This window comes from Juglans microcarpa x Juglans regia, chromosome 5D (assembly GCF_004785595.1).
Source record: "Juglans microcarpa x Juglans regia isolate MS1-56 chromosome 5D, Jm3101_v1.0, whole genome shotgun sequence".
Classification (NCBI taxonomy): domain Eukaryota; kingdom Viridiplantae; phylum Streptophyta; class Magnoliopsida; order Fagales; family Juglandaceae; genus Juglans; species Juglans microcarpa x Juglans regia.
In genome coordinates this window covers 13,772,905-13,834,354 of record NC_054602.1, presented here as the reverse complement: position 1 = coordinate 13,834,354, position 61,450 = coordinate 13,772,905, and the positions used below count along the sequence as shown (strand labels likewise).

Genomic DNA, 61,450 nt, shown 5'->3' with positions numbered 1-61,450 from the left:
TAGTGTTTAATTCTATATGATCTCCAAAGTTGTAAAGATGGAGAATGTAGAGGTGAAGAAGGAGACAATTGAGGAAGAGGGTTTGAGCTGTTTGATTCAAGAAGAGAGGGTGAAGAGATAGGAGTGGATGGAGGTGTAGTGACGTTAGAGTTTTCAAGAGATGAGGAAGAAGAGAGTTGAGGTTCTGCCTTATTTAAAAGAGAGGGTGAGGGGTAAGGAATGCAATCAGGGAAGGCTGAGGGTTAGGGGATATTTGAATTAAGGGTGGAGGAACGATCATGAGGTGTTTTTGCAAAGAGAAATTCAGATTCTATAAAGATGACCTCTCGAGATACAAAACTGTTATGAGTGGTGAGATCATACAGCTTGTAACCTTTGATCCCTACAAGGTATCCAATGAAAACACACTTCTTGGTCCTAGGATCAAGTTTTGTTTTGTCCCTTTTGAGTGTGGAGACAAAACAAAGGCAGCCAAAGACCTTGAGATGGGTATAGGAAGGTTTAGATGAGAAGAGCACTTCATATGGTGATTTGTTTTCAAGAAGTGGAGAAGGGATTCGATTTATTAAATGAGTTGCTATCAAAACAGTATCACCCCAAAATTTTGTTGGAAGATTGGCTTGAAGAAGAAGTGTTCTAGCTACATTTAAGATGTGGTGTTGTTTTCTTTCTACCACTCCATTTTGTTGGGGTGTGTAGACAAAAGATGTTTGGTGGATGATTCCATGAGATTTGTAGAATTCAGGCATATTGAATTCAAGTCCATTATCAGTCCTTACTTGTTTAACTTTGGATTCAAATTGAGTGTTGATCATGAGAATGAAAGTTTGTAAAATTAATTGTGTTTCAGATTTGAACTTCATGAGATACACCCATGTGGTATGGCTATAATCATCTACTATTGTTAAAAAATAGTGATGTCCATTCAATGAAGGTTGGGACTATGGGCCCCAAATGCCACTATGAATAAGATCAAACATAGAAGTTGTAGAGATAACACTTGATTGAAACTTTAATCTCTTCTATTTAGCCAAATGACAGACAGTACAATGAGTATGATTAGATAAATGACTGATTACATCTGTACAGGAAGAATGAATTAGATTCATTCTTTGACTAGATAAATGACCAAGCCTAAAGTGCCATACATCAAAGTCTGGCCTATTTAAGGCATTACATATATGATCATTGGAGGAAAGTGAAAAAACTTGAGGAAACTTGTGAGAATTGTTGGAACTGAGGGAGGTTGTGAGCAGATAGTATAGACCACAATGGATTTTAGCTAGTACAATTGTCATCCATAAAGCAAGGTCTTGTATAAAACAGAAGTTCTCCATGAAAATGAGACAAAGAAGGGGATTAAGGATGAGTTTGCTGACTGATAATAGATTAAATGTGAATGAGGGAACACATAATACTCTCGTGAGTGTAATGGAATTAGAAAGTTGAACTGTTCCAATATGTGTGATTGCAACCCGAGATCCATTTGGCAATTGAACATAGGCATGAGTATTTGAAGTGATTGAGGTGAGAATGGTTGGAGAATAGACTACGTGGTCTGTTGCTCCTATGTTAATTATCCATTGTGTATGTGCTAAACTACACAACTTGTGATGTAATAGAGATGACAAATGATGTTGATGTTGATGAAGCTGTGAAAAAATGGAGGTGTTGGAAACAATAGATAAGCATATACTTTTCATATTCAACTAAGGAGTGCTAAGTAAGGATTTGGATGATGGGGATGGAGCAGATTCTGTGGAGGTATGAGTTTGATACTGTGTTTGATCATTGACTAGGGTCATCAGCTTCTAAACTTGAGATTTAGTGAGGGATAGTTGGGGCACTATGACAGATTCCTTTTCTTGGATTGGAGACAACAATTGGTTAGCTGAGTGAGGATTGTTGTGAAACTGTCCTTGCTTGAGCTTGGTGAACTTGAAGTTATGAGAGAACCCAATTAATCTGTAACACTTTTCTCGAAAATGGCCAGATTTCCCACAATGACTACATACAACATCTGGTTTGTCTTTCTTTTTGAAGGGTGTGTTTTGAAAAACTGCTAAGGTTGAAGATTTAGCAGAGGGAATCAACATCACTCGAGTTTGTCTCTATCTTTATTCTTGCAAGATTAGAGAGAGTTTTATCAAGTGAAGGAATGTGGCTCATTAATATGATTTAACCTCGAATACTTTCATAAGAGTCATTGAGACCCATGAGGAACTTGAAGACATAGCAGCCTGTTGAGTTTCACCAACTGTAGTGAGAACTTTACATGTGCAGAGGCCACATGAACAACATGGTGTTTGTTTATAGTTATTGAGCTCCTCCCAAATCCCATTGAGGTAAGTGAAGTATTCACTCACAAATTGTATGCCTTGCACAAGAGTGCCAAGTTGCTTTGTTGGAGTTGATAAATTCGTACAAAGTCTGGTTGAGAAAAACGAGTGTTAAGTCCCATACAGTTTTAGCTGAACTGATAGAGAAGACATTAGAGGCAATCTCCTTGGTGATGGAGTTAAGGATCCAAGACAGGATGGTATTGTTGCAGCACATCCATGGAATGTATAAAGGGTCATCGTGTGTTGGGGCTAGGATGCTTTCATCAAGGAAGCCAAGCTTATTTTTTATTGAGAGTGCAAGGATAAATGATCTCTTCCATGATAAGTAGTTGAAACCCGAAATGGGTGGAGAGATGACCATAGTGTGGGAGTTGTCACTGTGGTGTATATAGAATGAACTATTTGGGTTCTCTGAAGGTGATGAAGTGTTTTGAGGAGCATGGCTTCATGCATATCATCACTTGCCATTGTTAAGGATTGAGTTGAAGGGCTGTAGGGAAGGTGTTTGAAAAATTCTAAAAAGAAATTGCAACGGTGTTGATGAGCTTAAACTAGGTCTTTGATGCCATGTTAAGAATTAACTAACTAGAGGGATCGAGTGAAAGAAAATAAGAAAAAGAAAAATGGAGAAAAATGGATTCTTATACATAAACTATTCATCCTATTCTAGCTCTTTACATTGTTCATATATATATATATAAATATACACAGCTGCTTGCAGCCATTATGATAGGAAAGAATAAAACAATACAAATTTGCTATAGAATTACAAAAGTACAAAATAACCAACTTTGCTACAAGGTATGTGTGGGTCACTGTCAGTAGCCACCATATGAGTTCTAGAGTGTCAGACTTTATTGCATATGGCTAGGTGTAGGAGCAATTATGGGTGGTGGCCTCTGTTGTTGAGTAGCCAGTATATTTCCTTAGTACTCTAGTATTCTCTACTGCAGGTAGGGCTGAGCACCGACAGTTTCGGAGTCGGAGGGCCCAACCTTCGACTCCGACTCCGACTTTGTTGGAGGTCGAATCTGACCTCCGACTCCGACTCCGACATGTAGAGAATCCGACTCCGATCCGACTCCGACTTGTCGGATCGGAGTCGGATTTTTTGACTTTTAATTTTTATTTTTTTTGAACTTCATATTTGACCCACTTTAAAAAAAAATTGTGGTCTTTCAAATTTCAATTTTCTCAAAATTACAATCCAAACTTATTAAACTTTTGATTATAATAAAAAATACAACTAAATAAAACAAGTAACATATTAACATACATTCAAAAAATAAAAAGAAAGTCATATTTTTTACATGTACTCCCATTGTCCATGATTCCATATCTACATCCAACTAATCACTACAATAAACAAAGGCACCGTATACGAAATGAAGATAAAAAAAACAGCATTGTATAGTTACTATAGTATACTATTATAATTACTATGAATCTATTTTTAATTATATTATATATATGATATATATTATTATATATGAATATTAAAAAAAAAGGCACTGTATATGAAATGAAGATTCAAAATATAGTATTACTATTTTATATGTAATATAGTATTAATATATTATACTATTAGTCTATTACTATATCTTATAGTATAATTACTAATACTATAGTATCATACTATTAGTATGTTAGTGATTTAATATTATATATATTAAATCTCTAATCTCTTATACTTGATATATATATTAATATATATAAATATTAGTAATACACTAATAGTATTAGTATATTAATATTAGTATTAGTTATACTAGTAGTGACATTAGTTATACTAATAGTTATATTAGTATTAGTTATTATTAATACTATATATTATACTAATAGTGATATTAATACTATATATAGTTATAATGATTAGTATAACTACATTAGTTTTAGTTATAGTGATTTAACATAACTATATTAGTATAAGTTATAGTGAATCAGTGATTTAGTGTAGGTATAATACTATAAGTTATAACTATAGTCTATAATAGTATTAGTATAAATATTAGTATTAGTTAAAGTGGATTACTAATAGTATTAGTATTAGACCATAAATCTAATTAATATACTAATGTATATTAGTATTACTAATATATTTATCAAAAGGAATATGTTGAGAATTTATTAAGTCAAAAAATATAATTAATACAAGATATTGTTATATAAAATTTATATGAATAATACTTTAGTTATTATTCATTAGTATTATATGTTATTCTAAATTTATAGATTAGTGTTTATCCATTAGTATTACATGTTGATGTTATTATGCATCTTAGTGTTTATAGTATATTATATATACATTAGTATTACATGTTATTATATTTATACATTAGTAATTTAGTGTTACAACTTACATGTAACATGGTAGTAATAGTATAAATTTGTAATAGTATGATATTTACATATAGTCATATACTAAACTATTATTATTTATTAGTCAATTTAGTCTATATATTATAGTATAAATATATTATTTAACTAGTATATTATTGAGTTTAACTAACTATATAAGATATAGTTGTATAAAGTTTAAATGATTAATATATAGAAAAACACATATATTTTTTTATAAAATATGTATAAAATCGGAGGCGGAGTCGGAGGACCAAGTCGGAGGCGGAGGCGGATTGTCGGAGGCGGATCAGAGCGGAGTCGGAGTCGGTTCTTCAATGACTCCGACTCCGACTTCCAATAGGAAAAAAACTCCGACTCCGACTCCGACTTGTCGGAGTCGGAGCGGACTCGGAGCGGAGTCGGATTCGGAATCAGATTGTCGGATTTTTACTCAGTCCTAACTACTGGGGAATCAGTGCTCTATTATTTGGTGTGCAATTCTTTAGAAGCACAACATTCATTTTAGAAATTTTGTTATTATAATATTTCAATCAACAAATAGCTCTGACATGTAGAGGTCATTTTAATTATTTACCTATATCGGTATGTCCACCTTCTTTGTCCTGTACAACAAAAGTAGTAAAAACCTTTCTACTCTTTCAAGGACTAAAAATGTTCATCAATGATTTTCTGAACATGTTACTATATATATATATATATATATATTTATTAACTTTCGGTAAAAATCATCTCAGCTTGGCATAGCTGGAAGAAATCCTTCAACCCATGCATGCATTCGGAGGCACAACAAAAAACGTCGTTGGTTCGAGCCAATAAAATGGAGGAATCTTTCCCACATAAGCACTGCATACACACTTCCAAGAGAAAAGTTTCTTGGGACGAAATATTTTGTCCCAAAAAAGTTACAATTTCGTCCCTCAATGGGCGTAGCACGGCGTTTTTTTTTTTTTTTTTTTTTTTTTTTTTTTTTTTTTTTTCTATTTTATTTTTTAAATGTTATTTTTTAAATGTTATTTTTTAAATGTATTTTGTATAATATTTTTAATTTTTTTTAATAATTTTCTTGTTTTCTGTTTAAATCTTTATAGGTTTTATTTTAATCTTGAAGGGTTTTAAATTTTAAATTTTGGAGATTTTTAATTTTAATTTGTTATCTGGCTTCTCCCTCAAACCTTCTTCGCCTTTTTATTTTCAAATGATGCTTTAATCATAAAAATTTTTACAAAAATAAATCAATAAATTGATATGATTTGATATTATACTTCAAATCTAATATATCACATTAATTCACTTTAATTTATGAATTTATATTTATGAGATTTCTACTAACTCTAACACTTTTTTATATATATTTATTTTTGGGTACCAAATTCATAAAATTCAAACACAAAAATCAGACATGTAACCCATTCTCAACAGCGTAAACGCGGGTTTGTTTCTATCGTTTGGTTACGCAGTTCGAATGAGATGAGATATTTTATATAGTAGTAAAATTTTTGAGTTAAAATGAGATAAAATAGTTTGTAAAAAAAATATGTGTTTAGATAATGAGATAAGATGGTATAATTTTTAATTTTTGAGATTTGAAAAAGGTGTGGATTCCACTATTGATTAGAGTGCAGAAAAGTGCACTGTTTACTCACTATTCACAGTCAATTTTCACTGTTCTCATACTGTTCATGTCAGTTTTGCATTGTTCACTATTGTTTATTTAAGTGGATATTTTTAAATTTAGAGATGAAATATAGTATATTTGGATATAGAAAACTATTGTATGGTATAAATAAAGAGAAATGATAGTTACAGTTATGAGTGCTCAAAGCATCGTGCAATCACTTTAAAAAAAATGAATAAATACTGGATTTTCATAAAAAAAAAATAATTTTTTAATAATGAACTCTATTTTTTTTAAAGCGACTGTACGCACTCTACGACTACATGTAGCATTACTAGATCAAAACATTGATGCAGCCAACTTTCAACATACTCCGATGGCTCTCTTCTTTTCTACGGTGGCGCTGCTCCGCATGAAAGGTTCAAAATTTTGGGGAGGTGGGATGGAGGTGCGGGGAATCGAACCCCGTGCCTCTCGCATGCGAAGCGAGCGCTCTACCATATGAGCTACACCCCCTCGACAAGAGGCAAGAAACATAACTTATATTGAAGTACTAGTGGTGTAGTTTTATCAGAGCTGCGAGGGCTTTTCTGTCAGCAAGAATGAAGAACCTCAAAGAAGGGCCCAACGGCACTCATTCCACGACGACTCCGCGCAATTAAAGTCGCTGCATTCCCCACTGTTTCTGCAACTTTTAAACAAAGGCAATAACTCCTCTCTGTGCATCTTCACGGCAATGAAAGACAAAGGAAATCCTTTGACATGGTCTCCTTTATTTATTTCTCACTTACTGCTGTTCCTATTTAAAAACACGCATACGTATATATTACTACATTTTCAGTGTCTTTAAGCGGTTCTTTCGTCCTTTTCCTCCATGGATTTTCTGGTGGACTTTGGAGTTCTCTCAATCTTTAGGTGACGAAAGCCCGTTATGCTAGTCTACTTTTCGGAGTGGGCTAAGTTGCTTAAAAAGGGGGGAATTTTTAGTAGTCCTTAGGCCGTTGGAGCACTTTTTCTGAGCTCATTCTCATTTAGTAGTAGAACATTATGAAGGTTTCTGGGTTATGCGTCTTGTTCTTGGTACTGGGGACAGATTTCTTGTTTCTCAACTTCTCGAGTGGTATAAGAACTGGTTCCTTTATTTTTCCCGGTACATACTTTCCCTTTGTGTTACTTCTGTTTTTCTGCATTGTTCTGTCTCTTTGTTGCTGAAATTTTAGTGTCATTTTATGATGATTTCATTGATGCTTTTGTCTCTCGTTTATTTGTTTAATTTGGTCCCCAGGCCACTTTATATATAATGCAATGCATGCTATTGTATTTTCGTTGTTCATTTCGATGGCTGCATGTCCTGTGTTCCTGCATGACGAAGAATCTATTTGGTCTTTCATAATTTAAACTTGGACAAAGATTTTTATGATTCATATTATTAGCCGGAGATCAATCATGCATGAATCGGATGGAACGCTCTTTCTATTATTAATGACGACAAGATGGGTTCAGTTAACCACAGAGTTGTTTGCACCGGCCGGCTCCAATATATGGCCTATCATGATTATCTGTTCCATCCGTTTCATTTCGCATGTTTGTTAGTGCTAAAAAAAAAAGACGTATTTTTTTTTTACCATTATCTCTGTCAGATTTCCAACAACATGTAATTAGTTTGATGATAATGCATGCATGTATAAAACATCAACGCGCGTTAATCACTGGCTATAATTGGAACTTTGAACAGGATCATAACCTACTAGCCTGGCCTTTCAATGGACAGCAGGAGGTAATATTATATAATGATCTGTGTTAAAAAATTGGATCTCATTTCTCCTGATCTTACCACTTTAAATGCTGACAATATATATATTTTGATTTTATTCCAGAAATGGTCTTCGCCCAACTTGCCGGCGGCGATGCTATGCCAATGACCACAGCGAGTAGGAGGCTGAAGGTTCATTCAGTGTAACTCTTGGGCTCGGAAATCCTCTTGACGTAATCATTATTTCGGGCACAGATCTCTTTTTTTTCTCCACTGAAATTATGGGATCTGTTCTTTTTCAAAAAAATGCAGGATAATGACCACAATTCGCGCTCTGAGAAGAAGCACCGCCAAATAGGCCGTGATGTAAATCTGGATGATTACCATCCCATTGATCCAGTACCAAGTTCAAAGGCTTTCTTCAAACCTGGACCTATCGAACACGGGACCGATCCTCTTATGCCATATATTCCAAGACCTTCGCGGCCTCCTACCCCTCCTGAAAATGGAGGATTTGCATAGCCTAGTACTACTCACGATCTAGATCTGTTCTTCAACAGTGGATATGCATGTAGTGAGAAGTATGAAAAAAATGAAGAACCTTGCAACTTAATCATATGCTCTTGTTGTTTCTCTGTGTTTATCAACCATGTAGTTGTCTTCTTTCATCCGCTCAATTAATATATGATTGTCACCTTGATCTTTTCACTTTAATTATTCTATTTAGAGCAATCACTGCAGAAATGATAAAGTTAATGTTAAATAACAACTTCTACAACTATATAATAAAATAATATTATTTTAAATTCTACTTTTGATTTGATGGGTTTAAATATAATAAAAATATTGAATATTAGTGATAGGCTTATAACCCAATTACAATTCTTAGTAAAAAAAATCTTTTTTACATATATAAAAATATCAAATTAAAATAAGTCAAACTAAAATTGGAAAAAATATATTATTTTAATTAAATTGTAAAGAAGTTGTTGGTCTGTCAATTTTGATTGCTGGATATGTAGTGGTTCATAAGTACTAAACCAATTAAGAACATCAGAACTTCAAATCTTTCAAGGCGTTTTATTTTTTTACTTCATCTAAAGATCTTGTACGTTCGCAAAAGTGTAGATTTAGCCTAGGATTGTAAAATGAACAGGCTACTCGATAGGCAGCTCAAATTCGACTTTACTAAACTCGAAATCGACTCAACTCAAATATTAAATGGGCCGTTCGTAAACATAGAATTAAGCTCGATTGTTAAATGATACAAACTCGTATAAAGCTCGATCGGCTTGAGTAATGTTCGTGAACAAACTCGTATGAAGCTCGGCTTGACTCGTGAGCTCGACTTGTATATATTTATACATATATAATACAATATATTATATATAATAACCAAAATTTAGATATGTATATAATTTATAATATTCATAATTAAGTATATAGACTTAGTGTTATTATTATAGTCTATAGACTTATAGTCCACTACATATACTATATACAAATTTATAATATTAACTTATAGTCTTATAAAACTAGAAGTTATGATGAATACATGCAATAAATATATAACATTATAAATTTACAAATTACGCCATATGGTCCATATTATATATATATATATATATATATATATTCATATTAGTAAATGTATGTTAGAAATATGGTATATTGTCTATGGATATTAGTAATAGTATTTTAGTATATGTATGTTAATATATTATTGGTGTTAGAAAGATGGTGACCGGTGGTGTTAGAAAGATGATACATTCATATACTATTACTAATGTATGGTGGTATATGATATACTAATATACTAATATTAATATGAAAGAAAGATGGTGGTGTCTTAGTATAAGATATTAGTATATGTTACTATGTATGATGATGGATAATATTAACATATCATATTAGTATTAGTATATACAGATGGTGGTGTATCAGTATTAGTGGTGTATTAATAACTATATAGTATTATTAATCTATTAGTAGTATAATCTTACATAATATATAACATTTTAACATTACAAATTACACCATCTCCTTATCATATTAGTATAATAGTATTATAGTATTAGTATATAATAGAACTATAATATTATATCATGAGTAATAAATTATAATGTTTGATAAAATATAAAGTTAGACAATGTTATATACTTATAGTTATACTATTATACTATTAGTATAGTTATATATTATAATAGTATATAACATGTGTTACAACTTAAATATTAAAATATAGTTTTATAGGATATAAGTTATAACTTATAACATTGTACTGTTTTATACTATAACTTCAATATAACTTAAATATTAACTTAAATCTAGTATATAACTTAAATATTAACTTATAATAATATACTAATATATAATTTTATAGTATATAACATATGTTACAACTTAAATATTAAAATATTTAAAAAAAATTAAATTTTAAAATATAGTTTTACATTTTATAGCCAGTTATAACTTATAACATTGTAATGTGTTTGTAGTGTTACATGTTAGAGAGGCTACCCGTATGACATTTGGAGTTATTGAGGCCCTTGGATCTTTATATCCAAATCTGAGTCGTTGATTCATCGCAAAACCCTAGCCGCCCCACCCACTTGGCCACTTGTATCTCAATTCTCATTTCTCCTTCAGCAGTTTCACACTTCCTCACTTATCCTCTCAAAGCGAGCATGAAACTCTAGCCTTCTACAGTTTCGACGGCTTCGTTGCTTACCTCGCGATTGCCATGTAATGAAGCCGATTCTTGATTCTTGATTCTTGAAGGCTTGCAGCCATCAAGATTCAAGAACCCGATGGGCTTCTGTTGTGAATCTTGTGATATGGGTTTCCTAGTAGATGCAGTCGGCGGCCGTATTTTTGGGGAGCCGTGGCTGTAATCTCAGCCTCTGAGATCGCAGCTGGTGCTCGACACATGGGTCATTAAATGCATGCATTTATGACTCCCAACCAAATGAATCCCTGATTCTATGGTTCGTGGTTCTCTGGTTCTCTGGTTCGCCGATTCGTCCGTTTATGAGTCGATTACCCTTGTTTTTTTTCTTGTTTCTAAGCATTTGTCTGGGATTTGGTAACTTGGCAGATTTGATTGATCTTATCTAGTTATAGTTTTATCTGAGCATTTTCGAGGATTTATTCTAGTTCTATCTTAACTCTTTATACATTGTAGTATTGTTAGTTGTTACATTGTAGTCTTGTAGATCTAGATCTGATCATCTAAGTACAGTGTATGCCAAACATGCTGTGTGGTCAGTGGTTTGACATTGTTCTGCCATACATCAGTAACATCCCCAGTCGTATATGCATGCTTTTGTAGCTTTGTCATTGTTCAATGTCCATCACTTTGATTGATAAGTTTATGCTTTATCTTTTTTATTTTATTTTCTAATGGCAAAATATGCCCTGTTTGGGCTTTAGGCTGTTTTGCTATTGTTTGCAATTACAAATATATGTTTTAAACTTTATATTTCATATATGAGAACTGAGGAAAAAAAGCATTCTGAAGAGCTTGCCTACAGATCTGTGCTTGAAACAACGTTTACAGCCCACTATGAGTTTCAATTTTTCATTTGCTTCTCTAAGTAGTCTCAGGTTATTTGTGTATATTGTTGATTAGAGTATGTTCTTGCTCCCAGTATTTAAATATGCTTTATTTTAAATGTTTTGGTTGATTAATCTGACCCTATCTGGTTCTTACTTATTGCTTTATGTTCTTGCTTGAAGTATTTAATGATGTTTTATTGTTCATATTTGGTTATTGTCTTAAGTATTGAAAGATGTGCTGGTTGATAGTAAATATGGTTGGTTGATTGATTATAAATTATGATCATGTCTTAAGCACCATCTTTAACATGTGTTGGTTGATTATAAATGATCATTTTTTTTAAATCTTTAACATATGTTCTTAAGTATTTCTTTCTAATCTGTTTTGTGTTTATGTTCTAAGTTCAAGTCTTTAAATATACTTTCTCGAACCTGTTTTGATTGATTATAAATTATCATATATGGTTCTTACTTCAACTATTTAATTATGCCATCTTCAACATGTCTTGGTTGATTAATCTTTCTTCAATCTATTTTGTGTTTATGTTCTTAGTTCAAGTCTTTAAATATGCTTTCTTAAACCTGTTTTGGTTGATTATAAATTATCATATATTGTTCTTGCTTCAACTATTTAATTATGCCATTTTCAACATGTCTTGGTTGATTAATCTTTCTTCAATCTGTTTGGTGTTTATATTCTTAGTTCAAGTCTTTAAATATGCTTTCTTGAACCTGTTTTGGTTGATTATAAATTATCATATATTGTTCTTGCTTCAACTATTTAATTATGCCATCTTCAACATGTCTTGGTTGATTAATCTTTCTTCAATCTATTTTGTGTTTATGTTCTTAGTTCAAGTCTTTAAATATGCTTTCTTCAATCTGTTTTGGAGGCACATCGAGTCACCAAGGCAAGAGTCTATTGAAACTGTTCGAGTCAAAATTGTTTGACTGTAACATGTTTTGGTTGATTATATCAGCTATATCAGCCTATATTAGCCTTGCCTTTTGGAGGCACATTGAGCCATCAAGGCAAGGCTGCCAAGGCAAAACTGTTGGAGTCAAATGTTTTTGACTTTAGCATATTTTAGTGTCCTTGCTTCTGGAGGCACCTTAAGCCATCAAGACAATGTTTTTTTCATTTTAGTTGATTAATATAACTTGTATGGTCAATGTTTGTATGCTTATTTTATGTTTCTGGTTTTGTGTTTTAAAAATATTAGACTCTAGCAAATGGTGATCGTGTGAATTTGATTGATCTGGTGGAGGAGTATGAAAATGAAAACTCTATTGTGATTAGCCATGTAGAGCCCGTATCTGATGATGGTGGAGACACTGCAAATACTGATGCCCCTAGTATTGTCTCTACTGAGTGCCAAACAGATGTTCAAACAGTAGCCAATGAAAGAAAAAAGAGAAAGAGGACTTCCAATGTATGGAATGATTTTGTCGAACTTGAACGAGATGGGACTAAACAACCTCAATGTAAGTGGTGTAAATCTTTGTTTAAAGCATCTCGATCAAGTTCTACGACTACACTACGTAGGCACTTGCTAACTTGTTTGCCATATATGGGGTCTAAGAAAAAACAGAAAGTCTTAGCAGTTGAGTCTAAGGAGAAAGATGGTAGATTCACTGTCTCAAACTTTACCTATGATCGTAATAGGGTCCGAGCGCTTGCCTCTCATATGATACTTTACCATGAGTATCCATTTTTTTTTTTAATGGAGCATGTGGTATTTAATAAGTTCATGAGTGCAAACACTCCATATTGGGAAAAAATGTCTCGGGCTGCTGCAAAGAAGGAATTCATGATAACTTATGAGACTGAAAAGACAAAGTTAAAGGCTTTGCTTAAACCTGTTAACAAAGTTCATATCACAACTGACATGTGGACTTCTTGTCAAATGCTTTCATATATGGTAGTGACATATCATTTTATAGATACTGATTGGCATTTTCAGAGGCGTGTTTTGAACTTTTGTAATGTGCCACCTCTACATACTGGCATTCTTATTGCTGATGCTTTAGAAAAGTGTTTCCAAGGTTGGGGAATTGAGAATAAAATTAGTTCAATTACTGTTAACAATGCAAGTTCTAATGATGTTGCCATTAGGATCTTCAAAGATAATTTTAGATTGAAGAAAACATTGTCTGTAAGAGGGAAATTGTTTCATGTATGTTGTTGTGCGCATATAACTAATTTACTTGTGCAGTATGGACTTGGAGAGATTAGGGAGATTGTTGATTGTGTGAGAGATGATATAAAATATCTAGTAGCATCCGAGAGTAGGCTAAAACAATTTAGTGAAATTGCAAAACAATTGCAATTGCCCTTAAAGAAATTGATTTTAGATGTGTCTACAAGATGGAACAGCACATATTTAATGTTGGATGCTGCAATTCAGTTCAAAGAAGTTTTTCCTAGATATAGTGATAGTGATAGTAGTTTTGAATGGGTTCCAACAGTTGAAGAGTGGGGGCAAGTTGAAAATGTTTGTCAACTACTTGCTATTTTCAATGAAGTAACCAATATTGTATCCGAAAGTGATTACCCAACATCAAACTTATTCCTTTCTGAAGTATGGAGAATGAAAGACATCTTAGGTAAGAAGAGTAGAGATGAGAATGAATACATGAAATCAATGGTAAAGAAAATGACTGCTAAGTTTGACAAATATTGGGGGGAGTGTAATCTATTGATGGCAATCGCTGCGGTGTTAGACCCTAGATTCAAAATGGTCTTGATCCAATTCTGTTTTCTTTTAATTTATCAAGACTCAGACGCTTCTAAGAATATTGATTACGTCTCTCAAGTGTTGCATGAGTTATATGATGAGTATGTTCATGAATACAATTCAACTCTTGAGGTACAAAGAGAGCAGGAAAATGCTCGAATAAACGTATCCAGTTGTTCCTCAAGTGTTGGGAGAAACATGCAGAGTGGCCAGTCATTATTTAAATCTTTTGTTAGAAGTGTTGATACCGTGCAGCCTAGTAAATCAAAACTGGACAATTATTTAGAGGAGAGTATATATATCTGTGAAAAGGGTTTAGATGCAAGTTTCAATGCCTTGGAATGGTGGAAAACAAATAATCTTAAGTTTCGAACTTTGTCCAAATTGGTCCGAGATATATTGGCTACACCAATTACCACAGTTAGCTCAGAATCAACATTCAACGCAGGAGGCAGAGTCATTGATCCTTATCGAGCTTCATTGCCAACTGAAACTGTCCAGATGTTGTTATGTGGGTCTGATTGGGTTAGAGCATTATATGGGCTTAAAAGATCATCAACAAATTCTGTAAGTGTAATCTATTTATTTTAACTGTCTGTTGCTTTTTTACTATTTTATTCTTACTATTATTAATTTATTTACAAAAATACTAATGCCTATTTTTTTCTTGTCAATAGAAGAATGTTCCATCAGAAACTCAGATTCTCTTGCCATAGCCATAGGCCCAAACAGACTCAGATTCTATTTTTTTATCATGTTTAATCTATGGAACATTTGGGCAGCTTTCTAGTTTCATCTGGTCTGTATTGTTTAATCTATATGATTTGCTATCTGATATTTGGACAGTTTTGTTCTATCTGATTTTGTTTGGGATGATATGAGTTATAATAGTTCAGGTAATTTCTAAGTTCTAACTCCTCACCATCCAGATTTCCTAAATTTCTTTAAATGTCAAATTAAATTTTGCATTGCAAACATAGATTGATAATATTTTCAAGTTAAAAGTACTTGAGTAATGATGCAAGGGAATAAAAATGATATTAATATTTTTTATTATATCAGTGTGTGCAGGTTGTCATGTTGATTTTCTTAAAATTTGGGAACTTGCTGACTTCTGTCATGGTGAACTCAGATTTTGTATAAGTTTGGTATTTTCCTATCATTATGATTTTGATTAATTTTTGTTAGTGCAGTCTACAATTGTCTGGCTGATTTTGTTGAACTTTGGTAACTTGTTGTGATTTGTGAACTTGTTTTGGTTAGTTCTCTGCTGATTTTTTCTGGCTGTTTTTGTTGGACTGTGGTAACTTGTTGTGAACTTTTTTTGGTAACTGCAGTTGTCTATCTTGGTTGTTTGGCTGATTTTGCTGAATTTTGGTAACTTGTTGTTTCCTTGTTGTGAACTTGTTACTGAACTTGTAACTTCTTTGATAAACTTATTTGGTAACTGCCTGTGGTATTAGTGTATGCCTATTGAGTATTGCATATTGTTGCATGCTGGTTGGCAGATTCGATTGTTCTTGTGGGCTTGTGGCTGAATGGCTGGTAACTACCTGTTGTATTAGTTTATGCCTATTGAAGTTATCAACTTGTCTACCTAACAGTTTGTTGTCTGGCTGATATGAGTCATGCCTATTGCTGGGTGGCTGTTTTGGATCTGTTCTGTGGTAACTGCATAGTCTGCATTTGGTAACTTAGCTGAATCCCTGATGCACATCTATCTGATTATGTTTTTATTAATCTTGTTGACTTCTGTGACTCTGTCATGGTGATTTCAGATTTCAATAAGTCTGAATCCCTAATGCACATATTTGTTTATGAGATTGCTTGTATAATTGTATTGTGTAACTTGTTAGAGATATGCCATTGATTTTTTAGGCAAATTAAGTTTTGCATTTTCTGTCAAACATCTCTTGATAGTTGTAACGCCCCGACCCCAAGGGTCCGGAGAGTTGACTCATAAAACCTGATAATCAGCTCTAACAAGGCTAGAGTACTTCCAAATTTAAGAATATATCCATTTTCCAAATCTCAAATCGAACGTAAATACTTCAATTAAATAAATCAAATAAACTCATTTATCCAATATTCAATCCAACAACCCAAATAAAATCAACTCTTCTTCATGTCTCAAATAACAACTAGAAATAATAAAACATTAACATAGTCTCCATAAACTGTCTAAATCCATTGAAGCAAACTTGAGAAAGATAATTAACCTCCAACACCAACACTAATATCATGAGATACCCACAACAAATCAATGCTAATCTTCTCCATAGACTCTAATACTGATCCTCAGCTGAGCTATCGATATCATCTGAAATATTATGAAGATTAACAGGGTGAGTTATCAACAACTCAGCAAGCAGAGAGCATATACTAGCATGTAAACATGAGCATTTATAACATCTGATAAGCTGAACAAAATATTTACTTTCAGAATGCAGAAACCAAACTTGTACAAAAACATTAGAGCGAGATTTTCAGAAAAATATACTTAATCCAAAAAGAGAATCCGTTGGCATTTCTAAACTGAAACATTATAATCTTATCATCGTTTAATATCACATCGGGACAATACCATGTTTAACCCCTGTGGTAGGGTTATAAACTACCATTATACCCGTGGCTGGGTCATTTTCCATGTTTCACCCCCGTGGTAGGGTTATAAATCACCATTATACCCGTGGCTGGGCCTTAACAGAAACACAACGGATTTCATCGAAAATCCGATTACAATCATATACAAAATCAGAACTTCATGCCAAGGTTTTCAGATGACACATCACATCAAAACAAAACACTTAAAAGCTTCAGATCATTTCGCATGTTCGAGATAAACATAAACAAAATATTCTCATTTGTTCATAACAAAACTTTTAGAATTCCTTATTCGCTCTTTTACATAGTTCAGAAATAAAGTACACAAAACTAGCTCATGTCTACACCAGTCATGACAAAAAAATACTTTCTCTTATGTAGAATTTATGCATATGCAGAATAAACATCTGAGGTTGTTTTTAGATCATCTCTTTTCAAAAAAAAATAAACATATTTATTCTCAAAGTCAACCTCATTTTATTTGTTTTATGCAAAACTAGTATATGAACCCCGCTTACCTGACTTCTTCCTATTATCAACACCTTGAGCCGGAACTCTAATAGTAACACCACCTAAACAAAAAGAACATATATCCAACATTTAATAATCAATCTAGTAGACTGCTATTTATTGAGTAATAAATCAAAACAGTCCCTTCACAACTCAATAACTATCCTAATAATTAAACCTGAACAACTCTCTTCACCCATTCGCATTTAAAACCCAAAACAGCCACCTTCTATAACACCAAACCAATCATAATTATTTCCAAAACCAACAACCGCAACTTCAATAATTGAAAACATAACCCAAGTCAAACTTCATTTCCAACCTTCCAATAAAACAACTTCAGTGTCCGCATCAATAATTAATTCATTCAACAATTTAAGACTTGCATAAAAGTTCAATACAACTAGCTCAAAATACCCATAAATTTACACCAAATAGTCTTAATTAATAGTCCAAAACAGTCTCACAAATCCATCCAAAAATCATACTCCTCAACTTCAATAATTTCATCACCTCACCACAATCCAACATATGAAACACCCACACAAAAAATAAATATATAATTGTAACAATTTGCCAAAAGTAACTGCAGGAATGCAAAATCTTATCCACGCCATAATCAAATCAGTAACACTTTTACAATTCACAACCCAATCACAAAATCCAAACACCACCACAAGCTTCGAGTGAGATTACCTAACCAAGTCACGAAAGCTTCAAATCCACCCTGAACCAAAACAATCCGCTGCAGTCTACGCTCAGAAAAATTCATAGCACTTCCTAGTGAAAGAAAAATGCTTCTGCACAAAGGGAAAAAATTTGAGTACTCCGAACATGATTTAGTGTTCCAAGCATGAACACTATGAATTCAGATGGAACGGGGATGTGTGCGAAAATTAAGCAACGAAAAAAAATAAAAGTGAGACTGGAAATGAATGGTGGGAGAAGAGCAAGACTACACTTCTGATGTGCGGCTCAGCAAGCCAAGCAGTGTGTGTGTGCATAACATCAAGTAAAGTAGAGTGTGTGTGCGTGTGATCAAAACATGGCAGAAACCGAAAATGGAAGGAGACCCGCACGAGTAAGAACTAGCAGAACAGAGAAAAGAAAGAAGAATAACCATAAAGGAAAAAGAAAAGCCATAATAGAAGAAGAAATTACCAAGTTTTGTTCAAAAACCGAATGAAATTGCAGTGGAGAAACAGTTTGAAATTCGAAACCCTTGAGTCGAGCGGACGATGAAGATATGGAGAAGATGAGAAGAAAAAAAAAATTGGATGAGAGGATCCGGTTGCAATGTCTGCCGAAGTGAGCCAAACCGATTCTTGAGTGTGGTGAGAGATGAAGATCAACTGCTAGGATTATGGGGGGTTGGTGCGCACGGTTAGTGTGATGTGCAGAAAAATGAGGTGCAGAGGGGAGAAATCGTGGGGAAGAAAAACAGTGCAGCAGAGGGAAACTCACCTAAACGACGCCGTCCGTTTCTCCACTTGAGCTCATGGGCTGGGCTTCGTCCTGACTTCAAAGGGGTTGGGCCTAAAGCCCGGTTATCACAATAGTATTACTAAGTTAACAGTACTTGAGCAATGGATTAAAAATAACCTTAAATTTTTAGTGTATTAGTGTAGGGCAACAATGTCAAGATTTCTAGCTCCATTCACCAACAAATGAGGACTTCATTTATTTCACAGCCCATTTTTTTTTTTATCATAATGTATCTTATTTCATAATTTCTTGTTGTAATTTGTAAAGTATTTTTTGATTCACTAGTTCCATTATGATGTAAAAATTAAAAATGTAATTTAATGTACCATAGGTCCATAGCCATAATACTCTGGAAAGTTTTATGATGTAAATTTGTATTTAATTTGTTATTTTACTGATGCATTTATTTTAATTTTATATTAAATATTTTAGTCTTTAAATTCTGTAATAAGCGAGCCGAGCTCGGGCTCGGCTCATTAACAAAACCAAGCTTGAGCTCACTTCCCTTCTACACGAGTCGAGCTCGGACGCTATTGTAACACCCCGTATTTTAGTGTATTTTTATTGAAGGATTATTTTTATTAATTTAAAAATTTATTCTCTTGTTTTAAAATTATCGGATATTTTTAAATGGTTTATTTTATGACCTTTAAATTGCGAAAATTAATTTGAGATGTTTTCTTAATATTTATTATTGTGATGCATTTAAATTGTTTTCCTTTTAAATTAATTGATTGTTGGGTTTAAATATTTTATTTTCATTTTATCATTATGTTTAAATTATTTTAATTAATTTGCTGTTTTAAAATCATTTTCGTTGGATCATTTTTTGTGACCCAAAATGTGAGGATTGAACCTCATTTCTTTTTCCTCTTTTCTTTTTCTTTCCTCTTTCTTTTTTCTTCTTTTTCTTTTTCCCCCCAGCCCTCTCCCACGTGCGACCAGCCCTCCCTCTCTTCTCCGTCCGTTTCTCCTCTTCTCCCAGCCCACTGCCACCGCGCCGCCGTGGCCCTCACCGCCCCTCTCGTTCGCTCCCCCACCGGCCGATGACCACTCCTTGTCAATCCCAGCCCCTATCTTGTTGTCGTTAGCCTCCACGAACCACCCAAAGCTGCGGCCTTCTCTTCATTCCAGCGCCGCCGTCGCACCACCTCCGGCCACCATCTCTTCACCACTTCATCCTCGACCTCCTAGCAACCCAATGGACCCAATCCCAGCTCCGATCCGTCACCGGTGAAGCCTATCTATCCCCATTTCCGATTTGGACACCTTTGGCCCAAAACCACCATTTGCGCCGCCACCCACGGCAAACCACCACCACCACTGGCTTCACCGACCTCTCTAAGCCCTACCCTATCAATTTCGGATCTTAGTTTGTTTCCATTCAAAAATGGGTATTTGAGACCCACGGCCACAGTGCATTTTGCACTGTTACGTTGCTGTGTCGCCACCTTTTGCACCTCCGTGATCCTTCGAAAATTATAATATAACAGTGTAAGTATTTTTTCAAAGAACTATCATGATTTAAATATATTTTTGCACTAACTCATATTATTGTGATCTGGTTGGACATGCCAGACTGAGTCCGAGGAGTTCGGGGGTCGGATTGATTGTGGATGGAGTTGTGTGTTTGATTGGTATTGTGAAATGTTGGTTGTTGGTATGGTGTTGTTCATGTATATGGCATATTGCACGCATGATCATGTTTGTAAAGGAAACTGGGTTTTCATGTACATGCATTCATGTTCATGTGTTTCATGAAAATTGAGTTTTCATGTATTAAATGATTTTGGGTGCGTGTGTATCACGACCCTAAGCTGAGATGAGGTATTATCTCGGTGGAGCTCTTCTGGTCATTCGGGAGCGGAATATACTGAGTGACGTCCCCTAGGTTGTTATTGGGCGACAACGGGATCGGACGGGATGGTCTCGTGCCGACTCCGTGGCTCCTCTGTTGGCAGGGGTTAGAGGATGCTTGATCACGAATGCGCTAGGCACAGAACTGGGCATCGCTCTTTGGGTAGTGGGTGCTTGGCCACGAACGCGCTGGGCACGGAACTGAGCATCGCTACGAAGCCAGGACGTGCGGATGATCCCTAGGGGAGATTATGGTGCATTGGTTAATGGAATAATGAGCTGTTTTATGGGAAAATAGCGTGTGTTGAATAAAATGATTTTATGTGATTCATTTTCTGGGAAAATGAAGTTTTATTGACTTGGGTCATTTTCTGGGAAAATGACAGATTATTGTTTTTGGGCCAAAATGAGATTTTGGCGTGTGTTGGAAAATATCTATTTTCAGGGAAAATGATATTTTGGATTTGATGCATATTTCATCATATTCATGCATGTTGGTTGCATCAATATATTTTTATCCCGAGAGTTGTTTGGTTTATACTTACCTGTGGTACCATTTTATGGTATCGCAACTTTTGATGCAGATGAGGATGATGAGCCTTAGCTTGGCTCCGTTGGCAGAGTGATCTGGGATTGCTCCTGTTTTTCGAGATTCGTTTTTATCAATTATTTATGTATTGCCTTTGTAATATATTTGGGATGACTGTATAACTTTTTAAGGATAATTTTTTTTGAATATTTGTATTTAAAATTATGGTACTTAGTTGACTATTATAATATCCGCTGCGACTTTTATTGTGCACATTTGCATGTTGCACACACGTGAGCACATTTCGTTGGGATGCGTAACCGTGTTGTTATCATTCTGACGTCACGATTCCCTTGTTTTTATACATGGGAGTCGGGGCGTCACAGCTATAATATGTCCGACTGATAAACGAGCTGAGCCCGAGCTCGACTCGAGTAATGAACGAGCCGAGCTCGCACACCCCAGGCTCGCTCGAGCTCGGCTCGTTTACAGCCCTAGATTTAGGTCATGTTTGGACACTCTAGATGAGATGAAAACATTTGTTTCAAAACTTTTTATAATCTCTTTCTCAAACATCAGTAAAACATAAAATACTTTTCAATTTCAATTCTTGAACTTTTCCATCTAGCTATTAACTAATCATTACAATTTTTTCAAATAATCTCCAAACAAAACACAATAAACAATACAATTTTTTCAAATTCTTAAACAAAAATTATATTCAAACAATATTTCAACTTTATAATATTTTTATTTAGTTTTCTCTCCCCTTAAAAAACTCAATAAAATATCTTAACTTAAATAATTTCAATACTATTCATAAGTACTATTAACAAAATTATCATCTTATCTCATTATCTAAACATTCCCTTAATGTTGAAGGTTGTTTTTCTTCTACCTAAACTCGGAATCAACCTCTATTTTGATGCCCTATAAAATCACAAATTCTAAAAATTTAAGTTGACAAGAAGATATAAATTTTATTATTTATTAACACTATATTAGTTTTTTAAATATAACCAATTAATTTCCCATTGAAAAAATGAAATGGACAAAACAAGCCAATTAAAAATGTGTGGAGAATTAATAGTTCTTGGTTTCTCGGTCATTCGGCTGTAGGGGATCTCTATAGAATAAAGTTATACAATTTCTATATTCTACCCGTCTAGGTCCAATCTAGGTGAATAACCGTCTAGATTTACTTGAATTTTCGAGTTTTGGACCGAACCAAAAAATAATCCGGTCCAGATGCACATCGCATTGCATTCGCTGGGCACAAGGGTCAACAATCTAATATCTATTGCATGTATTATTTTTGAGTCAAAATCCTTGCTTCCATAGGCTACATCAGCACCACATTCATTTTAGAAATTTTGTTATTATAATATTTCAATCAACAAATAATTGTATAGAGGTCATTTTAATTATTTACCTATGTTTGCATGTCCACCTTTGTCGTGTACAACAAAAGTAGTAAAAAGTACCTTTCTATTCTTTCAAGGAGTACTAATATGTTCATCAATGATTTTCTTAACATGTTACTATTCAATATATATATATATATATATATATATATATATATATATATATATATATATATATATATTTAACTTTCGGTAAAAATCGTCTCAGCTGGGCATATAGCTGGAAGAAATTCTTCAATGCATGCATGCATTGGGAGGCACAACAAGAACGCCGTTGGTTCGAGCAAATAAAATGGAAGAATCTCTCCCCCAAGCATTGCATGCACACTACAAAAGAATGGGGTTTTTTGGGATGAAATTTTGGTCCTAAAAAATCACAATTTCATCCCAAAAAGTTATTAGAGATGAAAATTTTTTATTTCTAATTTGTCCCAAAAGGCATGTCTCAAAAAGTTTTTTGGGATAGAATCTAAAAATTACTTTTAGGGATGAAATCGGGTTGAACCGATCAAAAGCGTTCGAATGAGATTTTTTTTTTTGGACGAGCTTTTTCGTCCCAAAAAACCGTTCGAATGGAACATTTTATTTCGAATGGCCTGGAATCTGTTCGAACACTATCAAAATTTGATTCAAACGACCAAATTTATTTGATCCTATTTGAATGGACGGAATGTTCGAACATCTTATTTTTGTTCAAACATATACATTTATGTTCGAACAAAATCAATTTGATCGAACACGATCCATATACGTTCGAATTGAAAACATCTATTCCAACAAGTGGTTCAATGTTTGTGTTCGAACGGTATATGATACATTTGAATAATGACAAATGTGTTTGAAAAAAATATTATTTGTTTGAACATTAGGACATGCAGTCTGTTCGAATGAAAAATTTATATATTCCAAAAAAATTGATTGTTCTCAAGTCATTCAAATGGTTTTGATTGCTAGTTCAAACGGAAACTAAAATGCATTCGAAGGTTAATAAATTGCAATTTACCGTTCGAATGATACTCATGATACATAACTTTTAATTCAAAATATGAAACTAATATTAAATATTGTAATTAAAACATCATATTTTTTTTTAAATATTCAAGTCAGAATAGTAAAAGGACAAGTAAAAAAAATAAGTTCTTGGATTGTGGTGGCATAGAGTTTTAGGACATCATTGATTGCCACTATTAGAATATTTTTTGGGATCGAATCTCCAACTTCTTTTGTATGTTTTGTTCTAATCTTGCCTCTAAATTCGTTGCATGATCTAATTGAGTCTGCAACTCTCTTTGCGTGGACCTCAAATGTTCTATCTTGAGCGTTGCTACCTCTAATTCCCGAGAGTTGTTATTCGATCTGACTTGAGAAGATGATGATGATGTTGAGGAAGACTTCACGCAACGTTCTAAGCCCCTCAAATATCCAGAACGTGGTCCAAGAACCTGAGGAAAGATTTGAACATCGTTGATAGATGATTCATCAGATGGAGCCGCAACAGTTTCCTTAAGTGATATCATCTTGTCCTCTAAAAAGAAGATTAGAGATAGTATAAATAACAAAAATATTATTAGACAGTATAAATAAAAAACTTAAACTTACATAGTTTGCTTCTGCTTCTGAACTGGTACAAACACCATCACGATTTGTATGTGATTTAGCATACAATTGGGTCTAATTATAGTCAGTAGGACATTACCAATTGTTTAGATAGTCGATGAAAAGATTGAGAATCCGCATGATGGTGTATTATTAAATTTGTTCTATTTGCATTGTTCACAATACTCCGTTGTTAAAAAAAATATTATTACTATATTTCTTTAATGTATTTATCATATATCATAAAGAAATATAGCAGCAAAATTACCTGACGTGGGATCTTCAAATATATCACAAAATTTCTCTCATTCGTTTGGTGGCATTTCTTAGAATGGATTTTGATGCGCCTCTATTGCACTATTGAACTTCTGATAGTATACATGACATCTACCTTTGTACTTCCGAAATGCATTGGACATCAACTCCTCAATCATTAGTCGATTCTCTCACCGGCCAAAATTAAGTTCAAACTTATCCTTGAAAAAATTATAAACGATTAGTCTAAATACAAACTAATTATAAATTAACATATTATACTTAATTGTTTTCTAAGTAACTTATTACCAGGCAACGATCTTTGACGTGGTCTTTCATATCTTGGAAAACTTTAACCTAGGAGGATGTATCCATCGATGCATATGTGTGAATAAAGGTATCAACATAAGAAGAAAGCCAAGCGACTGAATCTCCAGAGCCACTTGTGTGATCATCAGAAATATCAAATTTAATTTTTTTTGCTTTTCTTACTTTCTCTATGCAGACACCCCTAGTAGTGCCTCTATCTCGACGATTGCTTACAACAGCTATACAGTAATTAAAGCACTTAATTTCAAAAAAATTATTTTATCTTTAAAACAATTCCTTAAATCATCATGTAAAATCAAGTTTACTTTGGTAAAATATCTTATTCTGGGTCTGGTGATATTGACCCACCATTCACGGCAGACAAACCAATTAGGGAGTTGGTAATGGATGGAGATGGCACACGAGTTGCTTTGCGTTTGGAAGGTATATCTATTTTAAACTATAATAAATTATTATTTGAAAAAATGTTATTATATTTATAACAATGATACTTACATAAAATTTAATTTCATTCACTATCAGTTTTGCTAGACAGGCCGCCTTCATCCTCACTAGACACTCCAGTTGACTAATGTTCTTCTGACAATCCACCATCAATTACTTCTAGTTCAACATCATTTCTACACAATGGAACCATGTCATATTCGCTGAGTTCAACAAATATATTGATGCCTGATTTGTTTTCTTGATATACTTTTTCATTTGTTGGACCATTAAATTCTTCATGTTATTCATCTGCCTGTGGAATGTGATCATATACATTTTTTTTAGTGCAAACTTCTGTACTACTCGCCATGGGTTTCCGTACTCTAGATCATCTAAATAAAAAATCGATTTGCTTAGCAAGCGAGAACAAAATGATCATCCTCATACCATGTGCGAGATGTATTGACACTTCCAATCTTGGATTTGGGACATCCCATCAATTATATTTAAACAACCAGACCATATGTCCCCTTACGTACTTTAACCCTATAATATCTTCGACAACTCTATAAAAGTCAATGTTATCCTCTCTGTGGTTTTCTTTGACTACGACCCCCTAATTTTAAGTTTTTCTATATCGTTCTCTGTCAGCCGTATGAAATCTATATACGTGCACCAAACATCATGTGTGTTGGATGGCCCGCCTAGACGGACCACATGCCAAAGCATATAATTTTGGTGAGATTTCTTTTGAATTATCACCATATTTCAATACAACCTACAACAATAAATTTTATTCTAGTAATATCAATGGTAGATAGCAAAAGTCTATTTTAGTGGTATGAAATTCGTAGATAATAAGAATTTTTTTTAGTCATACCGTCTATTCAAACCACGAGGCTAATTCATCTTCGTGCTTCTTTTTTACGTCATTTACACCATTCAGGCAAAGTAGCTGTATATGTTCGCTATGCATGTTCAAGTTAACAATTAATTTTTATAAAGTTATATTATATTCCATGAATTTTAATTTATATTGATATGTAGTCATCACTAACCTCAAGTAGTTGTCAGTCTCTGCGCAGTTACTCAATACATACTATTGGGCTCTATCAAACTTTCATCCACATAGTTCATAGCCTCCTTGTGCATCTATGAGATGTATGGTTTAAAAAAAATATGGAAAATGATGATGAGACTCCCATTTGTCTACCTTTATAATTTCGGTCTGGTCTCGTGAATTTGGTATCAACCCCATGGAAATACATTGAACAAAATGTATGACATTCATTATCAATGTATGACTCTGCAATTGAACCTTCCTGACAAGCCTTATTCTCCACAGATTGCTTAAGTTTTTAAAAGAATCGTTCAATAGGATACATCCATGTATACTGGACAGGGCTAGCAACTAAAGCCTCACGAGGCAGGTATATTGCCAAATGAACCATTACATCAAAGAATGAAAGTGGATACAAACTCTCCAATTTGCACAATATTACTGCAATGTCAATTTCCATCTTTACTAATGTATCGACTTTCAACGTTCTACTGCAAATGTCATTGAATAATCCCTCTAATTCTGTCAAAGCTGTACGAACATCTCGAGTAAGTTTTTCACATACACAAACTGGCAACAAATGCTACAAAAATACATGACATACGTGACTTTTAAAGCCAGTTATATTCCAATCATGAGTTCACACACATATTGACATGCTCGAAGTATAACCATCAGGTAATTTGATTGTCATGAACTACTCACAGAACTTTTTTCTCTCATCATTTGACAATGCAAACCATCCAAGGAGCATATAAGCTGATGACCCATTAACTACTACTATATAACTACTATTACTACTACTATAATACTAGTATTATAATACTAGCATAGTATTAATTATAACTACTAGCATTATAACTAGTTATAACTATAGTATTATAATACTAGCATAACTATAGTATTATAATTAATTACTAGTATATAACTACTAGTACTACTACTATAATACTAGTACTATTATTCTAGTATATAGCTATAGTATTATAACTACTAATATAATAATATAGTATAATATTAGTATATACTATATTATAACTAGTATAGTAGTATAATAGTATACTAATATATATATGTATAAATATTATACTATAATATATATATATAAATATTATACTACTATATATAGTATACAAATATATATATATATGTTTAACGTTAGTTAAGTTTGTAATATTTTAGTATACTTGTAAAGCCATTCGAACGAAGTAGTACTGACCCATTCGAACTAATCAGGATCATGGACAAAAATGAGAAGTTTCACGAATTCATATGTTCGAACAGGGCCAACATCACCCGAACGGGTTGAAGCACTTGTTCGAACGTCTAAATTTTTATTCAAATAGACAAAAGTAACTAATAAAGTGTTTGAACTGGATAGTACGCGTTCAAATGGGAACGGTCGGACAAAAATGAGAAGTTTCATGGATTCACATGTTCGAACAGGACGTACAGAGTTCGAACGGGATGAAGCACTTGTTCGAACTTCGTAATTTCTATTCAAATAGAACAAATTAAAAGATAACACATTCGAACTGGATAATACCCATTCGAACGAAACTGTTAGATACTAAATACCCAGTTTGAATGTTGAATGACCACATTCACATAGCTCCATTCATAAAAACTCCTTTGCCTACGCCGTCACCACCACTAACTCCGCCGTATGAAGCAAATTTTCTGCCGTCTAAGAAGTATGGCCCTTGAAATGAGACTCATTTAAGTGCTTTTTGCTAGTTAGTTAAGTTTGTAATGAGGGTTCGATTTAGAATCCAATTCGACCCTTGTTGGTGTTTTTGGGGCCGCCACACAAGGCGTTTGGCCGTAGAAATGATGGAGTCAAGTCTAGGTTTCACTCTATCTTAATTTCGACCGATTAAAACCAAGGATTCTCAATAATCCTTGGTTTCCACATTTGGTGTTGAGTCGACTTAGCCATGGTTTGTTTCACAAGTTTGCGTTCGAACGGATTCAAACCTGTTCGAATGCTTATTGCCAAACAACCATTTTAGCGTTCGAACGTGAAAGAACCCCATTCAAGCATTAAAAATTGAGATGCCAATACGGTCAAACAGGTTGGCTTTCTGTTTGAACTTAACATTTATTATGTTCGAAGGTCATTTTATTTATATTGTTTGAACAACATATTTTTTCGTTTCAATGGTTAGTTGGTGTTCAAATAGGTTAAGTTTCTGTTTGAATGGTTATAAACCGTCTGAATACTTAGAGCTACTGTTCGAACAATATTATTTAGTATTCGGATTAAATGCTTGTTCGTTCAAATCAATTAGTTCCTGTTCAAATGGGCTTGTTTCTATTTGAACATAACAACATATATATAATATAATTACAACTTTATATTTTATTTATATTCGTTGTGGTTTTATGAACAATGAACTAATAGCAAACATGAGAAGAAAACGTGGGAGAGAGGGCCAAGCTAGCGGTGAAGCTAGTGAGACGAAGAGACCGATATTGGTAGAGCGGGAGATCATTATAAATAACTTCTAAAATTTTGTGTGGGATGAACGTAGCCTCTTTTCTATTATCAACGATAGAGGATGGGCCTTGATTTGTCAGCAGAGGGGTATAGCCTATCCAGACATGATCATTGAGTTTTATCGAGCCATGGGTCAGGTGGAGGCTAATGAGGAGTCCTTCACGTTATTTGGGGAGTGGGTATTACTATCTTAGCAGACATTATTGTTGATTTACTTGGGATCCCTCGCGAGATTAGTGCATACCCTGCACAACAATCGGCTATAGGGACAGATGGTGGAGATGTTATCGAGGATGAGGCTCCAGCAGATGATAGTCCCACACACAATGAGATTCATCAGTTGATGCATGAAGATTCAGCTCCTCCATATGATGGCAACAAGGTGATCAAACTGGTAGATTATATTGCATTTTTCCAAATGTTGAATTTAATTGTTTTCCATAATATTGATCCAAGGAAACACAAGGCTGGCTTCGGTATCGAATGAGCTTGATTTATGTTATGGATAGAACGAGGAGAGCCGATTGATCTGCCTTTATATTTCCTCCTCCGCATTCGATTTGAGTCATGGTATTTGAGTGGAGGTAATCTACCATTTGCATTGATGATCTCTAACCTCCTAGTCCAATTGGGGGTTAATGTGTTGATGACTGAGCGGAGACAACCACAGATTGAGCCTCTTAACAAGATCACTTTCAACAAGAGCGAGGGCCACTTGCGGAAGGCTCGAACTAACGTTTCAGTGGCACAAGATAGAGGCATAAAGCGTGATCCAGCTTCTACTGATGCCGCTGTTGATAGACAGGCTGCAAGGGCTACTATCACGGAGATATGATCCCTGCTCGAGGACCATCGCATACTTTTGATCCAGAGATGGAGAGGATGGTGGAAAGGATCACTGTGCCCATTATGGTTCGACCGCAAGAGATTAAGAGATGCATTTTTGTCATGTAGGAGGACCTAGATAATCATACCCAGTAGTTTTATTTTTTATTTGACTTTTTGTATTGTGTCGAACATTATTCATTTAATTACTCATCATTTTTATTTGTTATATATAGCTAGCTTGTTTATCTTCAAAAATCAATTTCCTTATTTTATTTACTATTCATGATAATATAAAAAATGACACTCCCTATAAGGTAATATTTTTTTAATTGCAAATTCTTATTTACCATAATAAAATTCATTAATTAATTTTTAAATTAAATATATAAAATTCTTAGGATTATGAAATATTTTAATTTACCATAAATAATAATAAACCCGTATAGCTAGATTTTTTTATCTTTTGAAAATGATAACTAATAAACTTAAATAATATTTATTTTTAAAATATTTGAATGCCTTTCAATAAATTTCTATAATTAAACGGTACCGTTCGAATGACTTTTATGAGTATTCGAACCTTTAATAGATCCGCTCGAACATAAAAGTATTGTTCAAACTATGTTCCAACCATTTCCGCCAGATTTATTTATAACTTCCCACAAAAAATTGGTTCGAATGAATAAATGTGGTGTTCGAACGAGTTCTAATGTATATAATGTTCCTGCCACGACTATTATTCGAACAGTTATATTAACATTTGAACGTGATTTAAAATACAGTTCAAATTTGTGCTGGAGCGTTCAAACTGTATAGCAACATTCCTGCTAGATTTATTTGTAACTTCCCAACAAAACTTTAGTTCGAATGATTAAATATCATGTTCGAACGGAATTGAACTTTTTCCAGTACAATTGTATATAATTTCCCGTCACGACTAATATTCAAACAATTATGTAATCATTCGAATGGTAATGAAAATTGTGTTCAAATAGTTTTCTTCTTCTTTCTTTTTTTTTTTTTTTTCTTCGAACAGTTTTATTTTTTGACATAGAAGGTCTAGTTCGAACAAACATAAAAAACCACATATATGTTTTGAGAGGAAATTTAAATTTTGTCTGAACATTAAGTAGTGATTTAACAGTACTGTACTGTATGGGACTTTTGGTGCCAAAAAATGTGATACACCTCAAGCTCCTCTAATTAAATTAAGTACGGCCAGGTTGTGCAATATGGCTGTCTTTTTAGGTAGGACTGTTGATTCAGGTTTTGGCCTAGGAATTCAGGTATATTCAGACTAGAATTCGGGTTTCAAACCCAGATTTACAACTCAGTACTCAAGTTTTTTTTAATTTTTTAATTTTTATTATAGTTTGAATGGTTTGGGACAACCTTTATTTGGTAGAGAGGCATTAACTTGGTCCGAAAGGTTCTCATGCATATTCGGCATTAACTTGTACGTGCGAAAGGTTCTCATGCATATTGGCGTTTATCTCTGCCTCTCGGAGCTAAACGTATGTGACCATCCTTGGTGCAACCCTCTGGCAAATGGAGCTGCCAGGTTGCGTGATTTAAGACTACCAACCATAATGAGATGGACATACTGAAGGATAGGAATTTGGAATTTTGGTCTGCCTTGATTAGCGCAGGGAAAAGGGTGGAAACAGTGATGTACAAAGGTGTAGGGCATTCATTTCAAATTCTGCATAACTCTCAGCTATGTCAAACTCAAATCCATGAAGTCAAGGCTTTCATCAATGAATGACTTTGCTTGTTTTTGGTCTTCCCGAAGAAAAAAAAAAAAACAGAAAAAACAAAAGGGATATATACCGAGTGTGCCCGGATTTTTGCAACCTAAGTTTCGGTCCGGAACAAATCGGAGTCGGAACCCGAAACCAGTTTTCCAACTTCCGGATGAACAGACCTATGTTTAGGATCGCAATCCATCCACTAGTATTTATAATTCACAAGAGGTCTAGTGGTGGCAGTACTTCTTCATCATTTTCAAAGGGATAAAAGGAAGACAAGTCATCATGAGCACTCCTTCATAGTTCTTTTTTTGTAGTTTTATCATCCCTAGCTAGCTAGGTAGGTAGAAACTATATATAATATTCCGGAATTCTTTGCATAGTTGCATCGGCCATATCAGTTCTTCTCTTTATATTTTTTAAAAAAAGAAAAAAGACGACCTACAGCTGCTTAATTATAGGCCGTGGAAAAGGCTGCGTTTTTCAAACGATGATATATAGACTTTTTTTTTTTTTTTTTTTTAAGCTATATATAGACTTGTTTATTTTCAATAGATATCGATCTTCTTCATGAAAGTGATGCATTAATCTTTGACTGATGAACAGTACTATACTTCGGATTTTGCATTCCCTCTTAATTTTCTATCATCATCATCATGTCTATTTCCAAATTCATTTCTCTGCCATTTTTCAACGTTGAACCATGTGGTCCTTGAGACAATTGGTTCATGGACCACAAAACCTTTCGCTGTATGTTCACCTACAATGAGATAAATAGCCTACCAAAAGGGATTCTTTAATTTGTGGTGTTTCTTAGATAACAACTGGCTAGGCTGGGGTTCTATTATATATATATATATATATATATATATATATATATATAGTCAATTGTCCAACTTGATCATCATCCTTTATACCAGCAGTTCTAGAAAACACGTGAGAATCGCGAAGTAATTAAGTAATACACATCATGAATTGATACATGATGACAAAACACATGATGAACATGATCAAGCATGATCTCCCCGTTTTCTACACATCCATCAGCTGGAACAAAAGACCAACATCCAAGAAACCCCGGATGTTGTGTTGATTAGCATAGTTGTGTTGTGTTGATCAGCCTGTTTTATCATCTTTTATATATACCTTTTGAACCTTAACTACTGTATTTGGCTCTATCTTGCGTCACTTGTTGGACCCTTATAAGCTAGCATGGTACACCTAAAATCAAACTTTACGACATTCAATATTGTACTAATTACATACATATATTTTTTGAAGAGATCGATCGTAGGAAATAATATTATAGATCGCATACTCTTTAACACTTTCTTTTTAGAAAAATAGCATGATCAGTAATATTGTAACGCCTCGTCCCTGAGGGTCCGGAGAGTTAACTCATATTATTTGATAATCATCTCCAACATTGCTAATACTCTTCCAAAAGCTCCAAAACAAACGTAAACACTTCAAATTTAATTATCCATACATACTCGTATATAAAATCCTCAATACGGTAACCCCAAAATTTAACAACTTCTCTAGATGTCACTAAACTCACATTTCGACAATATAATTATCAAAATTCACTAATACTCATCGAAAACTTTCTATTATTAATCCACTATTCTTAAGTCATCTCACCCAATTCTTCATAGTCCCGATCCTCAGCTGAAATATTGAAAAATATCTGAAAATATTGGAGATAAGAGGGGGTGAGTTATCAACAACTCAGTAAGCAGAGGACATATGTTAGTATGTAAACATGAACATTTACAGATTTTAGAATGTAGAACAAAACACTTTTTATTTTCGAAATGCAGAGTCAGAACATGTTATCAAAAATATCAGAGCGAAAGTTAAAAAATATTCTTAATCAAAATTCTCTTGGCACAACATAACTGAAATATCATATCAGAACAGAATTTCATGTTTAACCCCTGTGGTAGGGTTGTGCAAACCCCGGCAGCCAACCGAGTAAAAACAGAATGTGAATCTTCCCCTTATCATTCTCGGAGCCCTGCATGTGCACATAGGAAAGACCACGCAGAAAACCACTTTGTTTCCAAAGTGGGTGCACCAGAAACAGAAAAGTTGGTACCAACCCAAACAGAGGCCACAGTTTTACACTCGTGGTAAGGTCAGAACAGAAACAGAATGTCATGCCAGAGGTTTCAGAAATCACATCAGAGTACAGAACATTTTTCAGAACAAAACAGAGTCAGATCACAAAAATATAATTTATGCACAGTTTTTCATATTCGCTCTCTTTTGTATAGTTCAGAAACAAAATGCCAAAACTTTGCTCATGTCTACACCAGTCATGACAGAAAGTACTTTATTTTTAAACAGAATTTCATGAGTCATGCATAACAAATAACTGAGGTCATTTCAAATTTCTTTTCATAACAAAACATGCATATTTTTCCAAAAATCAACCTTAGTCTATTTTATTTATTTTATGCAAAGTCTAGCATAGGAACTCTGCTTACCTAAACTTTTTAGCTTTCCAAAAAAAAATTCCTCAACAATGCCAAACAACTATTAATCATTACCTATAAAAATCACGTAATTCCCGTAAATTTCCAATCAACCACGTATTTCAATATTTAAACCTAAAATGCTAAAAGAACCTATTTTAAATTCTCAAAACCTAAAATTCTCATAATTCCTAAAATACCATCATTTTCTAAAACCATCAATATCCACTTAATCGAATTCGCACCGAATAAGAAATTTAAATCGAACAAGTATTAAAATAATTACAGAACTCAATAAAAAGTAATATTTAAAATATCTAAAATGCCAACAATATATTATAAATTAATAGAATACTTTGACTACTTAAAAAAAAATATTATAAAATACGTCGTGAAAAACTTCTCTCTTAAAAAAATAGGTTTCTTCCTTTAGTTAATAATATTATTAAAATATTATTTACACAAAAATAATTATTTTATGAGACTTCAAACAAAACCCGTTTAAACAAAAATCCAAAAAGATCACTCATCCGAAAACATATATATAGTACATACACTAAGGGTAAACTGGTAATAGTATTCAACTATTAGGTTAACAATTTACATATATATATATATATATATATATATATATATATATATAACTTATGAGGGACAACTAGCAGTTAACGGAAACAGAAACACAAATAACAGGAGTAGGAACGGCAGGGCTTACACCAGGAGAAGTTAGCGGCCGCGTTCGATGGCTGGGCTGGAAATACCGTGGTGGCGTGGCTGTCGAGTTGGGGAGGGCGTGCGGTGGCGAAGCTGCCTACGCTGGGCGGCAAAAGTGAGAGAGGCAGAGAGAGATGAGCGGGAGGGAGTGCGAGAGAGAGCGGAAAGCAAGGAGGGAGTAACCGAGGGGGTACTCACCGTGAGGAGTTGTTACCGGCTGAGGTGGCCTGAGGGTGTCCGACGGCCTTTTCTGTGCGGGTGGCGACGGCTTGGAGTGGGTGGTGTTTCTGTGCATGTGGGTGGCTCTTCCGAGGTGTGGAGGTGGCGGCTTCAAGATGTGAGATTTTTCTGTTTTCGGAGAAGCAGAATAAAGTGTTTTCATTGGTGGTTCTTCAGTGGCTGGCGTCGGTTGTGCTTGGTGCAGGGTGACGGCGGTTTCGAGTGAGCTAGGTTGGTAATGAAGACGCAATGAGAGCTAGCTCCGAGGTGGCTGGGTTGTGGTTCGACGGGGAGGAAAAATGGGTGCTCTGGTTTGAGCTGCAGGAACCGGGTGATTTTCGGTTGATTGTATCTCAGTTGAAGTGGTAGCCGTGGTTCACAGTGTAGGATGGATGCTCAGAGGAGTTTGGATGGTTGAGAGGGTGAAAAGAGGGCAGCGGCACTTATTCTAGGGTTGAGAATGCTTAACTTATATAAGAGCTATAAGAGGAAACATATAAAACCTAAAGAAGAAGAAGAGGGGGGGATGTGCATGAAAAAGGAAACGGCTTGAAGCCATGCGACGAAGTCTAGACTCGTTTTCACGGGCCTGGGCTGGGGACCAAAGGGCTAGGCCCAAAAGAAAAATAACACACTCTCAAACAGCCCAGTCCGAGAATAGAAGAGTCCAATAAAAGAAAAAAAAAACACAATAAAAAATAAACAAGAACTAAATAAAAACACTACAACTCAATATTAATAAAATAAAATAATTAAAGTCTAACAATAAAATTATTCATTAAAGTAAAGAGCAATTTAAATACAAACAATTATTACTATCAAGAAAGCATATCAAAATAAATTTTACAACTAAAAAAAAAGTTTATAAAATAAAATCAATAATAAATCCGATAAATTTAAAACAAGAGAACTATTTTTTTTTATATTAATTAAAATAATCCTTCAATAAATAAAAAATATATATACATTAAAATACAGAATATCACAAATATCCCTGACTAGCTAGCTAGCTAGAATCAGCCGGTGCAAACAATTTAGCGGTAATTAGGATATTTTAGCCGGCGATTCTAATTAAGCAAGGAAGCTAGCTAGCCAGCTAGCCAGCTAGTTGATTGAGGCCGATCGAAACATGAGATCCAATTGTCATAGGGGTTTCTGCAGTACGTACGTTCCCCCACACGTTTGACCAATTCATGGACAACTACTGCGTGCTTTATATGCATTCATCACTGATGACTTAGTGTGAACCCAAATTAGGGGTACTGCATGCACAAATACGAATTAATTAGTGGTGTCAGCATTATTCTGGTTTCAATTTTCCTCGATGACAACAAAAAAGACCTTTGCTGCGACATTATTGTTGGACCCATGTTTGAAAATAATGGTTGCTTTTGTTGATTATAATTTATGGTACAATGATGTTTGCAATAAATAAAGGTTAGATCACTTTCATCGTTACCAGATACTTGATCATGATGATCCTGTAGTGGAAATGCGTTTACTTAATTTCATGTGTATGTAATTAATTTGTGTATATTTGTTGCTAACGTTATTGCTGATTATCACTGATTATAAAGGCTCATGCATGCATATATATACTAGCTAGTGTCCAAAGAGACGATTAGATTGATGACAAAAAGTGATTGGGACGACCCTTTCGAATTAAATACTGCAAGTATGGAGACTTTCTGCCTGTATTGTTGCTTTTGTTATGTGTCTAGAATTATGCATTTATATATAGATAATTATATTATACCCCTACATTTCCTAAATATTTCTCCTTAAGATTCCATTATTATTTTTTTTTCCTCTTTATTTTCGGGGACAGTAATTTTTCCATGCATTAGTAATTTGATCTTTATTAGAAGGGGGCCAATATTGGAATTGCATATTATATAATATACAAAATTATGTATATGCATGCATGGAATTAGAACTCGATTGCTCATTAACTCGAAATGAATATTTTGTAGTCAGTATATATATATATATATTAAAATAAATATGAGACCACAACGTTTTTGGAACCGAGAGCGTCGCTTTCATCTACAGAGTACGTACAATATTATTCTTACAATTTGTTGGTATTAACTACTAAAAAAATTAAGAGTTGACAGCTATATAGCATATTATATCCTGATCAAGATGTTTGTATAATTAATATATAGAGACGGCAATTTTCGGCATAAAATACAATTGCACTAACAAGTAGATCAAGGACGTCGATCCTGGGCAGAAGAATAAGTCATTACAAACATACATGTGCAGTACTCGATCTGGCCAGCGTTGGCACCTTATATTTATATATAGTAGTTAAACTCAGCAGTACTCTTATAAGCTTCCACAAAACTAGCTAGCAATATCACTCTTTAATTAGCACAAGCTAGCTAGGGCACTAAAAGATCAGTCTAGCCAATCGCCATGGTATTTTGCTAGATCGTCCGCCCTCTTTAATATTGTTACGTTGCCTAGCTAGCCTCTGATCATATATATATATATATATATATATATATATATATATATATTGATCGATTACGTTACACGTACATTATTTTCATGCTTCTTATGGCTATCCTTTTGGTTTCTGTAGGAGAAACCTGAGACCGTTGAAGGAAAGGTGGATTGGAAAGGAAGAGCGGCTGTTAAGTACAAACATGGAGGAACCAGAAGTGCTGTCCTCATACTAGGTACGTAAAAATTTATTTGCTCAGAAATATATATATGTATTTTCAGTGATCAGTACTACTACTTCTGGTTTAGATTTGATTTGTTTCAACGATCGAAAAACAGATGTTTGCGGAAAATTGTTTTTAGCAAATTAATTATTTTATAAAAATATAAATGTTTTCTCTGATCATGCATATATATATATATATATACATATATATATTGATCATATAAATATTTTTCTGAAAATTATACTCTTAGTTGTACGTTTGGTACGTACCATGATGCAGACATATAATAGTATTATATAATATCATATATATTATATGTACGTAAAAGATGATCATCTTTTACCTACATATAATATATATGATATATGTTTTTTCTTATGATATTGGTACTGATATTAATTCGTCAAATTATAGTATTTAATATATACTAAGCGTTTTATTTGTTAAATAGGGCTAATTAATGTAAGAGCTTTACTAGGTACAAGTGGTGGTGCACCAAACCGCGTAGCAACGCTGACATGATTTATTTTATTGAAAAGAAAAATAAAAAAAAAAAACTTTGAGAGAAGAAAAGGTAATTTATGTCATAAAAATTATTTCCGTTTTCAATTCGTACTGTTTCATTAAATGGATGCTTTACATGTTAGCAGTGGTGCACGATTTGGTCCGCAAATTTGCTTGCAAGAAGACTTTGTAAAAATAGTCTTTATATACAGTGATTTGTCTTAAAATCAAATTGTAAACCCGTGCTTTTTAATTGAATTTGTTACTCCCTTATAATATCATATAAAACCAAAAAAATAAATAAATGAAAGTATTTAAAAAAAATAAAAAATAAAAAATAAAAAACATAAAACAACATAAACCTAAAAACAAAACGCTCAAGAAAAATTACAAGTTAAAAAATCTAAAATATGAAACACTTGAAATATTAAATTAACAATAAAAATCTAAAAATAAGGGTAGGGAATTAGGGAAAGAAGAACAGGGAGATGAAGGCAACATGGAGGCCGGATGGAGGGAGTATTAGTGGAGTATAATCACACAAGAGAAATACTTTAATCATCAGAGGATTACACAAAAATAAACCCACCAAGTGATATTGTGCATGCATGCTTGATATGCTGGTACATCAGATTGTAAAGTTACTTTTATCGTAAAATAGATTTAAGAGATCACATTAAGTTACGTCAATTTGTGAGTTTACTTTTGTGCAATCCATTTGCATCTGTAGCACTTCACATCAAACAATATTGAAAATCCGTTCTTTTGAAAATTTTGAGCTAAAGCTAATTTTAGAAAAGAAGACTACTTTAGGTACAAGACTACTTGCTTTGCTCTAACGGAAATCGTTTTTTGTTGACCGGCTTTGCCAAGTGCATTCAAATACACGAGAATTGATCTTCACTTCAAGTAATATACGTTTGTAGTCCATGGCCGGCTTAATTTGCAGAGTTTATCAATTGTTCTGCATGTTTCAGGCGCGTTTTGTTTCGAGGGCATGGCTACCTTGGCACTGGCGGTGAACTTGGTGACATACTTCAACGGGGTGATGCATATGGAAATAGCCGATGCTGCTAACCAGCTAACCAACTACATGGGCACTGGCTACATTCTCTCCATTCTAGCAGCTGCCCTTGCAGACACCTACATTGGCAGATTTAAAACTGTCCTCGTTTCAGCATGCCTGGAGTTAGCGGTATGCCTACAAATCCAGCTGATCCACCAAATGATATATAATAAATAATATTCCAATAAAACAATCAGAATTATAGATGATACAACATCAATGATTATGATGATGGACTAAGATAATTAGTCATCTGGTTGATATATAATCCTATTAATTCGCTTAAATCGTTCATGCACGGAATGTTTATCCTGCAGGGACTAGCATTGTTAACAATACAAGCTCGCTATCCCGGGCTAAAGCCCCCAACTTGCAACATCTTTGATCCAACTTCGCGCTGTGAGAAAGTCGATGGTGGCAATGCTGCCATCCTCTTTGTTGCCCTATATTTTCTTGCTGCTGGGGCTGCGGGAGTCAAAGCTGCATTGCCATCACATGGGGCTGATCAATTTGATGAAAAGGACCCCAAAGAAGCAAGGCAGATGTCCAGTTTCTTCAACGGCCTTTTACTGGCCGTATGTATTGGTGGTGTTGTCAGCTTAACACTAATTGTGTGGATCCAAGATAATAGGGGATGGGACTGGGGCTTTGGGATCTCTACCATCGCCATGTTCTTGGCTGTGATTATCTTTTCTGCGGGATTGCCAATGTACAGGATACAAGTTATTCAAGGAACCAGCGCCATCACTGAAATCATACAGGTAATTTTGCATAAATAATAGGTTATTCATTAATTCCTGCCAAGAAAATATTTTAGACCCTTCTATTATTTATTGTTAAAAGAGCATCTCTTGTTGCTCTTCTTTTAAATCTCTTTCTCTGCCTTTCAGCTAAGATCAAGTTTATAACCAATACTGCTCAATTTTTTTTTCAGGTGTATGTTGCAGCCATACGTAACAGAAATCTTCACCTTCCTGAGGACCCCACAGAGCTCTATGAAATGGATATGGACAAGGAAGCTGCTTTGGAAGTAGAATTTTTACCTCACAGAGATGTTTTCAGGTTCTATCCCACAACCTTTAATTTGCACAAAAATTCTGATCTCTAGACTTTGCACTATATCTTCTAATCTATTGCAACAGAAAGTCGTACCATTTAGCAGGTGCAGGCTCCTATATATTTACCCCTTTTATTTACAAATCATGCTAAAATCCTTTGTAGGTTTTTAGACAAAGCAGCCATCCGACCAACATCTACAGGGCAGCATGGCAGCCAAGAGGCTGCAAACCCATGGAAACTTTGCAGAGTAACTCAAGTGGAAAATGCCAAAGTAATACTAGGAATGGTCCCAATTTTTGGTTGCACAATTATAATGACCCTTTGCCTGGCTCAGCTCCAAACCTTCTCAATCCAACAAGGTGTCACCATGGACACAAGCGTCACCAAATCTTTTCACATCCCACCAGCCTCTCTCCCCATCATCCCAATTCTATTCATGATCATTATAATCCCCATTTACGACCGGATTTTTGTTCCCTTCGCAAGAAAAATCACGGGCATCCCCACCGGAATCTCCCACTTGCAACGTGTAGGAGTTGGCCTAATTCTCTCAGCCATCTCCATGGCCGTGGCTGCAATACTGGAAGTGAAGCGAAAAGGCGTAGCAAGGGACAACAACATGCTTGATGCCATCCCAGTGAAACAGCCATTGCCCATTAGCACATTCTGGCTATCGTTTCAGTACTTCATATTTGGAATTGCAGACATGTTCACGTACGTGGGTCTGCTTGAGTTCTTCTATTCACAGGCACCGAAAGGCCTCAAATCCATCTCGACTTGCTTCCTGTGGTGCTCCATGGCTCTGGGATATTATTTCAGCACCATAATTGTCCAAATTGTTAACAGAGCAACAAAGGATACGAGAAGTGGAGGTTGGCTTGCAGGGAATAATATTAACAGGAACCATTTGAACCTCTTCTACTGGTTGCTTTCTATAATGAGCTTGATCAACTTCTGTATCTATTTGTTTGTGGCTAAGAGGTACAAGTATAGGCCTGAGATCAATCCCGTCGTCTCAAACGACAACAAGCAATAAGCAAAAGAAAATGATCTTGTATCTATGATATGTGTGCTGTTTGTATCTTGTATCATCACGTGTGTTGTAATGCAAAGAAAAATAATATATAATATATTTCACTTTCCTTTTAAGCATAAATCATTTTTAATAGATATTATTAAATGCCATGTTAATAATAATAATAATGGGAGGATGATATATATAATTTAAAGGACGATGAATAGGGTCACTCTTTTAAGAAAGAAAATATGCATTTTAACTTTGTATTATGAAACTAGTTCTTAAAACTAATTATAGATTACAACATTAAATATCAAAAAGATAATAATAACGTGCACTACCATTCATTAATATTTTAACATCATGAGTGGTTCCATGTCACCTATGTTTATCTATTTTTCATCTATCTTAACTATCAAAATTGAAATATTGTACCCCAAGTAGATAAACATAGGTGACATGGAACCAATCATTAGCAGCCTCCATAAATATAAAATTTATGGATAAACGTGAGTAGCACTCATGATGTTAAAAAATAAAATTTTGAGAGTACTGTTATAAATTTTATATTAGAGTGCTAATTATTTTCACCCATGCTAATTTATGGACAGATCATGAGTAGCAGCCTCCATAAATATAAAATTAGAGTGGTCAAAACTTAGATCTGCATTATTAATAATATATATTATGAATAATTATATACTACAATAAAATCATATATATAAAACTTTAGGTACAATATATGTAACGCCCCGCCCCCGTGGGTCCCAGGGAGTTAACTCTTGTAACCTAACATCATCTTCCATAACAGATTTATACACTCTAATATTCCATCAAAATACACAATCTCCAAATTTCTACGACTTACAATATCAAAAATAACATAAAATCATAAATCAACTAAAAATACTTCCAAATAAATACTTGTACTCTTGGATACTTACTCCTCTACAAAGTTCACAACTTCTCTAGCACAGCCTACTCTTACTCGCCAGCAAGATCATCATAATCATCTGAAAAATATTGTGAAAATAAGGGATGAGATATCAACAACTTAGTAAGCAGAGAACACATACTAGTATGTAGACATGAGCATTTTCAAAATTTAGAATGCAGAATATTTACTTTCAGAATGCATAATCAGAAACAATTGCTTTTAGATTGCAAGATCAAAGCATGTTACTAAAAATTTCAAAGCGAAGTTTTAAGAAAAACTCTCTTATTCAAAATCCATTGGCATATCAAAATCTGAGACCTCATCTTCATCATATCGAGACATCACATAGGGACATATACTATGTTTAACCTTTGTGGTAGGATTATAAACCACCATTATACTCGTGGCTGGACCGTATACCATGTTTCACCCTCGTGGTAGGGTTATAAACCAACATTATACCGGTGACTAGGTTATATATCATGTTTAACTCCCGTGGTAGGATAATAAACTACTATTATACCCGTGGTTGGGACTTATCCACTATTATAACCTGTGGTTGAGCCGTATCTATTATTATTATCTGCGGTTGGGCTGTATTCACTATTATAACCTATGGTTGGGTTGTATCTATTATTATAACCCGTGGTTGGGCCGTAAAGGAAACCAAGCAGAACATCATAATCAGACCTAATTAGAATACAGAATCAGACTTTCATGTTGGTCTCAACATATCAAAATAGAGTACTGAACAAATTTAGATCTTTTCACATTTTCAAAAACAGTTTTAGAACATTTTCATATCACATGTACAAATTTTTCTAAATTTCATATTCGCTCATTTTGCATAATTCAGAAACAAAATGTATAAAATTAGCTCATGTATACACCAGTCATGACAGAAAAATATTTTATTCTTATACAATATTTCATGAATCATGCAGAACAAATAACTGTGGTTGTTTCAAATTTTTTTCATAATAAAACATGCATATTTTTCTAAAAATAACCTCAGCCCATTTTATTTATTTTTATGCAAAGTATAGCATAAGAATCCCGCTTACTTGGACTTCTTAACTTTTTTCAAAAATTTCTTCAACATTGCCGAACAAAAATTACTTGTCACCTATAATTTTGTAAGTTCCATAAATCTCTAATCGAACACATAGTTAAAATATTTAAGCCTAAGCTTCTAAAACACCTATTTTAATTCTTCGTCACCCTACAACTAGGTAGCTAATAGCTAGGATGGACAGTAGCAATAAGACTTCTAATCGCAAGTTAACTTGAAGCAAGAACTCTTAGGCAAGGAGGGGCGTAGCCTCTTTCGAGATTCGAAGAATAGCGTATAAAAAGAGTAGTCATAGGCAATTTGCTAATATGTAGCTGTTTATATCGGCTTTCTTTCCTCTAGCATGAAGTGGGGTTGAGGACAAGAGAAGAGTAGGGGCAATCAAAGTCAATGCCACAGGGAAGAGAAAGGTGGCACGAACCGAGGGAAGAGAAAGGTGGCACGAACCGATTCAACAACAGAGGAAAAAACTTCAATAATTAATGAGAAAGCCGAGAGACTTCCAAGGAGTGTGTAACCCACCACCATATTAATAAAGACTATAAAAAAGGGAGATTGTTGTGATCACTTTTCTTGTGTGAATCTTGATTTCATACTTGAAATTTGCTTTAACAAATAAACAAACACCTAAGATTCATGTAATCTTAAATATCACCACTTTCTAAATTTCTTCGATATCAATTAACACTTCCAACTTATACATTAATATAATAAATAAAAAGATATATCAATTATGAAAATCACTTAACCTATTTCTTTATTTTAATATAGTCCAATATAAAATTAAATTCATGAAAAAAATAAATCTAACTTAAAAGTTAAGCCCAAAACACCTCAAAACATTAATAAGCTTTTGAATAAATCAATCTTTACCCAAGAATAAGTCCAACACAAGTTAAGCCCGTGCGCTTAATGGCAGACTTGTAAAAACTAAGCTTGATATAGGTTATTCTCCAAAAACTCAAGGCAATTACCAGTTGTTTCTAGAAAGACAGAAAACTAAATTGAGAAGAAACTGAAAGAGGACAAACCTATCGTTAGGATGAAAAGCTAAACTAGAGTGTCAGGACTCCATGTTTTGAGGTCCACGACCAAGCCACCAACCATGCCATGACAAACCTTGATGGGCCATGGTTGATGCCTTGACACTGTCACTGACATGCATTGATAGCCCCTCGACATTGTCTCTGACATGCCTTGACAGTATCACAACAACCCCACAGGCATGCCATGACCCAAGTCATGACATGCCCAGGATAGCCTCACAGGCATGCTATGGCCCCTGCCATGACATGCTCGGGACGCCCTAATAGGACGGTAACCCAGGGCACACGCCCAGCATGCACGTAGCCAAGTGCCTAGGCACCTTGCCTGGGCCATGCCAGCGTGCCCATGCAACAACCCCAACGTGCAGCCCCAGTGCCCAGGCCCTTGCCTGGGCCATGCCAGCTAGGCTAGCATCCAGGCCATGCTAGCCACACGCCAACAGCCATGCCAACCATGTCAGCCATGCCCATGAGCCAGCCTAGGCCACTGAGGGCCAATATATGACACGGGCCATCATGGGGCCCGCCCAAGACCTATTTTACAAAGGGACCTTTTAGGGTTTTCCCACCTCTGTTATTGCTTTAAATAGGACCTTAGACATTTTATTTTACATCTTTTGAATTTTTGATCATTTGATATTTTCCTCTATAGAACGGTTTGGTGTGTTCTTGTGAACACTTTTGGTGCTTTTGCACTTGGACTATTTTGGGTGCAATTTGTGAATACGTATTGTCCATTTATATATCTTTGATTCATCACCTTGCAATTCGTGAATAGGTGTTGAATTACTTATCTTTCTTTTTATCGATTTTATGTTTTATCACCTTACAATTCGTGAATATGTGTTGATTCATTTTATCAATCTCTTGTTTATTTTTTATTTTTTATTAAAAAATCTAAAAATACATTGTTGTTCTTATATTTTCTAGTTTGTTCATATATTTTCTCACATTTTCCCGCATACCAATCATATCATAAGCCTCCATCTTTCCAAGGCCATATTCCCATAATTTCCACTTTCCAAAATAAGCCTTCCTCCATCCACATTAACCCTAGCCAAAACTTCCATTGCCTCCATCATTACATACTCATTTCTTGCCTTAGTTAGAAACCCTAGCCTTCCATAAGAATTTTCTAAACTTTAAGAATCCTAGCCCTAGCATCCCTTCATCCAAATAAACCCTAGCCAAAACCCTAGAGTCCCACAAAGTAATTCCTACATTGTAGGAATCCTCATCCCATCTTCTAAATCCAATCCCTAAAATCACTCTATCATTCAAATCATTCAATCCCTTAAATTACAAACTTCCTAGAATTACTCAAGTCAACCATTTCCAAATCATTCTTCCATTTCTAAAACCGAAACCCAATCAATCCCTAAACTAATTCCTACAATTTAGGAAATAACCCACTCATCTCCATCTTTCCAAATCCTACCAAAGATCCTCATCCTCTTGCATATTCAAATCCTATATTTCAACTCCAATTCCTTAATTTTAGGAACATCCCTAAAATCACTCAATCCTACCAAAGATCTTCCTCATCTTACCCTAGCCAATCCCTAAAGTCAAGGAGCAACTCTAGACTCATTCAAACACATTCCAAACTCTAGCAACCCATCCTAAGACTCCAACACTAGTCCATCACTTCCCAATTTCTTAATCCTCCTTAGCCACCACCCAAAACCTTAGCTACACTTCACCATACCAACTCCAAGCATCATCCAAGTGGCCCCAATATCAAGGGCAACCTTCAAGCCATTCCACATTACATCAAACACATCAAATCATCACTTAGTTCTCCCAAACTCAACATCATCATCAATTCCATCACTTAACACCATACATTCATCAACCTAGGAACCCATCATTGCCATCATACATGCAAGGCCAAGCAAGTTAGCATGAACCATCCGGTCATTGCAAGGCAAGTGAGCTCACGGACCCCCTAATGTTTAGGGACTAGATTGGGGTCCCTAACAATAGGCAGATGTGGCGGTCGAGGTTGGAGTAGGGTGGCTGGGCACGGTCGACGGTGGCTGTCCCGACAACAGCACACTGAGAGAGAGAGAGAGAGAAAGAGATGAGCGAGAGAGAGAGAGAGATGATAAATGGAGAGAGAGCTAGGATTGAGAGAGGATGGACACTCGCCGAGGGAGTGGAGCTGCAACAGAGGGTCGTGGAGGAGCAAGGTCTAAGTGGCGGATGAAGGTGGCGAGCTCGGTGACTAAGTAACTGTGAGAGAGAGAGAGAGAGATAGAGAGAGAGAGAGAGAACGTGATGAGAGTTAGAGAGAGAGCATTGTAACCTGAGAGAAAAGAGAAAAACAAAAAGAAACAGCGTGAGTTTACCGAGGGCCTGAGGCGGTGTGCAGTGGACTGGGGTGACGAGAAGTCTTTGCCGGTAGTTTTTGTGGGGTCACAACGTGGTGGAGTTCTCGGTGGAGGGTGGTTGCAGTGGCTCAAGGTGGGCAGAACTTCCTCTGTTTTGGGTTCTAAAAATAAGGGCTTTCGGTGTGAGAAGTCACATGGTGGAATAGACGACGGGCAGGTGGCTTGCAACGGCTATGGTCTTCGGTTGTGACGATGGGGGGAGAGAGAGAGAGAGAGAGAGAGAGAGAGAGAGAGAGAGAGAGAGAGAGAGAGAGAGAGAGAGAGAGAGAGAGAGAGAGAGAGAGAGAGCTGGTGAGGGGTTGGCTAGGTTGGTCACTAGCCGTGTGAGGGTGGGCATGTAGTGCATGCATGCAGACGTCCAAGCATAGGCTACGGCTTCGCGTGGTAAGGTAGTGTTGCACGTCAGCTTTCCATGGTGGTCTAGTGGGTGTGGTGGCGTCTGTTCTCACGTGATGATGGAGGTCGATAAGGGTCTTGGTGATGGTGGTTGATGGTTATGGTGGAGGTGTTCCGTGTTTTGAGGCGGGTAAAACAAATGCAGTGGTTTGGAGATTGGCTTCCAAGTGTGGAGTTGTAGTGGCTATGGTTTCACGTGGATGGTGCACTTTCCTCAACGGTCCAATAACAAATGATGATGCAACGTGCGAGAAAACATACAAAAATGGGTCATGAGTGCTTGACATGATGACAACTTAGTGGAACCGGGTATTACAATATACTTTATATATAATAGTCTATTTCTAATGATTTTCAATCCAAAAACATGAAAATGATATAGAAACTTTTATTAATTATTCATAAGAGCATTTTCAATGGATGCTATAAATTAAATACACTAGTTATATATAAAATATGAAAAATATTCATCAAAATAGAGACACGATAGATGTTGTAAATCTTTATTTTCTAAGTGGCCACAATAATATTCCTCTACATCAATAAAATACTATTCACACATGTAAAACATTTTTAATTTTTTCTCTTTCCTCTGAATTATTTTTCTCCCTTTATCCTAATTTCGTTTCAGCCTATGTGGCATCGGTCATGGTCTTATTTGTTTATCTATTTTTGTTTTCCGACCGGAGAAACAACGAAAGAGTACAAAGAGTACTATTGAAAAATGGATCAAACTGGCTTTATTGGGATGCTAAGGAATCGAAAATTGGAACTGGGTTTCTCAATTTTTTTTTTCTGTTTTTTATAAGTAATTTAAAATAGGATATAATTTATTTTTATTTTTATTTTGAATCAATGTCATTTTTAGTTTGGCTTATAAATTTGTATTAATCTAAAATAGAATATAATTATATGACATTATATATGGATATATATTACAAATATCAAAAAATATGAAGATACCAATATTAGTACTTAGAGCAAATATTTAAAATGAATAAAAAAAATATTAAAACGAATATTTAAATTATACGGAGAAAAAATAGACAAGCTAATGTATAGTGTATTGTAAAAGTCAGTATGTAAAATAGAAAAATTAAATTTTAGTTATGTATTTTGAAGGATATGATAAAGAAGCCATTATGAATGCTCTTTAAGGGTTTGTTTGGAAAGTGAGATGATCACTTTATCTCAAAACTTCTCATAATTTCATTCCCAAACATCATTCAAACACAAAAATTTTCAATTTAAAATCTTTAATGCTTTTTCATCTAATCATTACAACTTTCTTAAACTTTTAAATAAAATATAAAAAATACTACTTTCTCAAAACTCTCCTAATCAAAATAAAAATATTAATATTAAAAAATTATATTGTAACAATATTTTAACTTTATAATATTTTATTAAATTTTTTCTCTCATTTTTTAAAATTGAATTAAAATCTTAACTCAAATTATTTTACTATTATTTACCCATGATTTTATTACTATTAACCAAATTTTCATCCCCTCTTCCTTTATAAGCGAGCCTAGTGTTCACAAACATCTCTGCACTCGGATATATATTCTCTCGGAAGAAATAGCAGCATGCAAAGCCACGTGTCCTCCATTTGGCACCATACTTACCCAGCCTCAGCCACCTCATTTTGCATGCATGGCTACGTGTGATTCTCAAGCCTCACCACGTTCTCCATGCATACGTATCTACATCTATAAAACAGTACTGATTCCTAGCTAGACCTCTTCTCGATCAGGCGAAATTAATTAAGTAAACGGAATAAAAAGAGAAACATAGAGGCCGTAGATATCAGAAGAGAGCTGATCGCCGTCTTCTCCGTATATGGCTTCGAGCGACAAGACACCAACTTCTGCTTTGCCGATGGGCCGCGACCCAAGGCCGCCTGGGCAGCCGATGACGGTGGAGCAGCACATGATAGACAAGGGAGCTCAAATACTACAGTCCTGAAGCCGGTGAAGCAGATGAACCAGCACGCCTGCACCTTCGCCTTGTATAGCCACGACATGACCCGCCAGATCGAGACCCACCACTACATCACCCGCCTCAACGAGGACTTCCTCCAGTGTGCCGTTTACGATACCGATCACGCCCATGGTCGTCTCATAGGTACCCAAGAAAACTTTTTGATTATTCCCGGCCTTTGTTTTTGCTTTGATCTATGATAGCGAACACATTAATGTCGCTTCAACTTCGTCTGCTATATATGCAGGTATTGAATATATGATATCGGAGAGGATATTTGAAGCTCTGCCTCCTGATGAGCAAAAGCTGTGGCACTCCCATGCTTATGAGGTTGGACTTGTATTGTACCCCAGCTTAATTGATTTCCTTCCCTTCTTTTTATCCTATAAATGAAACTACTCGATATATGTGATGATCACGACTTAATTTGGATCACCATCCAGATCAAGTCAGGCCTCTGGGTCAATCCACGAGTTCCTGGAATACTTGAAAAGCCAGAACTCGAAAAACTGGTGAAAACATACGGCAAGTTCTGGTGCACATGGCAGGTTGATAGAGGTAAGAAATTAGAAGTACTCTTTAAAACTGGGCATCATTCCCTTGAGGTGATAGCATAAACAAGTATGGATGCGCTACAAGCAAAATGAGTATTTGTAATTTTTTTTTTCGACGAAAGTGATTATTTATGAAGAAAATATATAGTCTCATTTTAATTAGAAATATTTATTTTACTGAAAATAACAGATTGCAAATATGCAGTTTTTTTGAAGTGATGGGTTCGACTGATTTCGAGGTCTTTGGGATGTGTTTTATATATTGTGAATTAGGTGACAAGCTCCCACTGGGTGCGCCGGCCTTGATGACGTCTCCACAACCGGTGAACCTAGGCCAGGTCTCGCCAGACCTGATCCGTATGAGGGATAATAAGTACAACATATCGACCGAGGCTCTGAGGAAATCTAGAGTGGAGCTCCCGGAGCCGGAGCTAATAAATTCGCAGGCAGACTACTGGAAACATCATGGGAAAGGTTTTGCCATCGACATAAAGGTCACTGATGTGAAATTAAGGGCACCGTTTCCCTGAACGTACGTCCTACGTTATGTATATGAAGATAGATAATGGAAGGAATGTATGTATTTCTCTTTAGGTGCATGGAGTAATTATATGGTTGTGTTTAGTATATATATATATATATATATAAGCCATGAGAGCATGTCTCAGGCGTACTGCATGGGGTATATGGACTACCGGAGCTAGTAGCATTTGGATTGTAAGAGCGTGGCTTCAAATATATATGCACAGATGTTAAGTTGAATAACGTGTTGGCAGATTATGCAGTATGTATATTATGAGAACTATTGGGATAAACCAGTTATCAAGACTAAATTTGAAGTATCGCAGCGAGAAAATAATGAATCAAACACGGAACACTAAGATTTAAGTAGTTTAGCTCAATGTGAGCTTACATCTACTGGCAGAGTAGGTATTAATGAATTCATTATCAACCAAGATGGAGTAAAGGAGACTAATAACAAAAAATTCTTCACAAAAGAATTTCTCTCACTTCTCTTAACAAAAAATTCTTCACAAAAGAATTTCTCTCACTTCTCTCTCTCGACTACTGCTGCCTCTCAAAAACAAAAAAAATTAGTTGAAATAAAACGCCGTTTTCTATTTATGCTGAAATGGTGGACCCTAGATTTTGAATATTCGCTCGAGCGAGTGTTGAGCAGTATTCGAGCGAACGTTAAGGTTTGGCATCTCGCTTGAGCGGGTGTCGAGAGAACTCTCGGGTTGTATTCCGCTCGAGCGAACTCTGAGTGGGTGTCAAGCGAACTCTTTGTATGAATCTTCGCTCAAGCATACTGTCGAGCGACATGTCAAGCTAAGGTTGCTCGAGCCAGGGTTGAGCCAAGATCAAGCAACAGTCTAGCCAAGCCTAAAAAAATGCATTTTTAGTAGGAAATCAAGCCCAACTCAACAATCTCCACCTTGGCTTGAATTTTGTCAAGCCTAAATAAAATCCAATAACCAGAGAACCGGCCCCCTCCACCAAATCCCCTAAGGAAATCACAGACCCCCGAACACCGATCAAGTTCAAACAGAGTTTGAACTTGTACACTGCAACTGGATTCTCAGCAATAGCAATCTTCTGAATTTCTACAATACTTTCTGTAACAATCTCTATGAGAAAATGATACCTAACATCAATGTGCTTCATTTTTTAATGATACATTTGATTTTTGGTCAAATATATTGCACTCTGACTATCACAGAATACTGAAATTCCATTCTACTATATTCCCAAATCACTGTTCCGGCCTTTCAACCAAATGGTCTCCTTAACAGCTTCAGTTGTTGCCATGTATTTTGCCTTTGTAGTTGATAAAGCAATGTGTTGCTTTCCAACTATAGCAGGCCCACACAAAGTGAAAACATACCTTGTCAATGATCTTCTTTTATCTAAGTCCCAGCATAATCACAATCAACATAACCATCAACTCTGGAATTGAAATCATCTCTATCAAATACTAAGCCAATATCCAAAGTCCATTTCAAATACCTGAGTATCCATTTCACAATCTGCTAATGAGTCTTACCTGGATTAGCCATGTACCTGCTGAAAACGCTCACTGCCTGTGAAATATCTGGACGAGTACAAACCATTACATACATAATACTGCTAACTGTATTGGAATAAGGAACACTAGCCATAAATTGTTCCTCCTCGTCTGTCTGACGAGATAGTGAAGCTAAAAGTTTAAAGTGTGTACCAAGCGGTGTACTTACGGGTTTGGAATTAGACATTCCAAATATTTCAAGAACTTTCTCAATGTACTTTCCCTGAGACAAGTACAACTTTTCAGCTTTCATATTCCTGTAGATCTTCATCCAAAATTCTTCTTTGCAGCACCTAAATCTTTCATTTCAAACTCATTTTTGAGTTGAGTTTTCAACAAATCAATATCATATAAACATTTAGCAGCAATAAGCATATCATCAACATAAAGTAGCAAGTGAATGAAAGAACCATCAGATAATTGCCTGTCATAAACACAACTATCATAGTTACTCAAATAATCACGATCAATCATAAATGAATCAAAACGTTTATACCATTGCCCTTCATTGCATATGCTAGTTGGGTGAAAGGATTTAGGTTGTGGTGTACTGATCTTAAATCACCAAGGTTTGTAATTAGCATGGATGTTGTATTTGATGAAAAATCTATGCTTAATCCGATAAATGAGTTTACTATATCTATAGGTGAAGAGCAGGGTATTTGCAAGAAGTTGGAGTTTTAGGTTGAAGCACCATAGGGGATGCCAGGTGGCACCTAAGATCATTCTATTGCAAATTATCATGATTCTAATTCTGATATTGGCTCACAAGGTGAGCAAGACTACAGTATAGCGACTGGTAGAAAGATGAGGCAGATCAGACCACCTCAAAGATCATGTTATTGTAGATATGGTGATGTATGCTCTTACTACGGTAGAGAACATTGTTGGTCACGAGCCTTCCAGTTATTCAAAAGAAGTCAACAGCAAGGAATCTGCACAGTAGTGTGCAACGATGACTGAAGAGATTGAGTCTCTTCACAAAAACCAAATAGGAGATTTGGTTAAGTTGCCGAAGAAGATGAAGACTGTTGATTGCAAATTGGTTTCAAAAGAAAAGAGGGAATCTAGGGTGATACAGATGCAAGATACAAGGCGCACTTGGTTGCTAAGGGCTAAGTCAGAGAGAAGGCATCGACTTCAATGAAGTTCTCTCTCCAGTTGCGAAACACAGTTCAATCAGAGTGTTACTTGCTATAGTAGTATTGTATGACTTGAAGCTACAACAATTTGATGTTAAAACAACGTTCCTATATGGTGAGTTTGATGAAACCATTTACATGCATCAACCAGAGGGGTTCATTATTGAAGTAAGGAAGATCATGTGTGCAGATTGAAGAAATCATTGTGTGGTTTGAAGTATTTGTTGATTTTGGCTTGATTTCCTACTAAAAAAGCATTTTTTGAGACTTGGCTTGATTGTTGCTTGATCCTGGCTTGACCTTGACTCAAGCAACCTTAGCTCGACACTTCGCTCAACAGTCTACTAGAGTGAAGTTTCATATAGTGAACTCTTGCTATATGAAATTTCAAGTTGATATTGAATTTCATTTTCATGAATGATATTTCAAGTTGATTTCAAACCCAATTTTATCCACACTTACTAAAAGTGATCGAGATTGCATGAAACATGATATATCTTGATTTATAGAAAGTTAGAAATTAAGTAGTGAGCAAATTGTATTTCATTTGAAAATTCTCCCCTTAAAAACCAGAGTATGCATATTTATACAGCTGTATGATTATAACAAGAGAGGGAAAGAGAAGGCTTGTAGAAGTTTCTTCAAGCGGGGCAATGTTCATCTCTATTACAGATTTAATATGTACGTGTAATTTTCTCAAGTACAGATACATAAGAATCCACACACACTTATGTGCAACGGATCTTAAGTCTTCCCCTTTAACCTCTCTAGCAAAAGAAAGTCCTCTCTCTCTCATAGGCGATAGTGGTGAAGTTAGTTAGTCTTTCGTTATTTCTCAAGGAATAAGGGGAGGTGTTGCCAGCTACTACGACGGTTGGAGTGACGGACGATGGAGGAAATAAAGGAGGTGTGGGATCAGTTGAGAATAAATGAAGAGGAAGTAAACCCAATTGAAGTGGGATCTGAGCGACATGGATGAAAGGAGAAGGAAAGGGGAGAGGAACTTGGTAGGGAAGATCTGCTCTGAAAATTCGCTATAAGGAAGGAAGTCTTAAGGGTGACGATGGAGAAGATCTGGCATGTTAGTAAGAAAATGGAGTTCACTGATATTGGAGTAAACTGCTTTGTAGTGAGATTTTTTGGGTCTTTATATTTGACAGCCAACACCAATTTTTTAGAGATTTGTAATCTCCAAAATGAGTTGACTATGCTAAACGAGAGTACTAATAGTTGTTTGAGGAGTATGGCCATAAACATGAGAACAAAATATGATAAGTATTGGGGGTCATAGGTAGGATGAACTTGTTCATGTTGGTTGAAGTTGTGCTTGATCCACGAAGCAAGTTAGGGTTTCTTACTTTCCACCTGAAAAAAATCCATGATGAGTTTTATGCTAAGGAGTTGGTGTCGAGTGTGAGACAGATATTAACAGATTTTGTATGCAGAGTATAACGCTACATTCAGTTTCACAACGAGTACTCGGGCACATGAGCCCCCTCTAACATCTAGAACCATGAATGGTAGTGATGACAAACGTGAGATAAAATGGTTCTATGAGTGGTATAAAACATCTTCCGTCATGGGATCTACTATTGCCAAAATAGAAGTAAATCGATATTTATTAGATGGTTGTGAGGAACTCAGTCCATTGTTTAACTTGGTGTAAAATTAATAAGCCTAACTATCCTATATTTACGAGGATTGCACGAGACTTGTTGGCCATGCGTATTTCCACGGTTGCATTCGATTCAACATTTAGTACGGGAGGTCGTGTGCTTGATTCTTTCAGAGTTCGTTGACTCCGAGAACTATTGAGACACTTATTTGTTCTTAAAATTGGTTAAGACATCCGTCAACAATTGATATCCGGGAGGCTATAGATAATGTGGAGAGATTCGTAGTAAAATCAGGTAAAATTTTCTTTATTTTTATTATAATTTAATTTTAGTATTTTTCATAATCCAAATTCACTACTATTTGATATATTATTCTTATTATTTATTAATGTTTATGTATAGAGTTAGGTGTACAATCAAATGTGACAAATGTTGAAGATTGAAGATTGAAGGTTGAAGCAGCAAACATGAAGATCACTCCCAATTTGTTGTCATTTATCTATGTTATGATTTCTTTTTTTATATTATTGCTATGCTTAAGACAATTTATTTTTATTTATTTATGTCATGTTTTTTACTTGCATTGTTGCTATACTTAAGGCAATTTGTCTTTATTTGTAATATGTAATACTAAACAATAAACATCTACTGATTTTTTTTTAATTATGTAGTAAGTAATAAGTAATATAGTTAGTATTAGTATTATAGTTATAGTATTCGATATTAAAATAAAAATGAAACTTAAATATAGAAATAGTGATCTAGAAATAGTTTAAAGTAAATTAAGAGTATAAAGCAATCCCAAAAAGGTCCAAAGTGATCTAGAAATAGTGTATAAAAACTAGGTCCAAATAATGGCCCAAACCGACAATAGACCAATGAACCGGCCGAGAACCAGTCCAGCTGGTATCCCTTCCCACATTCTATTGATTACGTTGGTTTCCCCTGCACAAAAATTCAAGTCGGTCAGTTCAGTTTTTGGAAAAAATCGAACTGATTATTTCAGTTTTCACCTCTAGGTTTGACTGAGCAGAAGGGAATTGGTGAGATATTGCTTGAGGCTCTCGAATGCCCGGTCACATTCTTTGTTCGAATTATGTGCCTTCCGCAGTACCTAATTGTCACTTACCCGAAACCCTAGCCCCACCATCTCTTATCATCCCTAACCCTAACCTTATCACTTGGCACCACCCTCAAAAGACAAACCCTAACCGTCCATAGTGAATTGCAAACCCTAAACACTTAACCTACCCAATTCCACCACCATCTCCATCATTCCATTTCCCAAACATCTACCCTTTGTTGAAGGCCAAACAAGTGGCAAGATCACTCGGTCACCATCTTCATCAAGGCAAGCTCGTGGACTTAATGCTTAGGGACAAGACCGGAGTCCCTAACATTAATTGGTGCTTTCATTGAGACTTGCTTGGTGTTTTTGAGAAGTTCTCACTTCTCCACGAGGTAAACATGCGTTAACTCAAACTTTATGAATTGGTTGGTGGAGTCCCTCGTTGGATCCCATTGATAATATTTGTGATTGTGAAATACGAAGTTTGGGTTGAGGTAGAGGACAGAGTAGTGTTCTTGAAGGGATCGACCACCCTTGAAGGTGGGGATCCGAGGTTGGACCTTGTGCAAGAGGGGTCGACCACCCTTGAAAGTGGGGGACCCAAGGTTCGACCTTGAGCCGTGATCAAGCTCCACCAACCTTGTTACTGTCCAAGCCGTGTACAAGCACAGTTGCAAGCTTAGTTTGCAAGACTCAGTTGCAAGTTGTAGAGCCATGAACCGTGAAGTGCAAGAGGCTATGGATCAAGGCTGTTCCAATTGGGAATGCATTGAGGTCGTGGATGAGAATGTCGTGAGAATCACCAACATCCTTAGTGAGGTTAACTCCACACTGGCCGAACTAAGCATGGCGTTGAATGCTACCACCCGTGAGATCGAGGAGAATAGAAGGGCGATGGACGCCATGAGGCATGATAACAATGCAAGCCTTGAAAGGCTTGAGAGGAGATTGGCAAAGACCCAAGGGGTACCACCAATTCTGAATGGGCAAAGGCAAGAGGTTTTTATTGATGGAGCCGAAACGAGTGTTACGCGTTCCATACATGAGTAACCAAGACCCGAGTATAGAAGAGGTGGGTGGATTGAGAATGAACAAGTAGCCGTGGAAAGGTGGGTACGTGATGATGTCCACCATTCTAGAAGCCCTAGTGTTTTGAGAGAACCTCAAGATGTGAGGTTTGAAGTTCCAAGATATGAAGATCGCCATGAGGCCGAGTATAACTTTGGCCATGGAGGACTGAATGGATATGATGACCATGCCTATAGAAGACACTTCAAACATGGGAGAGAAAGAGGCCATAGAAACCGAAGACATGAGGAAGACCATTATGATGATAGAGTTGGAAAACGGGCACATGACGGAGACCAAGGAGGCCAAAGGTGGATTTTCTTAAGTTCAACCGGGGGGAAGGGGGATCCATATGAGTGGTTGGACAAGGTGGACCATTACTTTCGAGTGTATGAGGTTCCAAGAGAAGAGAGTTTCTACGGCTTGTTTTTACCTTGAGGGAAGAACAAGTAAATGGTGGCGTTGGTTTTGTGACCAATATGATAAAGAGATGAAATGTCTAGGGTGGACTGCTTTGGAAAAGGAATTCTTGATGCAATTTGGACCCTCACCAATTGTCAATCATCATGGGCAATTGGCCAAGTTGAAACAGGAAGGAAAAGTACACCATTTTGTTGATTAATTTCGGCAACTCCAAACCTTGGTGAGGGTTTGGTCTGAAGTGTTTGTGGATGGGTTGAAACCTTGGCTTGCCAATGAGATAAAGTTGAAACAACCCACAAGATTGCAAGAGGTTATGAGGATGGCCAAGATATTGGAGGAGAGCACTCACATTGAGAAGTATCATTCTAAGGACATGGGGAGCAAATTTTCCAAACCTTTGCAAACCAAAGTCCATTGGAAAGGCAAGGAGGTAGAAGGGAGTGCATCAAAACCAAAGCCATATGAAGTGAAAAAGTTATCTAGAGAAGAGGTGCAAGAGAGAATCAAGAAAGGGCTTTGCTTCAAATGTAGTGACAAGTGGAGCAAAGAGCACAAGTGTAGGGCCGGTCAAGCATATGTGTTGCTAGAAGATGAAACAAGTGAAGCTAAAGAAGATGGTCATGTTGAGACAACGAGTGAAGAGTTAGAACAAGAAGAGACCAAATCTAAGGAGCCATTAGAGGAAGCCGAACTATCCTTGAATGCCATCTCGGGTGTACCTAGACCCACATCCATGAGAGTATTGGCATGGGTGGGAAAGTTTGAGGTGACTCTTTTTGTGGATAGTGGATCCACGCATAATTTTATTAATGCCAATATTGTGACCAAGATTGGGTTAAAACCATGTGCCATTGAACCGTTTGAAGTGAAGGTCGCCAATGGGAACAAGCTTAGATGTGAAGCACTTGTCAAAGAAGTGAAGATGAATGTGCAATGTGTGAGGATTGTGGCCGACCTCCATGTGTTGGCACTAGTGGGTCTTGATGTGGTGATCGGCAATGCTTGGCTCAAGGGCCTTGGCAGAGTCATTCATGACTACCACAATATGGCTATGGAGTTTAAACTTGGCTCAAAGAAAAGAATGTGGAAAGCCTTGACATAAAAATAAGTGAAAGCTTGTGAGGTCATCATGTTTGAAAAGTTGTGCAAATGAGGGGCCTATTGTTTTGCCATTGTGGTGGCCAATGAAGACTACTTGTGTAATGTGGAAAAGAGTAAAAAGGAAGGTAACAAAGATGAAATGGAGGGGCTGCTTGTGGAGGTAAAAGAGGTCTTAGAACACCATCGAGGAGTTCTAGAGGTGCCTTCTACTTTGCTACCATCTAGACTCTTTGATCACCGGATTGTGCTTGCTGATGAGAAGAAGCCGGTGAATGTTCCACCTTATCGTTATGCCCATTTTCAAAAAGGGGAGATAGAGAGGCAAGTGGATGACATGTTGAAGAATGTTCCACCTTATCGTTATGATTAGGCCAAGTACTAGTCTATTTTCTTCTCCCGTGTTACTAGTGAGGAAGAAAAATGGGACATGGAGATTTTGTACTAATTATAGGGCTCTAAATGAGGCCACGGTGAAGGATAGGTTCCCTATCCCTACCGTAGATAAGATGCTTGATGAGTTTCATGGTTCAAGAATTTTTTCCAAGTTAGATTTGAGGGCAGGTTACTATCAAATAAGAATGAAGAGTGAATACATACACAAGACAGCTTTTAGAACACATTCTGGGCACTTTAAGTATCTTGTGATGCTGTTTGGATTGTGTAATGCTCCATCCACTTTCCAAGCCGCCATGAACACAATTTTCAAGCCATTTTTTAGGAAGTTTGTCTTGGTGTTTTTTGATGACATCTTAGTCTATTCCAAGACTATTGAAGAGCACAAGAGCCACTTGAGAATTGTGATGAAGATTTTGGAAGAGCACCACTTCTTCATTAAGGCTTCCAAATGTGCCTTTATGGAGAAGGAACTTAAGTACCTTGGTCACTTCATCTCTGGTGAGGGGGTGAAAGTGGATCAAAGAAAGATTGAGGCCATGGTTGATTGGCCATTACCTAGTGACATTTCGGCATTGAGGGGCTTCTTGGGGTTGACCAGCTACTATAGGCGGTTTGTGAAGAATTATGGGCTTATTGCTAAGCCACTTACATCCTTGTTGAAGAAGGACAATTTTGCATGGACCCATGAGGCAAGAGAGGCATTTGATGTGTTGAAGAGGGCTATGACTACCACTCCCGTGCTCGCATTGCCAAACTTTGAGAAGCCTTTTAAGGTATACACCGATGCTAGTGGTGAGGGAATATGGGTTGTTTTGGTTCAAGAAAAAAGACCAATAGCCTTTATTTCCAAAGCACTTGGACCAATGAAAAAGGCTTGGAGTACTTATGCTAGAGAGATGCTTGCAGTTGTGCATGCCATGAAGGTGTGGAGACCTTATTTGTTGGGAAGAAAGTTTACCATTGTCATGGATCAACAAGCATTGAGGCATTTGCTTCAACAAAAAATAGTGACACCCGAGCAGCAAAAGTTCTTAATGAAGTTGCTTGGATTTGAATATGACATCATCTACCAACCGGGCAAAGAGAACAAGGTGGCGGATGCTTTGAGTATAAAAGAGGGAAGTTCAATTTTGTGGTTAGTGCATGAGGAAGATGAATCTTCTATGTTGGCCTTGAGTGGGGCCGAATGGAGGATTTGGGACAAAATCCGTGAAGCTACAAAGATTGATGCTAGAGCCATTGAGATAGTGGAACTTCTAGAGGCCGATGGTGATGGAGTTGTTGGTTTCAAGGTGAGTGATGGTTTGATCTACTACAAGGATCATGTGTATGTGCCGAATGTACCTAATTTGAGAAAGGAGATCTTTGACCATTTTCACAATAGCAAGGAAAGTGGTCATTCGGGTTGGCTAAGGACCTACATAAGAGTTAAGCATTTCTTCTATTGGGAAGGAATCAAGAAGGCCGTGAAGACCTTGGTTGCCGAGTGTGACACATGCCAAAAGATCAAGTATGATACAAGACCTCCATCCGGGCTCTTGCAACCTTTACCTATTCCAAACTTGATTTGGGAAGATTTGTCTATGGATTTTGTGGAGGGCTTACCCATTAGTGGGGGTTATGAGGTTATTTTTGTGGTGGTGGACCACCTAAGTAAGTATGCTCACTGCATACCTCTAACACATGCATACACGGCCAAGAGTGTGGCCAAAGCTTTCGTTGATAATGTGATAAAGTTTCATGGATTTCCAAAAAGTATTGTGTCCGATTGTGATAGAGTATTTATGAGTACTTTTTGGAAGGAATTATTTGAATTACAAGGAGGCAAATTGAAGGTTAGCTCATCCTATCATCCTCAAACCGATGTGCAAACAGAAGTTGTGAATTGAACTCTTGAACAATATTTGAGATGCTTTTGCCATGAGGAGCAAATAAGATGGGGAGACTTCTTGACATGGGTTGAGTATTGGTACAACACCTCTTTTCATGCTTCCACAAAGAAGTTCATTTGAAGTTGTGTATGGAAGATCACCACCCATTTTGGTGAACTATGAGAAAGGCACGGCTAGAAATGATGAGGTTGAGAAGGAATTGCTTACAAGGGATGAGATTTTGGCAAGGGTGAAAAGAGAGCTCAAGAGAGCTTAAGAAAGAATGAAGAAGCACCATGATAAAGGAAGACGGGTTGAGAATTTTGATGTGGGGGATTATGTCTACTTAAAGCTTCAACCTTTTGGACAAACAACCTTAAGAAAAAAGCTTAGCTTGAAGCTCTCTAAAAGGTATTATGAACCTTTTAAGGTGTTGGGAAAAGTAGGAGAGGTAGCTTATAGGTTGGAACTTCCTCCAATCTCCAAACTACATCCGATTTTTCATGTAACGGTGTTGAAGAAAAGAGTTGGCGATCCAAAGCTTATTGTGGAGGAATTATCAAAATTTGATGAAGAGGGCCGAATGCTTCCACAACCAAGAGAAGTCCTTGATTATAGAGTGGTGCCAAGGGGAAGAAAAAGAAGAAAAATATGGCAAGTGTTGATTAAATGGGAAGGATTACCAAGAGATGAGGCCACGTGGGAAGATTATGATGACATAAGGAGGAGGTTTCCTCAATTTATCCTTGAGGGCAATGAGGTGTTTGAAGGAGGGGGAATGTTAAAACCCCTAGAAAAGTGGCCTTGGGACAAGCCTCGACACTGGCCTTGGAAGGCAAGGGCGCACCATGGCCAGCCTATACGCATGCCTTGGCCCGCGTATTGACATGCACGGGGCGCCCAGCATGCAGGCCAGCGAGGTTAGCAGCTACGCACCGCACAGCGCGTGGCCTAGCATGCCCAAGCCCATGAGCATGCCCAGGCACACAGCCTTGCACTGCGCACTCCCTTGCGCGTGAGCCCACGCCAAGCCCTATACGCATCCTTACGCACACCCC

At 35.9% G+C, this 61,450-nt stretch overlaps 4 protein-coding genes and 1 non-coding gene across 5 annotated transcripts; 4 read left to right on the top strand and 1 right to left on the bottom strand.

The window, feature by feature from the left end:
- Positions 1-6,761: 6,761 nt before the first annotated feature.
- TRNAA-CGC lies at positions 6,762-6,834 on the bottom strand. The gene has a single exon. It is a non-coding gene; the product is annotated as a tRNA-Ala (tRNA).
- Positions 6,835-7,185: 351 nt separating this feature from the next.
- Positions 7,186-8,593, top strand: LOC121265702. The gene is made up of 3 exons (XM_041169390.1): positions 7,186-7,468; positions 8,196-8,263; positions 8,384-8,593. Exons 1-3 carry the CDS (start codon positions 7,366-7,368, stop codon positions 8,591-8,593), a joined length of 381 nt encoding a protein of 126 aa, XP_041025324.1. The 5' UTR covers positions 7,186-7,365.
- Positions 8,594-11,055: 2,462 nt separating this feature from the next.
- On the top strand, positions 11,056-16,237 carry LOC121265701 (zinc finger BED domain-containing protein RICESLEEPER 2-like). Its single transcript, XM_041169389.1, has 7 exons — positions 11,056-11,156; positions 11,256-11,259; positions 12,610-12,696; positions 12,853-14,934; positions 15,705-15,823; positions 15,949-16,034; positions 16,146-16,237. The coding sequence occupies exons 1-7, from the start codon at positions 11,056-11,058 to the stop codon at positions 16,235-16,237; spliced, it is 2,571 nt and encodes an 856-aa protein (XP_041025323.1).
- A 14,766-nt stretch (positions 16,238-31,003) lies between these two features.
- LOC121265700 (protein NRT1/ PTR FAMILY 4.5-like) lies at positions 31,004-41,275 on the top strand. The gene is made up of 6 exons (XM_041169388.1): positions 31,004-31,057; positions 37,523-37,619; positions 39,092-39,309; positions 39,498-39,941; positions 40,115-40,242; positions 40,402-41,275. Exons 1-6 carry the CDS (start codon positions 31,004-31,006, stop codon positions 41,273-41,275), a joined length of 1,815 nt encoding a protein of 604 aa, XP_041025322.1.
- Positions 41,276-48,843: 7,568 nt separating this feature from the next.
- Positions 48,844-50,400, top strand: LOC121264047 (oil body-associated protein 2A-like). The gene is given in 5 exon segments (XM_041167088.1): positions 48,844-49,061; positions 49,064-49,228; positions 49,332-49,414; positions 49,528-49,642; positions 49,912-50,400. Coding segments are annotated over 5 exon segments (738 nt in total). The 5' UTR covers positions 48,844-48,943; the 3' UTR covers positions 50,169-50,400.
- Positions 50,401-61,450: the final 11,050 nt, after the last annotated feature.

Bases quoted from the DNA above. Each gene is read 5' to 3' on its own strand.
- LOC121265702 (XM_041169390.1), top strand. From the start codon at position 7,366: ATGAAGGTTTCTGGGTTATGCGTCTTGTTCTTGGTACTGGGGACAGAT. The intron at 7,469-8,195 runs GTACATACTTTC...ATTTTATTCCAG, and splicing joins TGGTTCCTTTATTTTTCCCG to AAATGGTCTTCGCCCAACTT. The intron at 8,264-8,383 runs GTTCATTCAGTG...AAAAAAATGCAG, and splicing joins CAGCGAGTAGGAGGCTGAAG to GATAATGACCACAATTCGCG.
- LOC121265701 (XM_041169389.1), top strand. From the start codon at position 11,056: ATGGTTCGTGGTTCTCTGGTTCTCTGGTTCGCCGATTCGTCCGTTTAT. The intron at 14,935-15,704 runs GTAAGTGTAATC...TGGTAACTGCAG, and splicing joins AAAGATCATCAACAAATTCT to TTGTCTATCTTGGTTGTTTG. The intron at 15,824-15,948 runs GTATTAGTGTAT...TGCCTATTGAAG, and splicing joins TTATTTGGTAACTGCCTGTG to TTATCAACTTGTCTACCTAA.
- LOC121265700 (XM_041169388.1), top strand. From the start codon at position 31,004: ATGGCTGTCTTTTTAGGTAGGACTGTTGATTCAGGTTTTGGCCTAGGA. The intron at 37,620-39,091 runs GTACGTAAAAAT...TGCATGTTTCAG, and splicing joins AAGTGCTGTCCTCATACTAG to GCGCGTTTTGTTTCGAGGGC. The intron at 40,243-40,401 runs GTTCTATCCCAC...AATCCTTTGTAG, and splicing joins CCTCACAGAGATGTTTTCAG to GTTTTTAGACAAAGCAGCCA.